This window comes from Crinia signifera, chromosome 1, assembly GCF_055691185.1.
Source record: "Crinia signifera chromosome 1, ASM5569118v1, whole genome shotgun sequence".
Lineage (NCBI taxonomy): Eukaryota > Metazoa > Chordata > Amphibia > Anura > Myobatrachidae > Crinia > Crinia signifera.
The window spans coordinates 424,094,977-424,164,323 of record NC_139217.1 but is presented as its reverse complement, the minus strand read 5'-3'; the positions used below and the strand labels follow the sequence as shown (position 1 = coordinate 424,164,323).

Here is a 69,347-nt window from a genome sequence, read left to right as displayed (position 1 = left end):
GGTGGTCCAGGACCAACTCAAATTATTAACGGTTAGTTATTTTTGAGCAAAAGCCGTGCTGGTGGCTGCCAATCATAAAATGTGTACAATCAGAAGCAAATACTGCCCTTTATCACATAACTGACCCTAAGAATCACATATAAACACAATCTAATTTTTTTTTTTTGGCGTAAGGGTGGCGTGAAAAAATTCTGATAGTCTAGGGGGATTCAGTATTGAATCCCGGCGGTCGGGATCCCGGCGTTCAGAATCCCGACGCCGGAATCCCGACAGCCGAAATGCCGACAAGGGGGGGACGTGGATCGCCCCCCCTTGCCAGTGGTGTAGCTAGGTTCCACGGTGCCCGGAGCAAGGGCATGTTTCCCCCCCCCCCCCGATTTGTAGTAGGTGGGACCCTTGCGTGGCAAAAAGGGGGCACAGTCTAACATTATACCACGCACCGTAATGCCCATTACACATAAAGACACATGCCGTAATGCCCATTACACATAAGGCCACACATGATGCCCATGATTGGTGGCGTGGGTGGGGGAGTGGTGGGAGTTACTGCAGTTATCAGCGGGGCAGATGTGGGGTGGGCGCACGTGTGGAAGCATAATACAGGTACACCATAATAAATAATAACACCAGTACTCAGTCACCAACAACATACTGTATGTAGCACCTAAACCAGCATCTAATGCTGGTGTTGGAAACACACAATAATTAGCTGTTACACACTTGGAGGCACAAACTTTTAACAAAACCATTTATAAGCACTTACTGTTACAAGGGATGCAAACAGTTAAAGTGCTCCAGACACATGCAGCTTGCTCTGTGTAGCAGCAGCATGATGACAGTAGGGAGGGCTCCAAAATTTGAGTGCAGTGCAATAGTTCCTAGCCTTTTGCAAGGAACAGAAAGTAACACTAGTAAGTCACAGTACTAGTGTTTGGCTGCTTGTGAGGACTGTGGACGGGCTCCGTAGTTTTAGGCTGTCAGGGTATGCCCTGTAGGCTCTGCTCGGACGGAGGGAGCTGTATGTGTATGCTCTGCTAGGACGGAGGGGAGGGAGGGAGCTCTATGCTCTGCTCGGACGGAGGGGAGGGAGGGAGCTGTATGCTCTGCTATGCTCGGACGGAGGGAGGGAGGGAGGGACGGGACTTCAATTTGTCATCGCTGCTGCCCTGAGTGGGATAGCTTACCTTAGGTACAGCGGCAGCAGACAGCAGCGCTGCCGAGCACACAGACACAGCTGTGGGGATGGAGAGGCTAGGAGAGCTCCTCCCTGCACTGTGTAGTGGCCGCTCTGTAGTGTCAGACTGGGGAGCGGGCGAGCAGGGCAGGGGGAGCCGGTGGCAGAGCTCCGGCGCCAGTTGACATGTCTGCGCCCGGAGCATGTGCTCCACCGGCTCCACCGTAGCTACGCCTCTGCCCCTTGCGGGCTCGCTGCGCTCGCCACGCAGCGGGCCCGGTGCCTCGCTACGCTCGGCACGCTAATTTATTCTCCCTCCAGGGGTGTCGTGGACACCCCAGGAGGGAGAATATTTCGGCGGTCGGGATTCTGGCGTCGGGATTCTGAACGCCGGGATCCCGACCGCCGGGATTTTAACTGCATCCCGTCTAGGGTGCCGTGCAGTGCCAGATTAAGCCTTCGGAGGGCCCGGGGTACTTTAGACAGGGGGGCCCCTTTGCATTTGTTATTACTGGCCGCAAACTGCATGGGAGAATATTACACTGTCAAAACACGGAATAAAGGCAGAATAAACTTGGTCAATGGTTAACTGCAGGGGATATATATATATATATATATATATATATATATATATATATATGCAGCGGTAATAAGCGGCTTTCCCTGAACTGAGGACGGGGCCCCCGTGCTCCGAAACGTTTTCACTTCTGCACAAGGAATAAAGTTCCTGTTTCTTCACTATTTACGTCAGCCTCCGAGTGCCGCTTATTACCGCTGCATATACATCTTGAGGATCCATCCCCTCCTGTGAGAGGGCACCGGAGCAAGCATCCACTTGGCATCCACTCCCAAAGACCTGAGTGCCGGTCTCATTGGACTAATATATATATATATACACACACACACACACACACACACACACACACACACACACACACACACACACACACACACACACACACACACACACACACACACACACACACACACACACACACACACACACACACACATACCATATGAAAAGCCTGTGTTTGTCCCTCTGCACCTTACTCTGTAGGAGACCTCACAGTCCTAGTGCTGCCTCTGATTAAAAACCCTCCCATGACTAAGCTGCTGCTGCTGTTCTCCATGGGCCTGAGAAGCATGTAATGAACTCCACCAATCAGAGCTCAGCACAAACCTCTCAGCCTCTGCCCTCTGGTGCAAAATGTCATGGGACTTAGTCAACTCCCAGTAATGTACTGCACACTTGTGCAATCAGTGTGCCTTGTCTCTCGATGCTCAGCACCATTAATTATTGTCACATTGGCAGATAGGTGAAGCTGCAGCACTACCCCACTCCCATGCACAAAACCTTTAGCTAAAAAAAAGAATTTTTTTTTTTTTTGGAAAAATACATGCCAACCACAAGGGGCCCCAAGCTAGAGGGGGGCCCAGGGGCACTGACCCCTTGTGCCTCCATTATAATCCGGCCCTGGTGCTGTGATTCAAAAAAGATTGGGAACCCCTGCTCTATGGGCTGGCATGGTGTCAGCCCATAAAAACGGGCTCTGCGTATACGCAGTACCGAGGACGATACTGCATATTCGCTGGACCTGGGACCAATGTTCCCTCTAATTTTACAACGGCTGTGTGCGGCAAAAGATTTTGGCTTTGGAAGGAAATTAAAATTTTTGTGCGTCACTTATATATAAATGGAAAATGACTTTCAGCATTTGTGTTAACTTTACTTCAAAATGATATTAAACATTTAAACATTCAAAACACAGCACACAATGTAGTTAATGGGTAAACATACATTAATTGAGTCCACAACTGCAAAAAGGGACCACTGCTGCTTTGTGCGCTCTGTTGTAATGTCTGTGCGCACGCTCGTCGAGTTGTGTGCGCGCGCACAGCTTAGAGGGAACACTGCCTGGGACCATGAATATGCTTCTAAGGACTGCTGCCAAAGCAGCCCACAGAGGCTGGGGGCCAGTGCATGCTCAGCACCAAAGAAGCTGCAGATGGAGGAGCTCTCATTAGAGCAGCTCCTGGTGATTCCATCGCCATCTGCTGCCGTTCACCAGCCCGCAGAAGAGGGTGCATGCACATGAGATGCTCGCCCGCCCGTTCTGACATAGCCACTGCTTGCACACACACACACACACACACACACACACACACACACACACACACACACACACACACACACACACCCAAACTGCCCTGAAGTGGAGACGGGCAGGGTTTCCACCATCCGCGGCAGAGTGAAGGGGATGCGTCCCCGTCAGATGCAGCGCCTCTCCGCCAGCGATCTGGCAATTCCCGGGGCTGGCTGAGAGGCGCTACATCTGTACTGCGTGAAGAAGCTACTGCGTGTGCGCTGGTCATGCTATGGTGGTCAGGACCAGCAGCAGGCACCGGCTACAGCGTTGGGGACCTGCAGGGACCATCAGCAGAGGAGGGCACATTGCAGCAGCCCCATTTCTCCACAGAGGTAAGAGCCACCACTAAAACCAGCTAAGGTTAGCCCACATTTTTGGCTCACTTGAGTCCAGGCAGCTGCAGGTGGACTGTACGTAGGAGCAATCTAAACAGGGTGCAATCATGAGCTCCCAACTGTGCAAATGAACCCTAACAACAACAACAACAACAGATAAATTCACCCACAACATGATGGTCTCAAATATAGATAGGTTGTGGGTCAGATTCTCTAAGCTTCAAAAGTGATAAAATAGAGAGTGATAAGCAGGCAGCCAATCAGCTGCTACCTGACATTTTTCAAACACAGCCTGTGACATGGCAGGTAGGAGCTGATTGGCTGGCTGTTTATCACTCTGGATTTTATCACTTTTGAAGCTTAGAGAATCTGGCCCTGTATTTTCTCATGAAAAACCATAAGCATAGGTGGAGATTTATCAAAGTGTAGAGAGAACTAACCAATCAGCACATGACTGTTATTTCTTAAAAGCAGCCTGTAAAACACAGTTAGATATAGTAGCACTTATCAACTTCTATCTCACCAAGAGAGCTTTATGAATAACAGCATACCTCCCAACTGTCCCGTTTTTTGATGGAACAATCCCATTTTTGGGGGGCGTTCCTGCGGCAGGGGGGCTGGGGGCCTGGCTAGCAGGTCGCAAAGCCGCTGGCCAGACCCCCACAGCGGCGAAAATGGGGTGTGGCCTCGCGGGAGCATCTTGAATATAGACCACACCCCCTTACCTCTAGGCCATGCCCCCAAAATTTGACCAAACTATTTCACAGAACAACGGGGGTATTTCAAACCTAATCGTAGGCCTGCAATTTCACAAAGGCAGATGATTAACTATCGACGGCCCATGCGTATGAATCATAGCGCGTATGCACAAGGCCATTCAATGAAAGAAAATTCAGTGTCTTTTCTGATCGCTAGCCATTCACAAGTTGATTGTCAGGAGGCCGGCGTTTGTGGGTGTCACCTGGCTGTTTTCTGGGAGTGTCAGGAAAAGCGCAGGCGTGTTCTGGTGTTTTCAGGGTGTGTGATGTCAGAACCAGCCTTGATCAGCCTGTTTCTATCACACAGGTAGAGTAGGTTCTGGGTAACGCACAGACTGGGAAATCATTCAATGATGAGTGAGTTGCAATTGGATTTTACAGCTATTTACCAATAGGCGCGATTTTTGAAAGCCATTTGCAGACTGGTACAGGGCGGCTGCTAACTGATCAACTGGCTCTGCAATTTCGTAGAGTAGCAATCAGGTTCGAATAACCCCCAACAAGCAGCCATACAACATTGCTGCCAACATCCTATCCTACAAGTAACCCTAAGCAAAGTGTGCAAACCTAAAGTGGACAGAGGGGAGGGATTGGCAGGCATGCAGAATGGGACACTCAACCTAAAAGAAAATAAGTTAATACTTTTATTTTGACTTGGTTCCATGCATGTATCAATAATATATAGATACATACAATGTGGCAACACACGGGGCTATATGAGGGCTATTTCTGACTAAATTGCCTAGAAATGAAGCACAGATTGCTCCGTGTTTAAACCCCCGCATGAAGGTGATGTTCGGCGCCCACCTGCAAACTATAGGCTTATAATGCCTGCGGTAGTAGTGCCTTTTATACACAAAATGTGCCCTGTAGCAGCAGTACTGTAACTAGACATTTAGGTGCACTGCATAATGCATGGCAAAGGCACACAACAAAAAATGAGGGTGTGGCTTCATGGGGGTAGGGGCATGGCCACATAATAGTACCATTTCAATTACACCACACAGAAGTGTCTGTTATTCACATTACACCACACAGCAGTGCCACTTACACACATTGGGCAAGCTGGAGCACATTGCACCAGTATTGTCCACATCGTCACACACCATAATGTCCATTACACAATATGCAACACACTGTTTTTCCCATTACATATAATGCACACTGTTATGTCCATAACACATTATACTGTACACTGTAATGCCCATTACACCACACACCATAATGCTGCACACCATAATGTCCATTACACTATACCCCTTCGTAATGCCAATTGCACAATATGCCACACACTGTAATGCCAATTAAACAATATGACTCACACTGTAAAGCCCCTTACACGCTATAACACACACACTGTACTTGTTATGGGCGTCAACAGGGTGGTACTAGGTGGCACTGTTGCTCTTGCCAAGCAGTCCTTTAGCCTCCTGCTGCCAAAGAATTTGCCTATAGCAGCCGCCTTTCCGGGGAGGATTATATCAGCCGAATACTCAGATGTCCCTAGCTTTTTATGATAGACAAGGCTGATATGGGAGGCTGGGCAAGGCATGTAGAGAACTGGAGTCAGACTGGGACACAAAAGGAAGGACCAGACACAGAAACCAAACAATAACTTTAGTACAATACCTTGTATGTCTGGCACGGACCACTGCAGCAGATAGTACACACTAGTACCACAGCACTGGAGCTGGGAAACCGAGCACTGGATACTGAACCGCAATGGCCGAGGTGATAGCGGTTCAGTCCCTGGTAGCATCTAAATGTAATACAGGCAGACAGAAATACAGGACCAGACCATGGAGCAGCAGGGGCTACAGACAGGCAGGGTTGGTATACAGAAATAACTGCTAATAGTGACACAGTGCTTGAAACCAAACAGGCAGACAGACCGGCTCTGCCAGTGGAATAGTTGCTAGTAGCAACACAGATGGTAGATATGTGACATAGACGCGGAATAGACGGTACTTCTGACACAGAAAGACATACAGTGGGACCAGACTGAGGGGCAATTCCAGATTACAGACAGACAAATGAGTGCAAACACAGGTACATAAACTGAAGCTCTAAGCAGTGCCAGTACAGACTGGAACACCTGGGAAGAAACACTTGTAGGGCAATAGCAAGCTCAGGATATTTCAAGGTATGCAGGCATGACACTATTATTGAGAGATTGTCCGGGTTTCACAGGTTAGTCAGGATCTGCACAGGATCAGGATTGGACTGAGAATAACCAGCAGACTAGGACAGGCTGGGTTATAAAGGGGACAATGCCCAATCTAAACAGCTAGAAAGGACAAGCCCCTTTAAGGAGGAGAGTCACAGCAGTTGGGCAGCCTGACACAAATGCAGAGTGCTAATGGTCTAATTATGTGACAGGTTAGACTGCACACACACACACACACACACACACACACACACACACACACAGACCCGCCAAAGGTGGTTTGTAATAGTAATGCCCATAACACATTATGCAGCACAACGTAATGCACCATACACATTATGCTGCACACCAGAATGCCTATTACACATTATGCCGCACACCATAATGCCAATTACACAATATGCCACACAATGTTATGCCAATTAAACATTATACCGCACATCGTAATGCCCATTTCACATTATGCCGCACATCATAATGCACCTTACACAATATGACATGCACCATAATTCCAACTACACAATATGCACAACACCGTAATGCTCATTACACATTATGCCACACACCATAATGCTCCATAAAATTATGCCTCACACATTGATGCCAATTACACAATATGACACACCGTAATGCCCACTACACATTATGCCACACACTGTTATGCCCCTTACACATTATGCCAAACAGAGCGTGCTTTTGCTCCCCTCTAGAGGATTCTGGCAACATTTCAAATATGGCGCTGGATTGAGAGCCAATCAGAGCTCATGGTTTGGCAGCCATTCACTAACTGCAGCTGCCGGTCCGGAAATTTGATTAGCTGGTGCCTGGCATCACATGTCCATCAGCCTTGCTAGACCAGTGGCCTCTGTGATGTCTTTGCTGCTTAAGCAGGAAGGTGTGAGCATCATCATCCCAGAGCTCCCCAAAGACTCAGCCGGAGCTGGTTTCCCAAGCCGCTTACCTACATCTCATTGTCAGGAGTTAAATGCTCATTGCCAGGAGTTTCTTACTCATTGACAGGGGAATTACATGGTTGTTTCTAGGGGGGGGGTTACTAATGAATAAGAAAACAATATCTTCATGCGCTCATAGCAGCCTAAGGTACACCTCACAAACACTTGGAGAACCACTCCAAACAATACAATACCACAGCAATATCCATTCAGGATATTTTTGCCCCCCAAAAAAGTATTTGCAGTAATGCAGTAATGGATAAGACTCGTACCGGATAAAGTTGTCTACACATATAGTCATTAATTTAGAGAAGTTTTTTAGTCACATAGGCAGCACCTTTTCCATTTCTTAGAGTACCCTGGAGATAAGGCAGAATCATGGGGCAGTATTTTAATAAAACAAGTAAAATAACGGGGGGAGGGGAATTACATGCTTGTTGCCATGGGGTGTTACATGCTTGTTGCCAGGGGGATTACATGCTCGTTGCCAGGGGCGATTACATGCCTGTTGCCCAGGGGAGATTGCATGCCCATTGCCCAGGGTGGGGGATTACATGCTCATTGCCCAGGAAGGGGGGGGGGGGTTTACATGCTTGTTGACCAGAACTAGGTGCACAGTGCACCAGTTCTCCCTTCATCAGTTTTGGCCTTGGGGCCTAATTTAGCATGGATTGCGAATTCGAAAAATCACAAATCGAGCAATTATCGAAGAACTGCGCATGTATACTGCTTGTATTGCGCATGCTGAAATAGTGACTGAATATGCATACGGATTGTAAAGGCAATGTAGACGCTGTTAGACTGACAGGAAGCCGGCATTTTGGGGCAGTATTATGCTGTTTTCTGGACGTGTCTTATAAAAGGCAGGCATGCTCAGGCATTTTGGGGGAGGGTCTCTGACATCAATGCTGACCACTTCCACCCTGTCTTATTCGCAGATTATTGGCAGCCTCAGAACTACTCATATTTGCACAGACGAAAAAGTTTCTTCAATGATTTGAGATTTGTGTATGGATCTGCGAGTGCAAAGTGATCTGTGATCCATTCGTAAATTTGCACAGGGTGTTTTTTCTTTCCCTCTGGGCAGCGGCTTTCTACTCGCAGGCAACTGCAACTTCCTAGAATACTGATCCATTCTGAATTGGCCCATAGTACAGCGTATTGTTTGGAGGGTCATTTTGGCGAGTTAACATCTCATTACCTATTACATCTGCTGAGTTGTTTGCTTACAATAGTAAAAACTGGGACATTGAGTTTGATCATGACGTGATTTACCACTTCAGTGGTATTCCTGGCAATCTTCTGGGCTCAGCTGCGCATTCAGGGCATACCACCAGCAGGTAGGTGTACGCCAGTGGTGCCTCCAGCTGTGCACCACTGGCGCACCACCTCTAGTGGCGGGTGTGGTATAACACACCGACAGTCAGGATTCCGACAGTCATTAGCCCGACAACAGAATCCCACCTGCACAGCGGGGAAGCGCAATGAAGCCCCTTGCGAGCTCGCCACGCTGTGGGCACGGTGGTGAGCTGCGCTCGCCACCTATTTTATTCTCCCTCTATGGGGGTCGTGGACGGGATTCCGATGTCAGAGTAATGACTGTCGGAATCCCGACTGGCGGTGAGCCGTCTGGCACCCCTAGTGGCACCCGCCTGTTGCACTCCCCCCGCTCTCTGGTGATTGTATGCCGGAGCTCCCCTGCCACTTCTCCTGATGCCATTTGCACTGCATCAGTCACCAGATGGCAGGCTGCACTCGGGGAGGTTCGGGGTGGCTCAGGAGCGCTTGGGAGTTCGGGCGCCAGAGTCCCCCCGAGCCGCCACTGCTGCAGTGCGAATGGCGGCGGGGAGCCAGTGTAAGATTGCAGGAGGGCGGTGGTCAGGAACAGGGGGGAGCAACAGGAGGGGGGGAGACCAGACTGGCTTGAGTGGTGAGTATTGCACTGGTAGGTTTTTTCTGTCCCAGCAAATCCCACCACTGAAGGGGTTAATAGTGGCGCATGTTTGGCACGTATGTCTCTTCCACTCTATTACATACAGTGACTTAAATCTAGCCAGAAACACACCAGTGGTGGTGGGATGTTTAATATAGTTTGTGTTCCCCAGCCAAACTCAGACTCTATTACATCTCTCTGCAGGTTTATAAACTGTATAAGGAAAGGTGACTTCTGTTACAATGAATTACGATTTGAGGATTGCATGACTCTACACATGTCAGGGTTTACTGGAAGTGGAACCGCACAGTGTGGTTGCTGTGGCAGCCACTTAAACAGTATTCTAAATGTATTACTTTTCTCCAGCACAGATGTAGTGAGTACGTCCAATAGGTGGAGCCTGTCTGGCTGCATTGCGCAACAGAGTGTTGATAAATCGTTATGGTTCAGATACCTGTCACTATAACCTGCCAGCTCTCGGCATACGCTGCAGATAGTACAGACAGAAGGGTTTTATATGTAAGTACACTTAATGTTTTTTTCATACACTTTTCTAGTCACCAGAAATTTGAATGTGTTGTATTTCATTAATAATGGTAATTTGGTTTTAATTGGAATTTTCTTAACCCTTGATTTGGCACATGCATATAGTTATGTGTTACCAGTTATTTATATAGCGCACACATATTCTGCAGCGTTTAACAGAGAATATTTGAACATTCACATCAGTCCCTGCCCCAGTGGAGCTTACACTCTATATTCCCTACCACATGTACGCGCACACGCATTCATTGTAGGGAGCCAATTAATCTACCAGTATATTTTTGTATAGTGGATATAGCTTTATATCTGTGGGCGTAATATTATATGTAACACAATGTCAGGCATTTAGTTACAGCAGATGAGACTCATGCTGCTTTCACACCGCAAAACCTGCTTAGACCCGGTATTTAGAACGTTTTAAATTCTGGGTCAAAGCAGGTTTATGCCCCTTTCAGACCGCACTTACTGAGAAGGTTTTGCGGTGTGAACGCAAACCCCTGTATGTTGAGCACTGAGGTCCCACTCTGCGCACATCTAATGAGCGGGACCGCTAGTGCAGTGAATATTTAATGAGCGGGCCCACCCCCTGCATATGAAATGAGCGGATCATGTGATGTCAGCTGCCCGCCCCCAAGAAGGCAGAGGCACGTCTGCATTTGGATGAGTCTACTCAGCATTTCTATGGGCATGCCCACCATTTTAAAACTGTAAATGACAGTAATGGTGCCCACACATGGTGCGATTATCGTGTGCGATTTGAACTGAGGTCATTGTATATCATTCCTCACAATAGACATTGCCTATGGATCTCCTAACAGGGGAGGAAATTGTATGAGGGGACCATCCTAAACAAGAAAGATACCTTTACATGAAAATAGGGACCTTGCATAAGGTCTCTCTGAGGGCACCTACTGAAACAAAGGAGGATATCAAGGGATTGATGATTGCTTGTTCACTGATTCTCCACTGCTGAGAGACATCGTATTGTCAGTCTCCTACTTTATGTCTGTCCAGGAGAGCGCTGAAGTGTGTTTCCATTTTTTGTGCAATTGGTAGTTTGGGAGTCTGGTGACCCCATGGTCACACATGCATCTGCCATCCAGGGTACAGCCTGTTTCCCATATTTATTTGTTTTTATGTAGTACAACAAACAGTGAAAAAAAAAATGACAATACTCGAAATGTTTAAAAAAGTATCAAAACGAAATGCATGATTATGATGCATGACACTATATAGTCAGACCAACAAAGGTATAGTGACTCTGCCTTAATGGCGAGGTGTCTTTTGAATTAATACATTCTGCCCAATTGAATCATTTAACGCCTTAGGGCTCACTGTGTCCAATCGCGGTGTCCGATAAGCCTCACTCTCTAAATATAGTTGACAACCAAAGTGCGAATTCCACCTTAAGTGCTGCTAGATAAATGTGCACAAAGTGATGATCCCAAGAACATCGCCTGAAGGTATAATAATGGTAATAATTAGTACACATACAACTGGCGCTCAAAAGGTGACCAAGAGTAATAATTCAAAGATATCACCCATAAACGGGTCAAATGTTCTCTTCAAAGTCCAGTGGTATGGTTAAATCCAATTTCGTGTATTGAATACCTATACAAAACCGCTCCCAGGATGAAATTCAAAAGGTATCCACGGCAAAGCAGCATACAATGGGTTTCAGATATTAGTCAGGTATCAGATGATTAGCCAGAGAACTTGTATACATATACTCCCAGGATGTGTAATGATCATGGGAGATGAAATAAAACAGAAAATAGTTTTAGTGCGGCACTTCCTAGTGGATCGTAATATTTGCATACTATTTGCTTACAATTCGATCCGCGATGAGATTTAGCACACCCCACTATCGACGTCAGCCCGAAGCGTGGCGAGCAGACGCGTCCTTCCGACCTGTTCATACCCTCACTATCCACGTGGACGTAGAGTTGATTTTATAAAGTGTGGCGAGTGCAGCGAGCCACCAAGCCCAAAGCGTGGGGATGCGGAAAACGAGCCCAAAGTGTGGTGAGCACAGAGAGCCCCACAAGGGGACGCGGAATACACTCCAAGTAATCCATGTCCCCTTGCGGGGCGCCTTGCGGGGCGCCCTGCGCTCGCCACGCTTTGGGCTGGTGTGGATAGTGGGGGAGTGCTAAATCGCATCGCCGATCCAATCGTATGCAAATCTTATGCGATGTTTGCATTCGATTTACATGCAATTTGCATATGATTTGCATGCGATGCGATCCGCAGGGATGTGCTGCCGTGAAACTACACAAGTAACCAAATACCTTTTTGAAAACTGGTATTTCAATTTAAAATGCACTTAGGAAATTGCATGTAACATAACATCCCCGGCAAATGCAGCAGGCAGATTCAGTTGGAAATGTCCCCAGGAGAACAACCCATCCAGAGCAGGAGGCGACCAAGGGAAAGCAAGGAGTCGGACCAGCCAGCGATTAGCAGGTTGATGAAGATGTGTCCTTGATGTTTAAAACATAACACATTTCGGAAAGAGTTCCTTTTTTATATGTGCTCTTTTTTTTTTGAATATTAAATTTTTATTGGGTCGGCAGAAAATAGACATGTACATATCGGGAACAGAGGTAAAACAGTGAATCTAACATAAAGTCGTTAAACACCAGATCAACTAATACAGCTGTCTGACCTACACTCTATTAGATATTGGTTAAATTAGACTGCGCCCCAAAAAATTACAGTTAGAATAACAGTGAGGGAAAGGGGGTCTAGTGGAGAGAGAGGGAGGGGGCAGAAGAAAGATGAGGAGCAGAAGGGGGGGAGACAGACACAAAAGGGGGCGGGAAGGGTATACATAAGCCCAGGTTGGGGACACTGCATGATGCATTATAAATTGTAAATATGTGCATGTTAGCAGTTTGGCAGGAGGGGTGGGGAGTGAAATGCGGTATCGTCCCAAGCCACGCTAGAGGAAACTGGTAGGCCCTGAGCTTCTCTAAAGTCCATCCATTTAAGCCACTTCAGGTGTATTGAGGAGGCTGACGAGGAGTAGCGTACATTTGCCGTCTCATAAAGAAAATGTGTGTGCACCTTGTTGATGACGCCTCGTAACGAAGGGGTTTCTGCCGATTTCCATAGGAGCCCTATAGCGGCTTTCGCTGCAATCAAGATATGTTTTAGAATGTAGAGGTCACCTCCCGTAACCACACTGGTGTAGTGGAGCAATGCTGTAATGGGTTCTAGCTGGATCGTGTACTTCATCACTTTCCCGATCAGGGAGGATATTTCCTCCCAGAAGGGCCTAATGAGGGGGCATAGCCAGAATATGTGCAGGATAGACCCCGTATCCCCGCATCCTCTCCAGCATAAGTGTGAGACCTCGGGCCAAATAGCGTGGAGGCGAAGGGGGGTGAAATAGGCCCTATGGCACAACTTAAAAAACATCTCTGAATGCAGTAGACATTTGGACATTTTAAACCCCGAATGTAGGATAGAATCCCAAGTTTCCTCGTCTAGTGTGATATTAAGGTCGGACTCCCTCTTAAGCTGGGCGGGGAGTTTCCCTTGTTTCGATGATGATATCAGGTGATTATACCATCTGGAAACTCCCCCTTTATGTGAGCCATTCTGTAATCTGGAGGCGATGAGAGTGGGGGCTGGCAGGAAGGGGTCCGTGCCCTCCCTTAGGGCGGATAACCAGTGTCTAATTTGTAAATACTTGAAGAAATCGCTCTTGGGAAGCCCGAACCTCTCCCTCAGCTCTGAGAATTGTATCAGTGACCCCCCTTGGACCAAGTGTCCCAGATCTGAAATGCCAGCTTTAATCCATACATCTAAATTTAGGTTGGGGATCGTTTTTGCAATAGCTGGAAGGGAGAGGTTGGTGCTTGGGAGAGCAATCTCTCTCACATATCCTGAAATTCTGGCCCACACCTCCAGAGTCGCCCTCGTGGCCATACAAAGCTCCGGCTTTCCGGGGATGTTTTTAATGGGGAGCCAAAACATGTCAGTAAGAGGGAATTGATTCGCCATGGTTTGTTCGATTAAAACCCAGGGTTTCAGGTTCTGAGAGTTAAACCAGTCCCCAGCTTGACTCAGGAGACAGGCCTGTCGGTATGTTTCTAAATCAGGGTATCCTGCTCCTCCCAGGTTCTTAGGTAGAGCCATGGTTTTCCTTGATATTCTCGGTTTTGACCCCTTCCATATATATTTAGTGAATAGAGCGTTAAGTTTACAGAATAGCGACTTGGGGAGGTTTCTGGGGATCGCGCGAAATAGGTATAGGAGCTTAGGGAGCAGAATCATTTTGGACGCCGCCAACCTGCCCAGCCATGAAATTTCATGAAGGGACCATTCCTTAATGAGTTTTTGAAAAGAGTTTATGAGCGGGTTAAAATTACACTCTATTACGTGAGCGTCTCTTGCGACTTGTACCCCCAAGTATTTAATGGCTCTCTCCTGCCAGGCGTAACGATATGCATCTTTAAGACGAGCTACTGTGGCTAGAGGGATATTTACCGGTAGGGCTTCTGTTTTGTTTGTGTTCAATTTATAATAAGAGACCGCAGAGTAAGCGTCTAATACTTTATGCACCGCTGGTAGGGATTTCTCCGGTTGCAAAAGGCATAGAAGAACATCGTCTGCGAATAAGCAGATCTTGTGGGAGGTGCTCCCAATCTGCGGGCCTAGGATGTGGTCATCTGTTCTGATTTTAACTCTCTAGGGGCTCCATCGCGAGGACGAAGATTAACGGGGAGAGGGGGCACCCCTGTCTGGTACCGTTGGATATTGGGAAACTGGAAGAGAGGCAGCCATTAACGAACACCCTCGCAGACGGGTGGGAGTAAAGGGCAAATATTGAGTCTAGGAATCTGCCTCCCACACCAAAGCGCTTCAGCACTTCTTTTAAATAGCCCCAGTGAAGTCGATCAAACACCTTCTCTGCGTCTAGTGACAGCAGCAATAGGGGGGATTTAGTCCGATCGCACCTCTCCAGCACATTGAACACTCTACGGGTGTTGTCTGGGGCCTGTCTCCCCGGCACAAAGCCCACCTGGTCCCCCCCCACCAGGAATGGGAGGAGGGGGGCCAGTCTGTTCGCCAGCAGCTTGGCGTATAGTTTTAAGTCCGTATTTAATAGTGCAATAGGTCTATAGTTTTGGACCGAGGTGGGCGGTTTACCGGGTTTAGGGATGGTCACAATCCGGGCCTCTAACATTTCTCTGGGGAATACTCCCGACCGGGAGGCCTCGTTGAAGACGCTGGTCAATAACGGGCTCAGTTCATATTTGAAGCATTTATAGAAGTTAGTGGGGTAGCCGTCTGGGCCGGGGGCTTTATCTTTGGGTAATCCGTCAATGGCGGTCTCTATCTCTATTTTGGACCAGGGCACGTTGAGGGCCTGCCCCACCTCGGATTCCAGCTCTGGCAAGCTAATACTGTCAAGAAAGGAGGTGATCCCTTCGTTCGTCGGCTGGAGAGTGTGCGAGTCGGAGTTCAAGTTATATAATTTAGCATAGTAGTCTGCGAAGGTGTCCGCCACCTGGAAGGGGTCGACTATTCTAGCTCCCTTGGAGTTGATCAGGAGGTCAACCCTATTTTTAGCTCTCCTCCCCCTCAGTTTCCTCGCTAGCAGCCTCCCCGCCTTGTTACCGAACAAGTAGAAGCATTGATTCAGCTTTTCGACATTTTTCTGGACTTCTCTAAAGGAGAGGGCGTTAACTTTATCTCTAGCTCGGGTAAGCTGTATACCTAGGTCCCTGTCCAGAGGGTTAGTTTTATGTGCTGCTTCTAATCTAAGGAGATCTTCATCTGCTACTCGCCTCTTGTTCTCCTCCGCTCTTTTTACTCTAGCTGCTGCTTGTAATGCTGAGCCACGTACGACAGCTTTCAGCGCGCACCAGTGAGTAAAAATACTAGTGTCCTCCGGGTTATTGACAGTTACATAACTAGTGATTGAGTCTAAAATCGTTTTCCTGGATTCCAAATGGGACAGAGCCGAGCGGCCCAGGCGCCACGGACCCGGGGGAGCCCTGAATGAGCCCAGATCCCATACCAACCGCAAGGGGGAGTGATCCGACCAGGAGGTAGGCAAGATCTCGGCCCTAACTACGGAGGCCAAAGACCACCTATCAATCAAGGCTAGATCTATTCTCGAGTACGATTGGTGGGGATGTGAGAAAAAGGTGTAGTCTCTGGTGTTTGGGTTTTTAGCTCGCCAGGCGTCATGGAGCTCATACTCATTGATGAGCTGTTTAAATCTCCTAGAAGGCCCTTGATCAGAGTTACCTCTATTGTTGGGGGTGCGGGATCTATCTATTGCTACATCTGGAACTAAATTAAAGTCTCCCATAATCCACAGCGCACCCTTAGAGTGTTCCTGTATTTTAGAGAACAGTTTTCTACTGAATTTCAGTTGCCCTGTATTGGGAGCATAGCAAGAGACTATGGTCACCTCTATCCCGTCCAGGAGACCCACCAGGACCAAAAACCTGCCCTCTGGATCGGCATATTGTTTTGAAACGGAAAATGAGCACTTCGCTGATATTAGGATGGCCACTCCAGCTTTTTTGTGAGGGCCGTCAGCGGTATAGCAGTGAGGGTATTTGCTATCGCAGAATCTGGGAGGGGCTTTCTTAGCAAAGTGGGTCTCCTGCACGGCCACAACATGAGCCTTTAATTTATGAAAATAGGATAGTGCCAACTTCCTCTTGTTGGGGGAGTTTAGACCTTTAGCATTTAATGAGATTATATTAATCATTACGTGGTAGTTTGGTGTGATGTAACCTGCCTTTCGTCAGTATCAGTACGTGTAGCCTGTCTAAATATCTTGCAATCATCAATATCCCACAAATCCTGAGCGGTTGGAGACGAGACAGGGGGGACCCGAGAGGGGTGTAGACGCAGGGGAAGGGGGGGGGGGGGGGAGGAAGGGCAGAGAGAGAAGAAGAAGCCAGAGGAGAGAAGAGAAAGAGAAGAAAGATAACATAAAAGAAAACTAATAGCAACTCCACGGGGAGTTGTAGTGGGAGACCACAACGTGATCTTCCCATCAGAGAGATTTGGGGGGGGTAGTGGTCCTAACCCCCATGAGAGCACATGTACATAAATGAGCGTCGCCCTGTATTTAGAAAATGGGCTGTTTACACTCGCACAGATCTTAGCTAACAAAATATCTAAATAACAATAGTAACTAACTAGGAGACAATATAAGGCTATATACCCGGACTAGAGGATAAGCCATAACGAGTCAATATATTCTAATCCAATAGACTATGGCTTATGAAACAGAATAAAGCATTTGTCTTAGACCTGCTAAAGAGTCGACTGATCGGTTTTAGTGTAAAGGGAAATAAATAGCATAACAACTATATTAACCCAGTCATTCTTAGCTACTAGAATAACTGTATACGTTACTCCACCAACTAGCAGAGTATCCAAATAACAATAGTAACTAACTAGGAGACAACATAAGGCTATATAACTGGGCTTTAGGATAAACCATAGCGTATCAATATATTCTGATCCAATATACTATTGCTTATGCAATAAGATAAAGCATTTGCCTTACAAAATTGCTAAAGAATCGATTAATCGATTATAGTGTAAAGGGAAATATATAACATGACAACTAGATTAACCCAGTCCTTCTTGGCTACTAGGATAACTGTATACGTTACTCCACCGAAGACCAGTCCTGCTGAAGTCTTCGGGCTGGAGAGGCCGCAGGAGGGGGTTCATGCAGATCATGCAGTTTCCATTTCGCCAGCAGTTTCATGCCTTCTTCCACCGTGGTAATGGCTATTGTGGAGCCCTCCCTTTGGATGAGGAGTCGGGTTGGGAATGCCCAGCGGTATAGGATGTTGGCCTTCCTTAAAGCTGAGGTGACAGGCTGCAAGGAGCGTCTCTTTAGCAGGGTGGCTCTGGAGAAGTCACCGAAGAGCTGTAGAGGGCCTAGTATTGCTGCGGAGTCAGCCGAGGGTCTCGCTGCCTTCAGGAGGGCCTCCTTGATGTGGAAGTAGTGGACGCGCATCAATACATCACGTGGGGCATCCTCCGGGGCAGATCTTGCCTTGGGAAGTCTATGGACCCTGTCCAACAGGAGGTCAGCAGTGGAGACAGATAGTAACAGTTTCCTGAAAATGTCCAAAACATGATCATTAAGGCTGCTGTTGGATATGTTTTCAGGGATGCCCCTGATTTTGAGGTTGTTCCTCCTAGACCTGTCCTCCATATCCGTAATTTTCTCGCGTAAGGCGCTCACTTCTTCCTCCAGTGAGGAGTGAGAGTCAATTAACTCGTTGTGGGAATGCACCATCTCCTCCATTTTGGTTTCTAATGCATCCGTACGGTCCCCCAGGTCATCAATTGAGCATTGACAGGATTGCAATGACAGGCGTATTTCGGACGACACCTCGTCCTTCATTTGGGTGAGCAGAATCTTCAGGTTGCCCACTGTCAATGCTGCATCGTCTGGGATCTCGGTGCGGTGCGAGGGTCCCGGTTGGGCCACAGGGGAGGGGGGCTGACTTTCCGCGGGGGGAGCTGCCTTATGGGGGCCAGCTGGTGATACGCCAGGCCCCTGCCCACCCCCGGAGCCTCTAGGTGAAGGCTTAAAGAAGGGGATCTGGGGCACTGCTTTAGTGACTTTACCTCTTTTGGGAGGCATGGTGGGCTTGTGTGTGGAAGGAGGGCAGAGAACTCAAATCAATGAGGGCAGGGGGGTTTATGGACGGTCAGAAGGCACTCAGATTTGCATATGGTACAGGGCAGCTAACTGTCTTAGCTAGCTAGCAATGTGCCTCATGGGGGGCAGACAGTTAGATCACATGCCAGGTGGCATTGCCAGGGGGCCAGCACGGGCCATGGCGAAGTAGTTGACGAGAACGCTGGTGAGGGGCTTCTGCCAGAGATCCCTGTGGGTCACTGTCGAGGGTCTAACTTTATCCTGGAGAGCCCAGGCTGTACATATCCCGGCTTGGAAACTGTGCTGTGCAGGGCCCACTTTCAGTGAAACAGTAGGCTCAGTTTGCAGCAGGGTTGTGAGTTCTGCTGATGGACAGCGCTGATGGGTGGTGAGTGGCAGGGGGTTCAATGGGGGGACCCAGAGAGGACCAGGTATAGGGGGCAGCAGGGGTCCCAGGGTGGAGTGGGGACACGAGGTGGCTGAGGAATGGTAGTGTGCGCACGCCAGGGGGGCGCACAGCGTCAGCCCTGTTCCCCCTGCGCTGCTGACAGGCTGTGGAGGGGAGAGGGGATCTAGGTACTCGCCTGCTCCCCCCCGCTTCCACTCACCGCCGGCTACTGGTCTCCTGAGCTCCGTGCGGAGTTTCAATAAAGATGGCGTCCTGGCGTCTCCCGCCGGCTATCGTTCAGGCCGCGGTCGGGGTTGCAGGGCAGCTCGGGCAGGGGAGGACGCCACCCCCTGCTTCCTCGCTGCGTCAGGTCTCCTCTGCTGGCTCTCAGTCTTCCGCCGGCTGCCTTTGCTTGGATCCGGACCGCCGCTCGCCGCTCGGGTCGGCGTTGAAATCGAGGCCCCGGCTCCGTGCTGCAGCCTAGGCCGCAACCTGCAAGTGCCTTCAAAAAGGCACTCCGGCTCCGCAGCAGTGGCGCACAGTCACCGGAGACCGGGGGGAGGGAAAGGCTAACGGCGGGGATGATTTCAGGGACGGGAGGGTAGGGAAAAGGACCCTTTTTAGTGGAGAAACTCAGGAGCTCCCCGCAGCACGTCTGTACTGCTTGCTGTCCAGACCACGCCCCATATGTGCTCTTTTTATATGTGCTCTCTGTAATATCTGTATATCTGTTTTGTATTAGCTGGTTGAGTGACATAGATGTCCTCTTTGAGAGCAGCAATTGATCACTTGTGGAGATTTTGGCTAATGGACAATTTTTACCAAGCAATTCTGACTAAGCAATTTTGGGAGAGATTTTGGCTAGATGCACTGGCGATTTTGTCTAAGTAATAATAGTCTATGATCCAGTCAAAATTTCCCTGCTTGCACAGTCAATCTATGCTAAGCAATCTATGCTCAGTGCCGGTTTGAGGTACCGCAGCACCCCAGGCGGGGTGGGGGGTTGGGGGGGGGGGGGGGGCGCTCCGGTGCTCACCTGCCCCCCCAGCCGCTGTGCAGGAGATGGGGGTGCTGGTGATTGCGTCAGCAGGCCGCCGCTGTCTCCGGGGGGTGGGGGGGGGTCGCTGCGGTGCTAAAAAAGAGTTGATACAACAGCGATTTTGACTAAGCCATTTGACTAAATGCATCAGCGATTTTAACTAAGCGATGTTGTCTATGGGCGATTTAGACTATACTAGAATTAACATACTTGGTTAGTATTCATTGCAGATCGCCTAGTGAATATCTCCCTCAGCAGAGAATACCAGTGATTATGACTAGACAGCCAGCGATCTAGTCAAAATATTCCTGCCTGGCAACTTTTTTACTAGGCGATATTATAGGGAGATTTGTCTAACCTTAACAGCGATCTTTACTAACCTTCTAAGCAATTTTGTCTATGTAGTCAAAATCGCTTAGAAGGATTGCTCCATGTGTACACCCCAATATTGACTAAGCAGGAGAAAAATAGGGAGATTTTGGCTAACCTATCTAGTCAAAATCTCACTGTGTACTCACCTGCACATTGAATAATTGGATATATTGTGCTCCCTATTTTTATGTGCATCACTGGGCCTGTGTCTAAATAGATCACATGCATCCAGTGATACACGTAAATCCTTTTTTATATTTGTGGGAGGTACAGATTGCCTATGTTCCAATTAAACCCATGGTATATATTAAATGTAACTAAAACAGAGACAACTTAAACAACCTTAAAATACATATAATAGAAAAATCAATAAATGGTCTTGTCCCATGCAAGAATAGCAGCAGCCTCTGTACTACTTAGATTCTGGGACAGGACACAGGAGCAGTCTCTGAGTGGGTGAGATGCAACAAGCAGCCAAAGCTCTGAAAATCCACATAAGCACTAAGCCTGGAATACGATTCCGGAGCTTGGATGTAGTGGGCAACGCCATCTTCAGTTTGGCCTATGGTCTTCTATCGTGGCTCCCTGCTGTGAGTAATACAACTGGATCCCTCCCAGCATCCTCCACAGCATTATCATCACTTGACGCATGCACAGATAGGACTCTGGGTCTGAAACCCAGAAATTCCAAGCAAATTGCTGCATTCTGCCCAGTGTCTATCTAGACCCCAATTCTCTCATTAGAGAACATGTTACACATGAGCCAGGCACTCAGGTGGGAAAGAGGAGACATTTGGATTCCTGGATCACTTACAGCTTTTTCCTCCTTCTATCTCTCCTATGGTTGGGAATCTCCATTGGATGCTCATAAAACCCAATACAGTACTCCTGTATTTCTGCCTGAATGCTGTCCTGCTCAAACACTGGCTTTCTAGTTCTGCTGCTGCACAAGGGGGAGAGCTAGTGATGTCAGTGTTCCCTGGATAGTTTGCACCCCTGACATGGGGGACGAGGGGGGGGGGGGGGCAAGGGTACAATATAATTTGCACCCCACTACCTTAATCTTGCTACGGCTCAAGCTAGCACATATCACCATTCAGGGGTTTGTTAAACCACTTTGTGACCTGGTCAGTTGCTCGTTATGCTCCTTCTCTGTGACACCTGTCATCTTCTCTGTGCTGTCAACAGTGATACTGTCTGTGGCTTAACTACATCCAGCTGATAATATAGATCAGATGATTGAGGTCACAAAAAAGGAGCACAGTGATCAGCTTCACAGGTTACAGGGGAGCTCATCGGATCATCGGTTCCGATTGGAAGTCAATTTTATTTTTTCATATTACATTTTTATTTCCTTTGTTAAAAGTCTTAATAAAAAACACAGGGTAATCACAGTAGCTGGTTCTGGTCTCTGCCTGTCATCATACAGGAAGAGCAGAGTAAGGGAGGGAAGACTCTTTAAAGCAATCTGAAGGTGGCATTATTATTGCAAGGGTCCCCCTCTGTAAAAATCCTGCATTTGCTGATTGAACCCCTGCACTAGCATGCGAGTGGATGCTTATACATCTGCTTGCATGCGGCCGCATGAAGGAAAAATCATTTGATGGTCGCTCACCATCTAATTCTTTTTCCTCCCTTCGCAGATAAAAATTAGCATAGACTTACTTTTTTACTGCCCGGGGATAGATAATTTGGGTGCTGATGTCATGTGATGTCAGCTGCCCACCCCAAGCAGGCATGGACATGCCTGCATTCACAGCTGTATGCCCAGTGTTTCCATGGGCGCACCCACCTGTTTTGTGGGCGCTCCCACGGTTTTTGTGGGCACGCCCATCAGTTTTGTGGGCACGCCCATAAGATGCCAGGGCATACCCCAGAAACTGCCCCCTGCCTGCCCCCTGTCCACTGATCACTGAGCAAACGCTTCCCCCCCCCCACCCCATGCGAGTGTGAAACTTGCCAAAGGCGTTTTCTCCAGGGTTTGCACATGCGCATATTCACGCATGCACAGACCCCCAATGGGGCCAAATTCAGAGCTGACAATCAGGTATGAATCATGTATGAATCACTTCATACATATGAACAGTGGCGGCTCCAGAAGAGGGATTGCAGCACAGTTTAAAATTCAAATAGGGGAGTCTCACCACCTGCCACCAACTGCCATTCCAAACTGACTCACTGGCAGTGGGTGTGGCTCTCCTATTTGAATTTTAAACTGTTCTGCAGCCCTTCCTCTGGAGCTGCCACTGCATATGAATATTTCAAGTTATTAAATAATGTGATCCTTTTTTTAAACTTCCCGTTAAAGCTTTTCTTTTCCTTTTATTTTCACGTGATATACCTTGGTAAATAATTACATCCTATCTTATTTATATCATGCCATCTTGTTCTGCTTCTATGCTTCTCAAAGACATATTGTCCCAAGGACTATACTTGCAGTGCAATTAAATGAATAATGCCAGTTAAAGCGTATTCTTTTCATGGGTTGTATGGAGGCATTAGAGCAGTATTCTTCAGTAATCTAAGACTTAATACCTTGCCAGACGGGTTAGCATCTTGATACTGTAATAACAATGAATAAATGTGTTTGTTTGCACACCAGTCAGTATGGTTGAGATCCTTTCTTGAAATGAAGAATACAGAACAGTATTCTGTCCCAATTTCCTGGTGAAGTCCCACTTTTTAAAACGTATCCTTGGAAATGTTCCTATTTTTATACCATACCAACTAAAGATGGAGCGCCTCTCAGCCAGCGCCAGGGCTCTCCAGAATGCCCCCCGCTGGCGATCGGTGGCAGAGAGGCGCTCCATCTGACTGGGACGAGCGAGCGTCTCAGTTTTTGACCGGTTGGGGACGTGAACCCTGCCCATCTCCTCTTCAGGGAGACGACCAGGCTTAGGGAGGGAGGGTGTGGGGAGGCGGCGGGGACTGGCGGACAGCAACGAGGACCAACGGGGAGCTCCGTCAGAAGGGGACATGGGAGCTGATGGGGGCTGACGGTTGGCGATAAGACTGCCGGACCCTCACTGAATGACAGCGGCTCCGTCTGTATGATAGTAGTATAGGTTGTAAACTTGCGAGCATTTATTACCATTTGGATTGTCTGTAAAAACACAAAGGAATTTGCAATACTATATAAGAACCTGTTAATAAATAATATAAATATATAATAGCAGAGATTCCCAATGGGAGTGGTTATGGCTGTGCCTGAGAGCTTTTGCAGATTATTGCTCTCTCCTGGCATAATTCACATATTAGGTATAGCACTGCCCTACTAGGGAAAAATCATTAATCACTATGAATCCGCAAGAGGGGAGGTTATAATAATTGCCCCAGAACAGATAGCTTTTATATACAGGTTTTAGTAAGTTACTAAGGGCCTGATTCAGACCCCACAATGCCAAACCGGAGACTGCAAACTCTAGAATGCAGAGTTTGATGTCCGAAATGGCGTTCCGGGCTTATATGTCCAGGAGGGGGGGGGTTCCTGCGGCGTCTTGTCCGGGGGGTTACCTGTTATAGTTATATAGTATGACAACATCACCTACTATAACCTTTACCTTCTACTATCCCATGACTTTTATACAGTGAACGCATTGTCAGCACTTTGTTGGATAGCGGCTGCCATCCACCAATCAGAATCCTGATAGCCATTCACCAGCTGACTGCAGGCCATAGCTGCCTACCCTCCTGCATTCTGCAGGAGACTCCCTGAAATAGCAACAATCTCCCTCTCTCCCTCATTAGTCTAGAAATCTCCCTCTTTTCAGCTAGCCCACATTACGCTGTAACATTTTTGGGGAAAAAAGGAATGAGAGATAGATATATTTACATTGACTCATCAGCAACATTTCCAAGCACTTTACCAAGTATAGTAACTCTTACTAGATGCTTTGTGGCTCATCTACATTTGGATCTAAGTAATTTTACAAGATTCCTCTCAGATGTAGCAGTACACACCCACGGTTCTAGGTGCCACATTCTCAATCTCTTTTCATAATCTCTCCATACAGTATATGGCACTAGACACGCCTCTTTGGGTGGAACATGACACGCCCCCTCAATGTTGCCAATTATAATCTCCCTGAAACTAGTTTTCAAAAGTAGGCAAGTATGTTGCAGGCTGAGAGCAGTGGCGTAACTATAGAGGGTGCAGGGGATGCAATTGCTATGGGGCCCGGGGCCCCAGCAGGCTATCCCCTGCACCCCCTTTGTTTTTCTTTTCAGTTTTTATTTAAATATTGCAGCTCAGGCAGTGGTGGCCGTGATGCCGTCTTCTAAGCTATTCAAGCAGTGGTGCTGGGGAGCGGTGAGCCCAGGGCCAGGAAGCAGTACAGAATGGCACCGCCTGGGGAGCAGTGGAGCTCAGTGCCGCCCGGGGAGAAATAAAGGACCGCGCCGCCCGGGGAGCAGTTAAGCCCACACTGCCCAGAAGGCAGTAAAGCCCAGGGCAGTGGCAGCAGAAAAGCCTCACGGACGGGAGCAGAGCAGGGGACCACGGTGCTGGGAAGCTACACAGCCCAGCACAGAAGAGCACTCAGGGGAGCCCAGTACCAGTGAAAGGAGCTGGTGAGTTCATTTGGAGACCTGCCGCCACTGCCAGGGGGAAACCAGTCGAACCCTTTCAAACCCCTCGCCACTTAGCACAAATCTCTGCATATGTATGTGCTCCCCATGGGAGATCTGGACACAGGAAAATCGCCTACCCTAAATAGCTTAGCAAAATTGCTTAGCACACATCTCTACGTGTGTATGCCCCTTTACTCTCTCTCTCTGCCCCTTCCACTCTATCACCTCTTTCCCATCTCTCTTGTTCCTCCCCCTCTGACAGTCTCACCCTTCCTTTGATATTGATGAGCTGGTAACAGTAACTAATATTAGTTCATCAGGACTCAATGTGATTGTGGGAACATACTGTACCATGCATCATATTCCCTGCATATGCCCATACTTGTGGGAGAGTTTATATTTCCATATAGATGTAGCTATCAGAGAGCGTTAAACATAAGTAATTGGTGCCACTATAAAGCCCTTCTTGTGAATCTGATACAAGCTGACCTGACCACAACTATTTCTCAACAGCTTTCACAATAAATATAATATCTCCAAGCTAGATATGTAATTTGTATGGAAACAATTAACTGTTTATTCTTCCATTGTGGCGTGGATAAGTGATATATATATATATATATATACAGGTCGAGTATCCCGTATCCGAATATCCGTTATCCGAATTATTCCGAAATACGGACATTCCAGAAAGTGAAAAAAAAAAAATTTTTTGCTAAAAACTCACTGGGGACATATGTAACAGCATCACTGAGGACATGATATGTAACTGGCACTATATATGTGCAAGACAATGATTGCTTGGCATTCAAATTCAGTGCTGAGATAGTACACACATTTTGTTTCACGTTTTGAAACCTTGTTTTTTGAACAATTAAAATATGTTTGTGTGTATTTTATGTGGTAATAAAATATATTTGTGTGTATATTATGTGTTTATACAGCATAAATGCAAGATACTTCAAAATACATCATTGAAATATTAAAATATTCCGAAATACGGAATAATCCGTTATCCAAAATTCTCCTGGTCCCGAGCATTTTGGATACGGGATACTCAACCTGTATATATATATATAAAAAGGTTTGGTGACCTGATGAAAATACATAATCAGAGATACAGTATCAGCGCTTCTTTATTTTCAGCAACTGCTCTACCGGACTGTCAGCCAGGGACCAGCAATGTGATGGCATCAAATAAGGTCTACCCGGCGTACCAGGTGAGATACACACTTATTACCAGATTCTCTGACTCCTACAAATAGGTACAACATCCCTGCGGTCACGATCTTGGCAGTCAGACTGACAGCTGAACCCTAACAGATTTATTTTCAGTCTTCCCATATTCCTTCCCCTACACACGAAGCCTAGCCTTAACACCTCCCCTGCAGCCTAGCCTTAACACCTCCCCTGCAGCCTTCAGGATCCGTCCAGTTTTATGACTGTCAGGATCCTGACTCCTGGGTTTTGACCGTATCCCTACCAATCATGTATAGAAATAATACATGTGGGTTGGTTGCTGGAAGCGAGGAAGACATTCATTATATGATGATTGGAGGAGGCTTTTGAAGTCAGCAAAATATAAGGAATCAGTTACATAATATAATTTTTTTTGATGAAACAAAATTTTTAACTGGACACACACTGGGTGCAATTTCTTTACCAATTTATTTATTTACAGTTTCTTATATAGCGCAGAAGATTCCGTTGCACTTTACAATAGGAAGTTATTGCTAATATGTACACACAATATCAGGCGCGTGTCATTAATGACCCTTTGCTGTCCTCTGTGCATGCAGTTAAATCTCATGACAGATTGACTCTAGGTTGACAGTCATAAGGTTGACCACTATTGGTTGACAGTGAAAAGTTCAACAGGGTCCAAAGGTCTACAGTGAAAAGGTCGACAGTGTAGAGCTCGTAAGTTCTAGGCTAGAGCATTAGTTGAGGTTTCCTAAAAGGTCTAGAACTGTGATGGGGCCTACACAGGCAGCGATGCTAGATCAGGCAGAATGCTTCAGCTTAATCGCTCAGCACACAGCGCTGTGTCAGTGCTGTGTGCTGAGCGATCTGTCCGGGCCAGTGTTCTCGGGTACGAACACATGCACTGACGTGCGTGCTGGATATTTATCGCCCAGGCGATAGTGATGCGCGGGGCCAGGCATTGCTATCGCTATGGACCTACACACGGAGCGATGTAGGGGCATTTTCTAAGCAATCTCGTGAGGTCACTTAGAAAACGCCTGGGGAGCCCTGTGTGTGTAGGCCCCATTAGAGAGAATAATGAAAATGTTGTACCATTGAACATAAATGACAAATAGCCACGTGACGTTTTCTACTTTATCTATGTGTTTATCTCTACAACAGGATTATGATGCTTTCTCGGTTTCAACAGAATGGGACTCTAGAAGATCTGTGGCATTTCAGAATGAAAAAGGTGAAACGTTGGAGCCATGTTTGTCATTTATACACGCTGGTGGGGGTGTGTCTTCTGATCTGGTTATTACGTCTGACTGCCAAATGATTGTGTGAAAACTGTGAGCTGATACTGAACAAATCTAATCATCAGTGTGTGTGTGGCATCAGGGACATATGATCTATATAATAATCCTCCGTCCCATGACTACCACCTCCATCCAAGAACAGTGGGAGCCAGCGCATGAGCCACCACCACACAAATGGCTTCCACTGCTAGATCCACATGCCAGACAAGATAGGGGCGAGATAGATCAGGGCGGACGGAGGTAGGCAGGATGGGGCAGATGGGGAGGTGCAGCGAGCAGACTGAGGCATATGTCCAGTTACTTTACTAGTATTATATAGTTGCTGTAGCTCCTTGCAGCAATCAGGATAGACACACTTCCCGGTGCTAGCACCCTGCTGGCCCCCGTCTCTCCTGATGTTGCCCTGGGAACATATCATTTAATGTGTATCCAGCTTTAGGTCTTTTATAAGCAGACAGATCGCTTAAAAATATGGCTAATATCGCCCTGTATGTATACCCCCTAACTCTCTCTGCACATGTTACATCTGCCCCACCTGCAGTGCCCATGGTTTTGCCCATTATGAAAACAAATTATCCCTTAGATCTGAATTGGGCAAATGCTCATGTTTTATAGTCTTTACATTTTAGAAGCTCCTTTATAATTTATTGTATCCTTGTGGTGATAGCGCTTCCAGGATTGGTCAGTGTATTATAGGAGGGGTCTGGTAATTACCTACATGGGGGCAAATATGCAAATGTTTACCTTGTAAAAAGATGTAATGGATTTGTCTGTTTATTTTTCCAGATTCTAATTGTTGCTGCCAAAGGAGATGCTTCTGCATCACTGGTATCGTACTGCTCACCCTGGGAGCCATCTCAGCCTTTATCTCTTTAGGAGTCATCTATGGAATACCAAAAAATCAAGGTACGAGTCCTTTAGTATGTGGTTCTTTCCTTTACTATGTGGTTCTTTCCCTTACTATGTGGTTCTTTCCTTTAGTATATGGTTCTTTCCTTTAGTATGTGGTTCTTTCCTTTAGTATATGGTTCTTTCCTTTAGTATGTGGTTCTTTCCTTTAGTATGTGGTTCTTTCCTTAAGTATGTGGTTCTTTCCTTAAGCATGTGATACTTTCCTTTAGTATGTGGTTCTTTCCTTTAGTATGTGGTTCTTTCCTTAAGTATGTGGTTCTTTCCTTTAGTATGTGGTTCTTTCCTTTAGTATGTGGTTCTTTCCTTTAGTATATGGTTCTTTCCTTTAGTATGTGGTTCTTTCCTTTAGTATGTGGTTCTTTTCTTTAGTATGTGGTTCTTTCCTTTAGTATATGGTTCTTTCCTTTAGTATGTGGTTCTTTCCTTTAGTATGTGGTTCTATCCTTTAGTATGTGGTTCTATCCTTTAGTATGTGGTTCTTTCCTTTAGTATATGGTTTTGTCCTTTAGTATGTGGTTCTTTCCTTTAGTATATGGTTCTTTCCTTTAGTATGTGGTTCTTTCCTTTAGTATGTGGTTCTATCCTTTAGTATGTGGTTCTTTCCTTAAGTATGTGGTTCTTTCCTTTAGTATGTGGTTCTTTCCTTTAGTATGTGGTTCTTTCCTTTAGTACGTGGTTCTATCCTTTAGTATGTGGTTCTTTCCTTAAGTATGTGGTTCTTTCCTTTAGTATGTGGTTCTTTCCTTTAGTATGTGGTTCTATCCTTTAGTATATGGTTCTTTGGATTTTTGGGGGATTTTGAAATATTTTTTTTCATACTTACTTGGTCCCCTGGTGGTGCCATGATGGTCCCTCGACGTCCACGGTGGCCTTCAGGATCCTCTTCAGTGGCATCTCCAGTCCCAGGGGTGCATTGCGGGAGTGCGCCGGTGACATCATCGGCTCACCCGTGCATTCACGCAATGCACCTCTGGGAACGGAGATGCCGCTGAACAGGATCCCTGAGGCCGCTGTGAACATCAGGGAATGAGGTAAGTATGAAAAAAGGGGCGGGGGATAACAAACAAAAACCGAAATATTCTGAAAAGCCACGGTTTTGGGAATATTTCGGTTGTAGGAATACACGGATAAAGGAGACCCGACATGTATATGGTTCTTTTTTTTTTAGTATGTGCGTATTTACTTTAGTATATGTTCTTTCCTTTAGTATACTGTTCTTTCCTTTAGTATGTGGTTATTTACTGTAGTACAGTATATGGTTCTTTCCTTTAGTACTGTATGTGGTTCTTTCCTTTAGTATATGTTCTTTCTTTTAGTATGTGGTTCTTTCCTGTAGTATATGTTCTTTCCTTTAGTATATGGTTCTTTCCTTTAGTATATGGTTCTTTCCTTTAGTATGTGGTTCTTTCCTTTAGTATATGTTCTTTCCTTTAGTATGTGGTTCTTTCCTGTAGTATATGTTCTTTCCTTTAGTATATGGTTCTTTCCTTTAGTATGTGGTCCTTTCCTTTAGTATATGTTCTTTCCTTTAGTATATGGTTCTTTCCTTTAGTATGTGGTTCTTTCCTTTAGTATGTGGTTCTTTTCTTTAGTATATGGTTCTTTCCTTTAGTACAGTATATGATTCTTTCCTTTAGATTCTTTCCTTTAGTACTGTATGTGGTTCTTTCCTTTAGTATATGGTTCTTTTTCACCTGGGCAAAGTACAGAGTTAATACTATATAATTTGTAAATTCCTATTAATTGAAAAGCAGCCTCATCTTTATTTGCCATAAACTGATGAAGTATGCTACCTAAATATCATCAGTTATTGTAGAACAACAAGTTCCAGCATGACCTGCCAGAAAGGGTTGTGTAACTTTGGCATATAGGGCCTAATTTAGACTTGAATGCAGGACAAATTTTCTCTAAAAATGGACAAAACCAAAATCTGGTATGGGTCATAGGGTCAACGGTAACTAAATTGACAGTCAATAGGTCGACCACTATTATGGGGTCACTATACCTGCAAGGATTTAGAGGAGCCCAATTATTAGTAATTGCATACTCAATGTTATCTGGGTGTAATATAAGGAGCTTGTCCCTGCAGTGTGATCATAGAGGTAGCGGCAGTCATGTGCGGTCACTCTAACCATACATGTGCTGCCGGTATTACCAGGGAGGGTTCTAGAGGAACTGACTAAAATTGCTATCTGTAGCCCCTAGGCTGAACGGAGGTGTTTTGGGGGAAGAAACCACATATATTTAATGATAAATGTGCCCCATAGTGCGCTGTAGGGTGGATTACATCATGTGGGGATAACACAAAACACCATTACTACAGGCTTTTCTTCAATACTACATAGCAGAAACTAGCACAGATGTATAATGCTCACTCATTCCATTTATGAACATAACCATACTGTTGCTTTCTGTTTTACTCCCTCCTCAGACTTGTACACACGGGAGTGCAAAACATCATCAGGGAATGCCGGCTTCCTCTGTGATGATCGAACCACATGCATAGGGGCATCGTCATTGTGTGACGGGAAAGTGGATTGTGACAATGGAGAGGATGAATCTAGAGGATACTGTGGTGAGTATTCATTGTTTGTAACATTTTTAGTTAATATGGAATATTGCATGATCATAGTATGCATAAAAGTTAACTTTACTATAAAGACCTGTGTTAGATCTAAATGATCATATACCGTAAATATAATACGTTAAATGCACAATGGTCTATAATACAGGGATGTTAATAGAGAAGTTTCCTATGCTGTAAAACAGGGGTAACCAACTCCAGTCCTCGAGAGCAACCATCAGGTCACGTTTCCCAGACCACCTACGTATATGGTAAACAGGTGTAGTCATTACTCACTGACACATTTTAAAGGATCCACAGGTGGATTTAATTACTTAACTTGTGAATCTGTGAGGAAACCTGGAAAACATTAACTGATGGTAGCTCTCGAGGACTGGAGTTGGCTACCCCTCATAGCTGCCTACCCGCCTGTATTCTGCAGGTTCGACTCCATACTCGTCCAGGCCACGCCCCCCGCGACCAGCAATTTTTAGCCATAATTAGAGGAGCATGCTCCTGCGACCAGCGACCATGAAGGTCTGGCAGCGGGAGCGTGCTCTCAGCGATTTATCTCCCACAGCACATGAAATCACTGCCAATATGGTCGCTCAGCGGCCATATTGCCAGCGATATGTGCTGAAATTGCCCCGTGTGTACACAGCTTTAGAGTAATCTTTTTTTTTTTCTTCAAATCAAACAGGCAATTTACCTAATAGTCTTCCAGAAGGCTTGGTGTACAAGTGTGCAAACAGTCGATTGTGGACATACACTGACAAACTTTGTGACAACAGGAATGACTGTGGGGACTGTTCGGATGAAACAGGTATAGTCTACTCTGTCTTTAAGTACAAAATAAGAGCATATCTCCCAACATGACCTATACTGGACTTCCCTATTAATGTTCCAGGAAAAGAGCATTCTTGTCCTCCTGGGTAGGGTTACATTGGGAGGTATTATAAAAGTACCATTTCAACCAGCACAGAGGACACAGGGCCAGATGTATCAATCTTCAAAAGTGATAAGACTGAGAGTGATAAACAGTCAGCCAATCAGCTCCTACCTGCCATGTTACAGGATGGGTTTAAAAAATGACACGTAGGAGCTGATTGGCTGGTTGTTTATCCACTTTATCACTTTTTGAAGCTTGATCTGGCTCAAAGGCAGGTGTGCAGTTTGACTGGAGAGCATCGCTCCAGTCAAACTTCTCTATGCTCCAGTTAAACTGCCAATGTCAAAGCATTACACAGGTGTAATAAGGGGGAACAGAAACCTCTAATGGAGCAGAAGGGTAAAAGCGTCTTTATCTTGTTTTTTTTTTCCCACTATGCACTTACATGACCCCCTTAAAGTGTTTTTACATCATTATGACAACACACTTCATAGACTTCTCTGTTTATCCTAGAATACTGCATGGTTACATTCATTACTTGGACAATTCATGAGAGTACATCATGGCTGCCTACCTGACCCTCTCCTTCAGGGAGAAAATCCTCTGTTGCTGGACTTCCCTGGTAATGTATGATTGCCATCCCCTGTGGGGAGCTAATTGGTAAGAAAGACGTGTCACCACAGGGGATGGCAATCATACATTACCAGGGAAGTCCAGCAACAGAGCATTTTCTCCCTGAAGGAGAGGGTCAGGTAGGCAACCATGGTGTACATGAAAATCTGGGAGGTTTACATTTTTTTTCTTTCTTTTTGTATTACAAAGTTTTTATCCCAGTACTATAATTAGACCCGTCTCAGGTATCTGAGTGGATGAAATATTGCTGCTCATCTTACTGTAAATATGCATTCTTTACCCCTTTATTGAAATGATCCCTTCCGACAAAATTAAATCTGCTTTCAGATCAATAGTGGGTGCCCTCATTAACTACCTGGCATTTGGCAATGAACCTCGTAAAGTCATTATATTGGCCTCTATATCCATGCTCTTATTCACAAAGCGTACCTTGCCAACTACGGGTGTGTGACTTCACAAAACCAAGTGTACCTAGAATTTGACAGTGGATAAGAACCATTCAGCCCACCTAGTTCGACCTTTTTTTACCCATATTGTTACCCTTAAACCCTATTTGAGCCTTATTTCTATGTAAGGATGTCCTTATGTCTATCCCATGCATGTTTAAATTGTTCTACTGTCTTCTACCACCTCTGATGGGAGGTATTCCACTTATCCACTACCCTTTCTGTGAAGTAATTTTTCCTCAGATTTCCCCTGAACCTCCCCCCCCCCCCCCCCCCCCAGGGTCAGTGCATGTCCTCGTGTTCTAAAACTTCCGTTGGTACTTGTGTATTTTCACGGCGGCACCTTACACTATGCTATCTGCATAGCGTAGTGTCCCAGCGGCAGCCCTGCGTAGTGTCCCCTTCAGGCAGCATAGTCATCGTACTGTCCCCACGAGCTGCAGCTCTGTCCCCGGCAAGCCTAGTGACCGCCTCTCACACAGCGCTGGTAACCGCCAGATCCCCTGCGCTGGTGGACACTGGCAGAGAGGCGCTCCATCTGCCTGAGAGGCATGAGTCTCTCAGTAATTCGTAAAGGACGCATTTGCCAGTGCCATATTACATACTGGCAAATGCCTCCATTTCAAACCCCCACTATGCACGTCAGCCCGAAGCATGGCGAGCCCCGCGAGGGGACACGGATTACACATCAAGTAATCCGTGTCCGCTCACCACACTTTATAAAATCAACTCCACGTTGACGTGGATAGTGGGGGTATGAACAGGTTGGGAGGACGCGTACCTGGCTGACGTGAATAGTTGGGGTGATTCAGGAACACATTCACACCTGTCATGTCAGGCAGGTTAAAAATGGTCAATGGTTCCCACACGCTGGCTGACTACGCTAACTGCGTAAGCTCCGGCTAGCCACGAACAGGTTGACTACGGGAACACGATGCTAATACTGACGGGGATGCTGACTGAGCTGGCTGTGGGACAAGACGCCGATATTGACAGGGACGCTGACTATGCTGGCCGCGGGAACACTACGCTGATTCTGACAGGGACACTACGCTGACTATGTAATTGCCGCCGTGAAACTACACAAGTACCCTTCCATTAATTTAAAGGATGTCTCCCACCTGTACCTTGTTAAAACCCTTGATATGTATGAAAGTTTCTGCCCCCCTTTCTCTTCTCTGCTCCAAACTATTCATGTTGAGATTTTTTAGCCTAAACAATAAAAAATACAGAAAAGTCCCAAGGCGCTATAAAGTCCTTGCAGCCTCAATTCCGAAAGGAGGACCACTCAATAATCCTCACTTGCAAGCTATTCCGGAAAAGATCCAATGATGTGATGAACTCAGGGTGGGAAACAATAAAGAAGAAAACGTGTATAAGTGACACAAAAAAGCAAAATGGTGGGTGGGGTATAGGGAATCCCAGCAACAAATTTCATACCGAGACTCACACTGAAGTGATGTGCTTTAAGTGCGTAATGGTATCTTTACGGGTACACCGACTGTGCTGTAAACAGTTGCTATGGCATGCGTACCATAATCCCTGGTAAAATGAAGTAATAAAGTGTGTAAAGGTATCTTTTCAAACTTTCAATCCGAATGCATGAAACCGATCACCCAACATGCACTCAGGATGGCACAAAGGATGGCGTACCGTACTCACTGCGAATGAAGGCAATATAAGAGATTTTTTAGCCTATCTGGGTATGTTTTGTGATGAAGGCCATGTAGCATTTTAGTTGCCCTTCTTTGTACTATCTCTAGAGCCCAGCCAATGCAGATCTATCAGTGCACCTGCATGTGTGAACAGATGACCTAGCACCAACCTGTCACACTGGGGCAAATTTATTAAGCTCGGTGAAGTGATAATGTGTCTGGTTTTTATCACCGGCCAATCAGCTCCTACCTGTCATTTTTCAAAACAAGCCTGTAACTTCACAGGATTGGTGATTCTAGCTTATCAAATCAGACCACTGATTGCCAAATAAGTCTTTAAAACATATACCCAACCATAGACTGTAGGGTAAATGCATCAGACCTAGAGGAAAAGTGAAGGTGTTGTACATAGCCCAATCATATTCCGCTTTTATTTTATAGAATGTACTAGATAAATTATATCTGGTTGCTGTTATTTTCCTGCACAGACAAATAGCATGAGAAATTAATTTTTTTAAAGGACTCCATTTAATGTTTTCTTGCATATTCATTTACTCTCAGCTACGCGTTGCCCTCCATGTCCAGGATGGAGATGCAACACTGTGCACTTTGCAGACTGTGACTGCATCTCAAAGAGCCGCTGCCATGACAACATCCAGGACTGCACAGATTGGAGCGATGAACTATCCTGCTGATCAGACCACATGCAGGAAATGAAAATGACATAGATCTGTGCCGAAACTGTTCTAGAACAGGAATTCCGACATCGCTATGATAGATGAAGTCCACCGAACAGCACTCATTTAAAAGAAAAACATTAAAATCTATATGAACTCTAATTTGCATCTATTTCAATGTGTACAATGGCCTATAAGCTGCTCCACTGAAAATATTTTTTTATGTTGACCAGCCTTGTACTGTACTTATTATAATAATTTGTAATTTTTTTCTCTTCAGAATGTTATTTGTAATGGACTAATTTACACCATTATGAAAAATTGTCTTTATCAAGTAGTCTCCATCTAGCTATGGAATAAGATTCCACTGTATTTGGATAAGCGTACGGCAACTGACTTCAAAATTCAAAAGGTTCATGGTCATGAACTATGCAGATTAGGCTATAGTAACTATGGGGCATATTCAATTTCAGTCGGAACTGCCATCTTGTTGAAAAGACAGTAGTTTCCGACTAGAACAGATCAGAAAGTTGGAAACTAGGTGGATTGGTGGAATAGCTGCCAATCCACCTGCTTTTTTCTGAAACAGGCAAAATCCGACATGTTTTGGCTCCGTTCCCGACAATCTCAATCTGACTTTAAATGTCGGATTGAGGCAGGGAGGACGGCACTGGGTGAGCAGCAGTAGCTCACTGTGCGCCATCCTCCCGCTAGTCTCTGGCGTCACTAACCAACCCGCCACCAGGCCAGGTGAGAGCAGCTCCAGTCGACACGCTCACCCGGTACCCGGTGAGCGTCAATCAGCTGCATTGTATAGGTAGTGTCAAATCCATTCCGACAAAAGAATGTCGGAATGGATCCAACATTAATTGAATATACCCTCATGTGGTATAGTGGCCTGTTCCAGAAGCACCAAGCTTCAAGAAGTGATAAAAAGGAGAGTGATAAACCACCATTCAATCAGCTCCTAACTGCCATGTTACAGTCCGGATTTGAAAAATTACAGGTAGGAGATGATTGGCTGGTTGGTTATCACTCTCCACTTTATCACTTTTAGAACCTTGGTGCATATGGTCCTTAATGTGTTATAGCTATATATATATATATATATGTATATATATCCGTTTCTTCTTTAAGCTTCTGCCTTTTCTATTTGTTGGTATTGTTAGATGGATCTTATTTATTTTTATGCTTTTATAATTATTTATGAGGCAACTGCAGTTATAAAGGTTTACCTGGAGTATTTTGTCTGTATAGTGAGTATATGTTGAAGCTGCCACAATAAAATAAAAAGTTACCATATTTAAGGTATCATTTGTTTTAATTGATATTGTCAAGTGATTCTGCAGTTAAAAAGGAAAAAACAAACAAAAAGGGAACATAGTTACTCAAGGCGCTTATTAATAGTGCTCTTTATGGGCATGTCCAAACTATGGCCCTTCAGCCATTGTGAAACTACACATCCCAGCATGCCTTGCCAGAGTTTTAGTATTTCCTAATAGCCAAACTGTGGCAAAGCACGATGGGACTTGTTTCACAAAAGCTGGAGGGCCAAAGTTTGGACATGCCTGATATAAGTGGTTCCCAACCTTTTTTTCGCTCCTGTACCCCTTGATTAGGCATTTCATATATGGAGTACACCTTCCTCTCAATTTCAAATGTCCACAGTACGAGTGGAAGTGAGCGTATCCTTATATTAAGTAGTCCACGGTCAGGAAATGGGTTCCTCCTTGTCTGGCTGCTGGCTGTGTACGGTCTCCGGGTTTTCCACGAATGCCTGTAGCATACATGCTGCTGCTGCTTCCTCCACCCATGTCAGCGCAGGAGATGAACACTGATGTCTGAGGGCAGCTCTCCGCTGAATGCTGGGTAAGCAAAAACATGAGATGCTGATGATGGTGCAGACAATACCGGAAGTACCACAACGTAGTCCATCACTACGGTAATGGGAGACATCTACCTTCATCGAGAGACTTCTTCCGACATTACCAATATTATTTTCAAGTCCCCCCCCCCAACCAGTATGCAGTGTACCCCCAATTGGGAACCACTGCTCTATAAACTCCTCCTTTACTATTTAACTGTAGTAAGTGTAATACTGCTTTTGGAGTATTTAAATCCAATGGAGACATTTTTTGGGGGTAATTTTGTTTGTCTATAACCTTGAGATGTGTTGGGATCTTTTCCAGTGTTGTAATGTATCCACTATATAGGAATATTTATTATACACAGGGGAGGTCTGGGCAAAGTGGTTAAGGTGGGCAAGGATGTTACTTAACGCAAACATATCAATCCAAGAATATACATTATAATGTAGTTATTTTCTCCAATTTCTCCAGTTTGGTTTTCAACAAATTTTAATTACAAGCAAGATCCACATTTTCTAAACATTTCTTAATACACCGGAAGATTATGAAGGTGTAGTTTGTGGTTTTATATATTCAGTTTATAGATCCACGCTGATTTACTAAGCTGCATTGTAGGAGGCCTACAATTCAAATCACATAGGACGTGTGTGTTCGCAAACCACCAAAATTTGTGTTTAGGCTAAAATTGCACGGAGCTCATCGATTGTCCTGGCATAGATGTTAACCCCTTCAGTGGCAATCCCAATAATTTTCTGGACTGTGCCTCAGTGCCCAGTCTGACAAGCCCGGAAAATTCTCGGGATTGCCACTGTTTAGAGCCGGGCAGCGCTGCCGAGTTCACTCATTGATCTCAGGCAGCTTCGGCGCTACCCAGCACCTCCTCCGGCTTTTGCATTGCCCTCTCCGGCGCCGGCTTATGAAAAGCCAGCTGCCGGGAACAGGGACGGGGCGTTGGGGAGCAGGGACGGGCAGCGGCTGATTCATAGTCCAACGGCGCTACCCAGACCCAGGGAGTGTGGTGGGTTTTTGTTTAAGTGAGCGCTCCCCATAAAAAAAACTTGCCCAGTGGGGAGCGCTCCTAAAAAAAAAACAAAAAAAACACTGAAGGGGTTAATGTCTCCATAAAATCTGCACTATTCTTATGCAACATCTCTACTGTCTTGACCTTAATTAACCCAACTGGAACACGGTATAATCCCATATGGGGAACCCAACTAGTTAGACACTCAGGAGCGCTCTTACACTGCACAGCCAATCAAAGAAAGAACAAACATACAATGGTAAATAAATGTAGCATTGCCTTTCTGTAAGAGCAATATGAATTTCTGTTGAAGCCGTTGTAAATATCACCTTACGTTTTTCCCAATGCTAAAATTGTTTACATAGGGTAAATAAACCATGGTTCATGCAATCATCAGTCATACAGAACACTGACATTTCTCGGGAAGTTTATTGTATTTAGATTTTTATTTCCGGGAGTGTTCCATCAGAATAGGCTCCACAGACAGGAGCCTGCGCAGAAGTAGTTACTGAAGCAGAGTTGCTACATATTGAGCATTTAGAATGAATTCCTGTTTAATCTCAAGTCAAAAAACAAAAACAAAAAGCACAAATAAGTCACAATATAAAATAGCAGCTCTGTTCGGCGGGTAAAGTTCCTCAGTGGTTGCCATTTAGACAGACTCGTTCTTGGAGGCCTCATCAAAGTTCTCAACAAGATCTGCAAAATTAAGAGACAATTTTATATTAATCTGGTGAATACCTAAAGTCACTCTCTCATACGAAGCCTCTCTCACACACACAGTATTGCCAATATCCTTGCATCTGAATGGAAACTGAACAGCCACTGACACCACAACTGCCTGAATCAATCAATAACCACTGTACAAGAGAGCAGTTCCTTTACAGATTACCAAGCTGAGGCACTATGGCCAGCTGTGCCATGCCACCTTCTGGTTAAACAATATAAGGTTGTGACATTTTATCATCTATATTATAATATAGATATAGATATCTATCTATCTCTAGTGGCTGTGGGTCACCAAAACACTACCATCTGTTGGCAGCAGGTGAAACTACAGCTCTCTCACAGAGGCAATCATGGACACTTAGCTGCCTTACTAGCTTTTGAAGCATTTGCTTTGAGCGGGCTTACTAGTCATTTAGATGGTGTCATATTAGTTCCAAAGAGACTATCAAAAGAAGCAAATCAATCTGCATAAAAGTTGAATTTTTGTCATTAATTCAATCAATTTCCATTCATGTGCAAAGTCATTATGTTTAGATTAAAAAGTACTATTGCAAACTATTAAAGACAATCACTGTACCTGGAACATCATCATCCTCTTCCTCCCCAGTAGCCAGTGGTGCTTTACCATCTAAAGCTAAAAGAAATCGATCAATGGTCATTATATATGTATATATCTTTTTCTCTTAATAGTAACATTTGTCTATATACAGCCTTTATCAAAGCCAAGATAAGAACATATTCTCCTATAGGTTTTACCAGATCTGTTTAGGAGGACAAGATCAGAGCCTGACAGGGGAGCACTTACTCAAAAAAGGAAAAGTGCATCTTTAGAAGACCTCCCTCTGTACAGACCCTGTTAACTAGGCGGACATCAGGCAGATTGGTCATGGATTTGTACAGATTGCCAACTTCATTGCCAGGGGTTAGGTGATCAGAAGAAACTTGATCGCCTTTCACCCAGAAGACACAGTGATCATGTCAATGAAAGCTCAGCTATCTGTAGTTCTATTAAATTGGGCTAATAGGTTAATAATCACTGAACATTACCAGCAAATCTGAAATTGATGTTAAATATTAAGGATAAATGTCCATATCTGGCATAATAGGCTCCCAGTACTTTGTTTTACTCACATTCTCTTGGCAGGGCCTCGGCAAGTCTCCGCAAGCTGGTGAGGCTGTCTGCTCCCAGCTGGCTCAGGATGCTGGGTAACATCTCTGTTAGCTGTTTGGTCTCTGCGTGTCCTGTAATGGTGAACGTATTGGCAGCCAAGGATGCCTGGACTTTTGGATTGTTGAAGTGAATAACTGTTCCTTGGTTTGTAAACATGTTTACCTACAAATAAACAAACAGAGTATTCCAAAAGGTAAAATAACAGGCTCTGGGCATTAGGGTCTAATTCGACCTATTCTATATTAATAAAGGTGCCCATACACGGTGCAATTTGTGGGTGCGATGCGCGCTCATCCCATCACACAGATCAAAAAGTATGTGCTGCACATACTTTTTGAACTAGGTCCCTGATCTCATCAAACGCACACGATCTAGACCAAAATGCATGCAATTATTGCACTGTGTATGGGCACCTTTACAGATTTATATACAATTTCACTTCGACTCATATTTTTAGGTCTAGTAAACAAAAGAATATATTGTAGTTATGTGCAGGATGTAATGGAGTCCAAGTTTGGCAGCAGTGCGGGATGAGAGTCGAATTCAGACATTTTTTTTAAAGGGGCAATAGTTTCCAAGGCATGGTTCTGCCTTTTAAATGCTTGTCTAAAAAAAAAACCACAAAAAAACATCCGAGTTCACATTGCCGGTGAACTCTGAAGCCCCGTACACACGGGGGAGATATATTGCTGAGCAATATATTGCTGAGCGTCTCTCCTGTTCATCAGCGAACAGAGATGATCGCTGATAATCAGGAGACTCTGCCGGGGGAAGAGGCAGGGAAATATCTGATCGCAGGAGCAAGCTCCTGCGACCATCAGGGGCTGCACACGGGAGCGCGCACCCGGCGATTCATCGCCGACAGCACACACAAATCACTGGCAATATGGTCGCTCAGCGACAATATTCCCAGCGATATGTGCTGAAATTGCACCCGCGTGCACGCGATATGTGCTGAAATTGCACCCGTGTGCAGCCCCTGATGGTCGCAGGAGCTTGCTCCTGCGATCAGCTATTTCCCTGCCTCTTCCCCCTGCAGAGTCTCCTGATTATCAGCGACCATCTCTGGTCGCTGATGAACAGGAGAGACGCTCAGCAATATATTGCTGAGCAATATATCTCCCCCATGTGTACGGGGCATAACTTCATTATTCCTTCCTATATACCAGATATAGAAGGCTGTCAGAACCCAATCAGAAAATTGCTGTGAGATGTGCAAAATATCCATTAAAAATACCCAGGGTTGAAGTACAGGAATAGGAATCACTTTAGTGATGATTTGAAATCAATTAAGTAAGTTTAATTTATGTAGCGCACTCTCTCAAACAGGACTCAAGGCACTTTACAGACATTAATAAACAATGCACATAATACAGAGGATATGGATAGTACAGTCACAGACTGAAAAAAATTAATAAAAATAAAACCCTTGAGCACACATTAAGCATGATGCAGGATTGGTGCAGCATTTTGGATAATAACTTCCATGGGTTGTGTACTCCACCCTGACAAGGTACCAGGTGCGGCAGCCATTTTAGGCGCTTTGCGTAGGATTACCCTGGGTGGAATAGATTACCCCTAAAAGAAATGACCCAAAATGGGTGATTTCAGTGTATACTCAGGTCCATGTATTTTTCATCCCAACCACAAGTGCACCAGATGAGGCAGCCATGGTGGGCGCACTACAAAGGTTACACTGTAGGAGGCGAGCCATACAAGGACCCAATGCATATATTGGAAAGCAAATACTTGTGTAGTAGTATGATAAACCCTGCACAGAAACATACATCCTGCCCACAGAGAAACCATCTGAGGCAACCAGCTTGGTGCACTGCATAGGTCAGTGTTGGCAGGGTGTGCGATCTGCAGAGGTACACAATACAGGAAAAGCACACGGTGGGGTAAATGTATGCTGCAGGGGTTTGGGGGAAGAGAGAGAACAAACACACCAGGGAAATATTAGAAATCATTTAGTACAGGTGGTTACAGGTACAGTGAAGTTTTGTTAAACATAGCACCAAAAAAACAAAAAACAAACAGAACAAAACCAGTCCCTGTGAGCAAGGCTGGCATTTTTAGCTGATATTTTGCACATCTCTCACAGCAACGTTGGCATTCAAAGGGTTAATAAACCCCCAACCACAGCCCACATAAGAGGAGACAGGACTAGCATATTCTTTAAACTACCAGACTGCAAGCCGACGGCCTTGCCTGAAGCAGACATGGAGATCAGGCCTGTAACACCTGCCCTTACCTCTTCTATCCCAGAGATGTTATTCACCCCCAGCTTTTTCAGGGAGAACTGCAGCTTCTTGTCATCAGCAGTAGCTGTTCTGTGGACGACCTTCTTCTTTCTGCGGGCTGTTCCCTAATGTGAATGAATATAGTTTCCATTAGAAAACAAAAAGGGGAGACTGTCACTAGGTTGACTATTTAGGCCAACATGAATTGGGTCAAAGGTCAACAGGGTTTAGGCCGACACCTGAAATAGGTTGACATTGCTAAAGTAGACAAGGTTGGAAGGTCAACACAAGCATTAGGTCGACAGTCAAAAGGATGCCTGGCGGTATTTCGTGCCCTGCCATCCACTAGTGTGGTGGGAGAATAAAAGTGTGCCAAGCACAGAAAGGGACCTTGCCTGAAGCATGGCAAGCCACGCAAGGGGACACGGTACATGAACTGTGTCCATGTCAACTAGTCGGGACAAAAAAAAAAAAAACTGTGAAAAACTCATGCCAACTTTTTGACTGTTGACCGAATGCTAACACAAAGCATCAGAAGGACATACGAGTTCACATTCATTACAGTAAAAAGAGTGAGGTGAATCCATGCGTTACAGAAACCATACAAAAATATAGCACAGTACTGGAAAGCATGGTGTCGTAATGGGCAGCATTACTGTCTCATAGCTCAGGAGTTCAATACCAGGCCAAAGCCTTTCTAAACAGAGCGGTTTATTTACCAAGATGGGAGTTCTATGAAAGATGGGCAACCAATCACAATCTATTATCTTCTAAAAGGTGCTAAATGTTTAAGTAGGATCTAATTGGTTGCTATGTGCAACATCCCATCTTCAATAGAACTCCCATCTTCATAAATAAACCCCTTCCACATTGCAAGGCTGGGTCGGACCCAGGATAACTTTTCTGGGTCTGATACTTTCACATTAAATTCGGTACACCCATTATACAGAGGGCAACTCAAGTTTAACCCTACTTAAAACCGGGGTTGAATTGCGGGTTGGTTGACCCGGGTTATAAGCTGTGGTGTTTTCACACTGCCCCTTGACCCGGGTCCATACGACAATGACCAGAGTCCCAGGTGAGGTGTGAAAGGGGTATGTGTTACTCTTAAGTCAGGTTCCCACTGGAGCCATGTTAGCACTATATGCCGCTTTGTAACGACATATCGCCTACATCGCTCAGTGTTGCATGCTCCTGCAGTCTCTAGCGATGGATGCTTGATGTGCTGCATATCCAAGCGATATATCACTAGCTACTTATCTTATGCTAATGAAGGATGGAGCATGGTCATTTCCATCCTACATGAACATTGTGTTAGTGTGCATGGTTAATCCCTGCTGGTGACAACTCCTTCCAAAGTTTCTATGAATGCCTGTCGCTTTGCTGTGCACCCAGCTTACTGTATGTTACAGACCCTAAAAGAATGAAAATATAATTCTGCAATTGAACATCACTTCCTGGAACCAGACTGAACCGTAGGAGCAAACAGCATCTCACCTCATACCAAACACAAATTACATAATTAAAATGCCTTTGAGCCATTACAGAGCTAGCAAACACTGAGCACTGCCAATACTAACACAGTGGATCAGATGTACGAAGCTTCATAAAGTGAGTAAGTGGACAGAGAAAGTACCAGCCAATCAGCTCCAAACTGCAAGGTTACAGGCTGGGTTTGAAATGACTGGTGCTGATTGGCTGGTAGTTTATCAGTGTCACTTTTTGAAGCACAGTGGCCCAATATCCTACATCCAGCTAGGAGGACAGTTATACAGCTTTCAGATCGCAAAATGCAGACTTGGAAACCATTCAGTCCTGAAGTGACCCCGCATTTTGCACTCTGGCGTCTTCACCGGCCCGGCAACATTGCCGGGTCACCAAAGTGCTGCCTCCTCCATCAGTGTGAACGGGAACCGGGTCGCTCGACCTGATTAACCCATTCACACTGCACAGCAACAAACCAGTAAGATCCCTGCTTTTTTGCCGGTTCATAATGGTGAGTTACTGGACCCAGTAATCCTTTTCCGATTGCACCTATTACCGTGTCGAACCGTCATGAACACATAATTAGGAGGAATCTGAAAGGGGTATAAGTGGCATCTGCTGAGCTTGCTGCAGTCTGGCTGGTAAGAAGAGCTGAACAAGCAGATTGTTCAGTCTAGCCCTCCATGTGTGAGGGCAGCTAGAGCTGCAATCATCTCCCACCCTCTGTGTCTTAATGGCTTATCTCTTTACACAGTGGTAGTAAGTCATATGACTGCAGCCCATAACACAAGGTTCACATACAGCGATCAGCTCAGTGTGCTGGTGGGGTAGAGAATACAGAGGCCAACCCATTAGACAAGATGATGCAGCTCCTTAAGAGTCAGAGTTGAGCTGCTAGGAAACGGAGTAAGACAGGTGGGCCTGCAACAGCTGCAATCTTTACTGCACCAGAAATGCCAGACACTGGGTTGATGAATCGATTGTTAAACCACAAGTAAAATAAATCAAAGAGCAAAACATGCGCACCACACAACTACTTACCAGGGTAACTAGCAGTTTTCAAATGTGGGAATGAAGCCACTTGAGAACATAATACTTACATTTCTTTCATTCATATAACAGGTGAAAAATAGGATCCAGAAAGAGTGATCTTACCTTTCCGCCAATGCGCACTTGTGCCTGCAGTTTTGCTAACTTTTCTTGATTCATTATTGTTTCTTTCATCTGAAACAGGACAAAGCAGGTAAGCTCTATCCATAATGGCTTTATACAATGGCTTGTTTTCACTAATGGTAATCTACATGAAAACGCAAGCTTCAGACACCAGCACGCTGTCAATTCGTGACTTTCCACTGTTATACCTACTGTATAAGCCAGCCGACGGGGATATACGTTTCCTCCCATAACGGATGTGCACCCCCCCCCCCCACCCCTTGCTGCCAAGTACTGCACATGCACCGGATACCTTGTCTCGCAATGTGTACCCGGCGCATGTGCAGTTTTCCATGTTCGGCGACGCTTGTTATTGTCCTGGTTCCCATTAATCTGTGCTGTATGAATGGTAATTCAAGGAGTCCTAAGCCATACTCCAGAATCCAGCTGCGGTCCTGCACCGTGGCTATGGTTAACTCAAACAAAGCCACTGATAGATGGGCAGTCTAGTTCTATATAAGTGGTTGACAGGATTTAGATGCACGCATTACAGTCATAGACAAAGCCATATGTGGTACACACATGCTGGCACCTCTGTTATTAAAGCAATTATAAAACATTTTTTAACGCCCAGTTTTCCCCTCGTAAATTTCTCATCATAGAAATTGCTATATTTATTGGCACAAAGATAAATTAAGCTGAAACATAGTCACTAAAATTGATCCCATTTTGTCCAAACCAGCAAGGCCACAAAATGTGCTAACTTCACTTAGCCCGAGTACAAAACCCACTATAAGAGGGAACATATTGCACATGGGGGCTAGGACAGGTGCTACCATTTGGCCAAATATAGGACATGACAGCCAGCCAGGGTGCACCGTGCTGAACCTCTCTCCCCTGCTGACAGGGGTGCACCGTTCTGGGCCTCTCTCCCCTGCTGACAGGGGTGCACCGTTCTGGGCCTCTCTCCCCTGCTGACAGGGGTGCACCGTTCTGGGCCTCTCTCCCCTGCTGACAGGGGTGCACCGTTCTGGGCCTCTCTCCCCTGCTGACAGGGGTGCACCGTTCTGGGCCTCTCTCCCCTGCTGACAACAATGCTGTGCCCCTTGCCTGGTCCAGAAGACTACACAGCCAGGCTGCCAAGGAGAACCATGCAGCCCCCAGCTACTATGGAACCAGAAGCCCATGCACGCCTGTTTTTTAGTCTGGCAGGATGTGCTGGGACATGTTCAACAGAAATGGGAGAACCACAGGCTCACTGACATGCCCAGCCTATCACCAGCTACCCAGGTCAGACAGAGACCCCTCAATAGCGACCGCAGCATCCCCACCGCAATCATCTCACCTTCTGCAGCCTGTACGGGGGTGCCGGTGGGGGCACGGCGGGTTTAAAGGCCTCCTAGAAGCGGGCGCGCACACACGCGGGGAGAAAGATGGAAGCAAGAGGGAGGGCCGGAAGCGAAGGAGTGGTCACGTGACCAGCGTCCCCACTCGCCTGCAGATGTGTCGCCGGTATTGCTTAAGCCGCCATATTATAGGTTTGATGGATAAGGTGTTTGGTACATTTCTAGATCCTGAGAGAAAAAAGCAAAAGGCTGGCGAATAGGAGACAAGTGCATGAAAATAAAAATAAATAAAACAAGTACAGGTAGAAGAGGAGAAGCTGATATCAGCTGCAGGCAGCAAATCAATGCTTTTTTCGAGTTGTGACAGAGAGCAGTGCTGATTGCTGACCCCCCTGCATACCATACACTGTTTCCCACTAGCTCAGTGGTTCCCAAACTGTACGCCTAGGCTCCCTGGGGTGACTTGGAGCACTTGCAGGGGTGCCTCAGGTTGGTGGTTCAAGTTATTTATGGCCAATGAAATAGGCAAAATCAAGGCTTGTGGCTTCCAATTTAGAATATGTGGGTAAACAGAAGTGAATCATGTTTCCACCACATAAGTGAACCTAAGGAAAACATTTAAATCACAACTTATTTAATATCTTTCCTGAAACTAGTAACCAACTTTTGGCCTAGGGGTGCCGTGAAAAATATTTTGATACTTTAGGGTGCCGTGATTCAAAAAGTTTGGGAACCACTGCACTAGCTGTTTTGTTTTTTTACGGCAATGTGGAAATGGCTAGTGCCTGCGGCTGCCAAACCAGCGAGGCTCGGGGCTAAATGCAGCGTGCTCCCTGCATTAGTAGTGAACATCGCTTTTTGACAGCGAGGGTTCCCCCAGAACATTAAATATGGTGAGCGGCCGGCTCGGGGGTTAAACGGTGTGGGTCACTTGTTTTCGTCAATCCCCGCCGTTTAACCCCCTCACCGGCCGCATTGAATACTGCCCAATGTGATACTGTATCATGACATGGCACCGTACCTAAATCACCTGGCCTTTCTACAGAGCTCACGTACTGTAGGTGCGTACAGAAGAGATGGGGGGGGGGCTGATGATGTGTTCAAAGAAGCAATCCGGCCACTCACACGCACATTCTCACTAGCAGACAGAGCAGCCGGGCAGCTTCTTCAGGCGTTGCAGAGCTCACAGCCCAGAGGAGCGGTCAGAAGGGGGGACAGGTCGCAGGAGCATGGCGCTGGGCACTTTTCGCATTCAGCCTGTCTCCGGCTGCCTGCTGCAGTTGCACAGCTCAGAGCCCAGGGAGGAGGGAGGATGGGACTGCGGTGCTGGGCTTCAATAATTTGATCTGCAGCTGCGTCCTTCTCTCTGCGGCAGCTCTACTCACAATTACACATGGTAAACTTTGACTTAGTTCGATTGATGTGGCACATGCGACAATGATTACGCACGGGGGGGGGGGGGGATTTTTGGGTACTTGGAAAACCACCCTGTGTGCCCCAATGAAGGTTTCCTCATGTGAAGGCAGACGGGCAGCTGCCTGCCATTGGCGCGAGGCTGATGTCACAGGACGGCAGCCCAGTTCCCGTCCCAGATGCCGCTAGTCTGTCCAGCTTTGCGAGCACCATTATCTTACCAAGACTGACTTAGATTTGTGAGCACCATTATCTGGGTGCACCCCAGGGGATATACCGCACTCAGCAGCAAGTGGTGAACAAATTAAAAGACCTAAAACAGAAGTTTACTAAGGTCCACAACCAGAACAGGAAAAAGAGGGGGTGGGGATAGGCACGCCCACTTTTCGGGATTGCGCGGGGGGAATCTCCTGGAATCAAACATGCTTCAAGTGGCAACCCTATGTGTAATAGTGTCCGAATTCATCAACCGTGAAGTATGCCGAATAGACTTGGAGTTTAAAAGGAACAGGGAATCATTTACATGACTACCCCTTTCCGAAAACTTCCACCTTTGGCCTGCATCCCACATGGCTGCTGAACTCTGATGCTATTACACCTGGTCCCTGGTCTATTAAGCCATCTTGTGGACACAGTTTAGTTAACCGTACATCTTGACATAATATATGCAGCAATTCCTTAGGTGTGCTGTAAAAGTTTTAAAATAATGTATTACAATGGGCAGTATTCAATGAGAATACTGACGACGTTCAGCGAATCCTGTTTCGCCGGCTCCAGTATTCAACGAGTCAGGGGCTTGCTGCCCCTGACCGGCGAATTTGAGCTCCTGCGGCGGACGCCGCAGGGAGCCTGAGGACGGTGGCAGGCAGGGAGATGGAAGTCTCCCTGCCTGCCCCAGAACGTTTGTGGGGGGGAGGTGGGCTCCCCGGGTGCCAGGCAGCACAGGCTGCCCCCCGGGGGTGCCAGCAGGGGACCGGGTATATTCACTACACCCGATCATGCATATGTAATGATCGGGTGAAGTGAATATATGAATATCTAATGAGCGGCTCGGCTCCGGCCCCCTGCTGGCTGGTCTGTGTAAAAAAAAGAAGAAAAAAATTTAAATTAAATATATATTCATGTGCTTACAGCACATGAATAAAAATAGCATGCCCCTCCTCAGAATAAAATTCCTGATTTTTTGACACCAATTGTAAAAAACAAAACACTTTATTTTAAAAGTTCAGGTACTTGTTTCCTATCTGGGCGCCCGTCGCGGGCATCGCGGGTACATTTATGTCTGGCCGCGACGCGACCGACGCGATGCCCGCGATTTCCCATTGAAACCCATGTTAAACATGGAAATCGTGTCGGTCGCGTCGCGGCCGGCCATAAATGTACCCGCGACGCGATGCTCCCGATTTCCCATAGGAATCAATGTTAAAAGGCCCGATGGCCACGATTTTACTGTTAAATGCCTCAATGGACCCGATTTGCCCATAGGAATCAATGTTAAATGGGCCACAGAGCCCAAATAGCCCCAATTAACCCTTAAATGTCCCCCCCAATTTTTGACGCCACCTCACGATCGACGCCAACCCGAAGCGTGGCGAGCGCAGCGAGCCCGCGAGGGGCGGCGGTACGCGTCCTCCGACCTTTTCATGCCCTACTATCCACTAGGGCGTGGTGTGAGAATATAATAGTGTGGCGAGCGCAGCGAGCCACCGAGCCCGAAGCGTGGCGAGCGCAGCGAGCCCCGCGAGGGGACGCGGATACCTTCACAGTTATCAGCGTCCCCTCGCGGGGCTCGCTGCGCTCGCCACGCTTCGGGCTCGGTGGCTCGCTGCGCTCGCCACACTATTATATTCTCACACCACGCCCTAGTGGATAGTAGGGCATGAAAAGGTCGGAGGACGCGTACCGCCGCCCCTCGCGGGCTCGCTGCGCTCACCACGCTTCGGGTTGGCGTCGATCGTGGGGTGGCGTCAAAAATTGGGGGGGACATTTAAGGGTTAATTTGGCCTATTTGGCCCCAAATCGGGTCCATTGAGGCATTTAACAGTAAAATCGCGGTCAATCAGGATTTTTAACATTGTTCCCTATGGGAAAATCGCGGTCATCGCGGTCATCGCGGCCATCCCAATTTACCCGCGATGCCCGCGATTACCGCGATGACCGCGATTTTTACCCCCGATGACCGCGATTATGATCGTGGGCGCCCAGATAGGAAACAAGTACCAAAGTTCACATTCCACTTCACCATAAAAAGATAGCGATTGCTACTCGGTGAATCATGGCGAAAAAAACTTTGAAATGTATTCGCCATCTGGTCATTGAATAGGGTGATTCACCGTTTTAGTCAAAAATTCGCCTTACAGCACAAAATCGCCATAAAAACCTGGCGAATCAGCCTCATTGAATACCGCCCTATGTCTTCAGCGAATACACTTTTGACAAGTTTTAATTGTTTAAATGTTTTAATTTAACTTTGCCACTTTTTGTGCACTGTATACACTTTTTGTGCACTTTCTACATGTGTATGTGGATTTTCTACATGTTTCGGTAAACCAATGGCTCAGGTATACTGCAAACATTGTACACAAAAGTATTACATGTCTTGTTTGAAGACACTTTTGAAAGGTTTCATATTGAATATTTGGGCCTAAAATAAAAGCCCAACCTTTTTCAAATACATATTTGGGTACTTGTTTCCTAGCACGGCCACACCGATTTTGATCGGGTCGGAAAAATCGCGTCAATCGCATCGCATGTGACCAAATCGCATGCGATGCGACCGACGCGATGGACCCGATTTTTACATTGATTCAAATGTGAAAAGGGTCCCTGGGACCCTATTTTACATTGGATTCGATGTAAAATTGTCCCCAGACTCCAATTTTAACCCCCCTGATGGCTTAAATGCCCCCATTGTGAACGGCACCCCACGATTGACGCCAACCTGAAGCATGGCGAGCGTAGCGAGCCCGCGAGGGGCGGCGGTACGCGTCCTCCGACCTTTTCATACCCCTACTATCCATGTCGGCGTGGAGTTGAGAATATAAAGTGTGGCGAGCGCAGCGAGCCACCGCGCCCGAAGCGTGGCGAGCGGACGCGCATAACTTCACAGGTATACGCATGCGCTCGCCACGCTTCGGGCGCGGTGGCTCGCTGCGCTCGCCACACTTTATATTCTCATCTCCACGCTGACGTGGATAGTAGGGGTATGAAAAGGTCGGAGGATGCGTACCGCCGTCAATCATGGGGTGCCGTTCACAATGGGGGGGGGCATTAATTAATAGCCATGATGGGGGCATATACAATGAAAAATGGCCCATATTGGGCCATTTCCCATTGTTTGCTTTGTAAAATGTGGTTAATCGCGTCCATCGCATCTTGTGCCATTATAATGGCACAAGACCGACGCGATCAACGAGATTGCAATGTTAAAAATATTTTAACATTGAACCCTATGGCAAAATCGCGTTCATCACGTTGGCCGCGTCGCGTGCCATGTTAATGCACCCGACCGACGCGATCATTTTGCCTTTGCCGGCAAAATGGACCTGATTTCAAAGGAAATCGGGTCCATCGCGTTACTCGTGTACCTTAACTTAAGGTACACGAGTAGTAACGATTGTGGCCGTTCTAGGAAACAAGTACCCATATTTGTGGTCTCTTCGTTAATGTGGTAATGTTTTCTTTAACCCCTTGAGTGGTGGGTTTTGCTGGGGCAGGACAAACCTACCAGCAAAACCCACCACAGGAAGTTGGAAGCCCCCCCTCCCTCACCTCTGCTCCGGCATTAGTATGCCGGAGCTTCCCTGCCGCCGCTGTCCCCGCTGCCTTAGCCAGCCGCCTGTCACATTCAGCAGTGATGTCGGCGGCAGGCTGGGGGATGTTCGCGGCTGCTCAGGAGGACTCGGGTGCCTGAGCGCTCCCGAGTACCCCCCGAGCCGCGCCGACCATACCCGAGCCTGCCGCCGCCGTCACTGTAAAATTAGTGATGTCTGGCTGGGGGGCGGGTCAGGGGAGCTCCAGTGTACCGATCGCCGGAGCAAAGGTGATGGGGGGAGTGGGGAGAGCAAGTCTGTGACAGGGGGTGGGCTCTAGAGGTGCTGCGCCAGTGGTGCACACCTGGACACTGGCGCGCACCTATTGTATATTGGTGGTATGCCTGGAAATTTGCCGGGACAGCCCGCTGTGGCAGTGCAGCTGAGCCCGTAAAATTTCAGGGCATACCACTCAAGGGGTTTATGGTGGTCCTTTTGTGTAATTTTATGACCTCATCTTTGCTATAAGCCATTTCTTATGTAATCCATTGGAAAAAACAGGGCTCACCCTGATTCAATGTGAACAGGGCTGATCCAGCAATATCCCAGTTAGCACTCCAGTGGAAATGTGTCTAAAAGCCAGGACCACCCTGGGATTGACCCAGGAACTAATTCCCTGATCTGTTCTGGAGCTCTAGTGGAAAAGTGGAATAAGCTTTCATCATCATCATCATCATCATCATCATCATCCTGATTTTACAATAGTCCTCATATTCATTCCTGTATACATGATTTTCTTATACATAGCAATACAAATAAGACTCAGCAGGAGGTCATATTCTGCCACTGCAAAGTTTGCATCTATGACTAGTGACAGAAAAGGTAAAAGACAGATGCAAGTACAATAGTTTATTTACAAAGTGCCAAAGCATTCCACAGAACACCACATACAGTGCGGAGAACAATGGCTATACTAAAATAAACAGCATAATTAACAATGGCTGTAACTAAAGTCATCTGTATAATCATTAATACAGACTAATCCCAGAATGAGATACCGCTGCTACATTGTCATATGAGTTTGTTATAGGGATGGGTAATCATATGATGTTTCATCGGTAACATCGGATTTATGGTTCCAATGTTCGATGTTTAACCCTGCAATGTTGAGGATCCAATGTTTCATCACCATCGCAAGATTTCTCCCCCGATGTTTTTCTCAATCTTCCAATGTTTTTTTCTTTTGTGTGTCAATGTGTGCTGCTTTCAATGCTTTGCAGCCAGCTTACTCTCTCCTTGATTTATATTCATTAAAAACTTAAGAGACTGATAAAAAACCATTAACACACATGACAGTATCACTGCTGGCTGGGCTTTCATATGTGTGTGTGGCTGTGTGCTGCTGCTGTGGGTGGTAGCTGACAGTGAAAGACAGTCTGGCCAGCCATTCAGCAGCAGCACACAGGACAGCCACACCCCTGCCTCGCTGCAACTGGTGCTGTTACTGAGTCACTGTCTGCTGTGGTGTTTCTAGCACAGGTCAGTGCTGATATACAGACCACACTGTGCTAGAAGCACTAGAGCAGACAGCGACACCCCAGGCAGGGAAGAGGAACTGTATGGGTTTTCAAAGATGGCGAGTGCTAGAACGAACAGTATAGTACGATAGTCACTAGTAGTGACATTATGGTGAACTCCCTTCATATTTATTTATTTATTAATAGTTTCCTATATAGCGCAGCATATTCACTTGCGCTTTACAATAAGAGACAGTGATACAACAAACAGGGTATTTACAGTCAGTCAAAGGTATGAGGGCCCTGCTCGCAAGCTTACAATCTATCAATTGATTTATTATTATGCAGCAAGCATATCACAGCACCTTACAAAGGGCCTGATTCAGTTGTGGATGCAGACATTTGCACAGGTTATTTCTGTGCAGTGATTTATTAGTAACAGCGGACGCAGATACTGAGTGACAGGTACAGTAGTTTCTATTTGAGGGAGGGGAGGGGGGCCGGTTTGTCAAATGCAGACGTGTTTCAAACATTAATTTGCAGTTGCACTGGCTCCAGCGTCTTTGTTCTGATGGTTATTCTAAGCAACAATAGGGTTGCTCATATGTTTGATGTTGGCAATGTTGCATCTTTTATACTTAAGTGGTGGATTTGAGAGTGCAACTGCACCCACCCCAACAAGATAAACTTAATAGAGGGATTATTTATCATTTCAGAAGCTTATTAGTGTATTATATGCTTTGGTAACCAGTTTATTTTAAAAAATATCGAAACATCGGTTAACATCGGTTAACATCGGGTTCACAGTACCAATGTTTAGGTCTAAATGATGTTTTGCAACCAATGTTGAAAAATATCATTTGACCGATGTTTTCTTTCGATGTCCCATCCCTAGTTTGTTAATACTTTAGTATGTCAGGTGTTATTATGTGCTTCTCAAATACATCCTAGTAGTGCATCTCCTTGCTGGAGAATAGATGTATTCATTACTTAGGGACACATTTTTAAAGAGTCACAGGAAGTTCCAATTATGACACTAAATGATTCTTTGAGGAGACATGGAAAACAAGAACTGTTTGGGGTCCTGAGGACCAAGGCCCATATTCTGGTTCATTCGCTCGGATGTGAATCCGCACCCTTGCGAGTGAACCAGATCCCACCTTGCGGATGGTGGTAGGCCGGCCCACCATTTGCAATGTGTGTACGTTTGCACTGGCTGCGAATGGATGTTGTACATAAACATCCATTCGCGTGCCACTGGGAGCTGCCCAGTTAAACAGGGTAATGGATAAGAAAGGTGTTTCAACACAGGTGATGGTAAGCATAAATTAGATGAAACTTCAGGAATAGAGCTTTCTGTCCCTCCTGGAGAGGGTCATGTTGGGAGTTATGCACCTGTGCACAAAACTGGACTTTTGGAGTGCCTTATGGACTGCTCTAGATTAGTGATTCACAACCTCGGTCCCCAAGGCGCACTAACAGTCCAGGTTTTAGTTATATCCATGCTTGAGAACAAATTGTTAAATCACAATAACTGCAATACTCAAGCAAGGGCGGATTGGACCACCAGGAATCCGGGAAAGATTTCTGCGATTTTCGGACATCTGAGCAGTCACCTGTCAATCGCCAGGGCCGCCGACAGGGGTGTCTGGGGGTACTTCAGTTCCGGGCCCCGCCGGCTCTGGGGGCCCGGGCAACTCTCCCCAGCAGCAGTCAGTCGCCCGCCCGCCGCCCAGCTCCAGGCATTGATTAGCCTGGTGGCCGCGGCGGCACGTTGTGACTGTGCGCACTCACTGCACAGTCACATGATGCACAGCAGCCGCCGCCCGCCAGGACTCTGCAAGGAAGGCTCTGCAAAGCCCCCCAGGATCCTGCAAGGAAGCTCTGCAAAGCCCCCAACCAGCAGCGTGATGTATTGACGTCACGCCGCGCTTGACTGAGAGGAGCTGCCAGACCCGGTCCCTGGCCTTAAGGCACTAACGGTAAGTTAAAAGGCCCAGGGGGGAGACTGTCCACTGCCCACCAATGTGTTGTTTTTTTTGGGGGGGGGGGGGCTGTCTGTCTGGGCTGTCCTGGGCCCCACAGTATGTAGTGGCAGCCCTGGCAATTGCAATTTATGTTCCGATGGGGGCAGCAACGAGGATGGTGCAGAAACATCAGGGGCAGGCATGGCTTTTCTGAAAGCATTTTAAAAAATGCAGGCATGTCTAGGCCACTCGGGGGGAGGGCTGTGGTGGCTGGGTGATGTCACCCGCAGCAGCTGCAACCCAAAATATGATGGCCATGTGGGTCTGAATTAAGCTTTAAGGTCACTTTAAAATTTAAAGGGATTTAAAAAGTCATGAGTCTTAATCTTGCATGAAGAAGCAGGAGGCTGGAAGGCTGCTGGTAGCTTACATCAGTGGTCCTCAACCGCGGCAGTCCTCAAGGCACACCAGCAGTACAGATTTTATGGCTATCCTTACTTATTCACAGATGGTATAATCAAGCTGACTGAGGTACAAATGAAGTGACCGGTGCCTAAGCCTGGATAGCCATAAAACATGGACTGTTGGTGTGCCTTGCGGACCGTGGTTGAGAAACACTGGCTTACACAATAATATTTGTTTATGCCGAGTTAGACATATCTCGGGAGCCATCATTAAACCTTGCCACTGGACAGCAGATAAGCGACATAGTTGAAGGCTGGGACATAATGGGCCTTATTCTGATCGGTGCGGATATTCCCGCATGCGGACGGACCGCCGATGTTGATCGTCTGCGCATGTGCAGAGGTCACTCTGCGCATGTGCAGGCGATTTCGCCGCACGGATTCTTTATACGCCGCACAGGGGGCGTAGAGGGGCGTGAGGGGCTACTTAGCCTCATTACCCTATGCATACGCCCCGCGTTTCATGGGCGTTCCCATGCAAACGCGGGGCGTATGCATGGTAATGAGGCCGTGACGCGTGGGTACGGGGCGGGCATCTGACATCGCCGGATGTCAGCTGCCCGCCCCCATACATGATTTCACACGGACAAGTGTCCGTGTGGTCTTGTGTTGCGGGACCTGGTGGAGCGTGCGGCCCTGCATTCGATGTTCGGCGACCATCGAATGCAGGGGCTGCTCCCAAGACGGAGGAGGCGTATCCCCGTCCAATTTCATGCGGATCGCCACATATCCGCGTACGGACGGCAGGTGGCGATCCGTATGGAAGGCGGGGATTCGCCTGCACGGTTGCGGCCGCATATTCTGATCAGAATAAGGCCCATTGAGAGGGGGTAGGCAGATAAAAAGGGGGAGGAGCAGACTGATATCACTTTCACATCGCAAACACGAGTCCAATCTTTTCACACTGAACCTTGGTCGCCGATTATACACCGGGCAACCCAGGTTTAACCCTTCTTTTAACCCAGGTTGAAATTCTGGTTTGCTTTGGCTATGTGAAAATGGAATGAGAGACACAGGGGAATGGGGCGTCTTTGAGACACAGGGGGATGGGAGGAGGACTGAGAGATACAGGGTGATGGGAAGGATGGTGCTGGAGAGTCACAGGTGATGATGAGGATGCAGCAATATGACGAGGAGTGAGGCTGGAGAGGTGGTGATACTGGCGAGAGACTGGGGATAGGCAGATGGCTGACCAGCACATAATGTAGAGTGGGCTGTGCTGCTGAACAGGGGGGAGCTGGGGGGGGGGGTTGGAATATTCCCACTCATTCGATAATTGTTCCATTTGCAAATTCTCTGATTAGCGATCAACTCTGAATAATGCCCTTAATCACAAAAACATTTCCAGTGCATTCAACTCTGCCACAAGAGGACCACCTTACATCATGACAGTGATTCTCTTGTTAATACAGGTAAGAGTGTTGAAGAGTGGCCGCATGGCGCACGCTGATTGGCTGAATCTCAGCCAATCAGCGTGCGGCCAGTGTTTCCACAACAGAAGCGCTTCCGCGTAGCCAGGCAGATAGCGCTCGTTATTTCTTGACTGCAGGGACCCCCCCGCTGCCGCCGCAAGCTTTATATACACAGCCGCAGGACAGGTACCCCCGCGGCACGGGGGGGGCGAAATGCCGCCCTCCAGTGGCCGGCGCCCTCTTACCGTTCTGGAGGAGGAGGGGGGCTGCTGCAATGCGCCCCCCCCCTACGATGCCACCGCAGCACTCCACATCTGCCGCGCTCCATGTCCGCTGCTCTCCCCGGTTGCGGGTCCCCTGCACGGAGCCAGCGCATGCGCAGTAACTTCGTACATACACATGTGCTGGCCCAAGTCTTCATTGGCTGCCTTTGCTTGTCTGGAGAAGGAAAGGTGAGCACTACCACCAGTCCTGTGTCAGGCCAACAGTGAAGCATCCTGAGACCATTCCTGTATGGGGTTGCGCTTTAGCCATGGGAGTGGGCTCACTCCAAATTTTGTCTGAGAAAAGAGCCATGAATAGAGAATGGTGAAAAACATCCTCAAGCGCAACTTCTGCCAACCATCCAAAAACTGTTTGGTGCCGAACAATGGCCCTCATTCTGGTTTAATTGGACGGGGTGTTCCCATGTGTATGCGGGTGGTCTGATGCCTGCTGGCGGTGGGAGTCAGACATCACAGGAAGTCAGCATTGGGAAGGCAGAAGAAATCATTCGATTGTCGGCGACCATCGAATGATTTCTCCTGCTGCGGAGACATGCGAGGAGATGAGTTTTCATTACACATCCCCTTGCATGTTAAAGAAGGGAATCATTGGCAGCGGGAGTTTGGAAGGGCGGCGTCTCTGGTGGTTGGTAAACTGTGATGATGGAGCACCTTGCCATAAGGAAAAAGTGATAACTAAGTGGCTCAGGAAACAAAACATCAAGATTTTGGGTCAATGTTCAGGAAACTCCCAGACATTAATCCCATTGAGAACTTGTTCCCCAATTGTGACAAACTCCAAGAATTGATTAGGCAAGAATGGGTGGCCATCAGTCAGTATGTAGTGCAGAAGATGATTGACAGCATGCCAGGGTGATTTGCAAATGTCTTAAAAAAGAAAGGTATATTGATGCTTTGTATAAGCTTATTGTAATTGTCAATAAAAGCCTTTGTATGAAATGCCTGTAATTTAACTTCAGTATACCTCAGTAACATCTGACAAAAAGGTCTAAAAACACTGAGGCAGGGAACGTTGTGAAAACTAATACAGGTGTCATTCTCAAAGCTTTTGACCATGGCTGTACTCTGTACGTATAAAACATCAAATGGATTCCCCCCTGTTCACAGCCGCTGAGTAAGCCATCCCAACGGCCGGGCACCGTCTGCATTTTTTGGGGCACTCCCAGAGATGCTGGCATGCCGTCTGTCAATCATTTCACGAAGGGCCAGCAATGGCATGCTGGCTTTGTATGCAGGGGGACCCTGCATGTGCATGGTACGCAGTGTGCATGCGCAGTCTTTTGATAATTGTCAGGGCTGCTAATTCAAACAGGTCTGAATCAGGCCCATTATGTGTGTATCATTATGGATGTATGCTATGTGTATCATTATGGATGTATGCCAGAGGCAGAACTCTGGGAGGCAATGGAGTCATCTGCCGCCGGGCTCCTGCTCACAAGGGGGCACCTCTCCTCCACTGTGAGTTTGAATCAGTTAATTGAAAGCCGTTTATATCACTTCTGTGGCTGACTCCTCCTCCTAGCAGGACCATAGATGTCACACTCTCTTTATTCTAAACATAATATCCATAACATACATACTTGCATACATATATTTATGTAAGGTGCTGTGTATGTGTGTGTGTTGGGGGGGGGCACCAATATTTATCTTACCTCCGGGCAACTGGGGCGAACTTACGCCACTGATGTATGCTACTCTATACTTTTTATTGAAAACATTTTTGTATCCAAACCTCTAGTCGCCAACTTTTGTGTATGAAGAAGAAGAATCAAGCACCCAGAGGAGGAGAAGTACAATTTAAAGATACCTTTATGGGATTTCCATCTTCTTGTACAATGCAAGTTCGGTTATGCATTTGAACAGGCACCAACATAACCCATCACCCAAAACGACTACAAGGACATGCCAGTACTAGGACAAACCAAGTGCCTGCTTGTTATGACACCTGCACCTGTTACTGCACCAGGGACAAATGCAAATAAAACTAAAAACTATGCATGCACGTGTTTATTTAATGATGCTGTAAGTTTTCTGAAATATGGTTCAAGAGAAACGGTTTCTCTGACTCCTAGTGATCATTGTTGACTTTATTTGTCTCTATTTTGGCTATGGGTAAAAACAAGACCCCGTACCACCTGTCCTGTGAGGGGGTGTCCTGTTCAGGGGGCTTCACTTGACAACTGTCACCAGGGAGAGGAGGAAGGGGAGAATAAAGTCTCCGGCTGGTTTCACACACTCCGGCTCCTGCCGGACGGCTAAAACCCGTACGGCCAGGGAGCCGTGCAGCACACACTAGTTTATCATGGAGGGTATGGCCACAGCCCGGCAGCCGTCCCTTCCAGTGGCAGGATCCGGCTGCAGCCGTGCGGCCGGGCCGTGGCCTTCCCGTGTGAATGGACACAACAGTGTCCATTCACAACTAATGTGTGCGGCACGGCTCCCTGGCCGTGCGGGATTTCACCGTCCGGCAGGAGCCGGAGTGTGTGAAACCGGCCTCTCTGTATGGTCCGGGCATGTAGCAAAAACCGGAACGGCCCGGACCACACGGGGAGGCTTTTAATCTCCCCTTCCCATTGTCCCTGGTGAGAGCTATCACAGGCATTCCCCCCGGACAAGACACCCCCCGGATGGGACACGGACCGGACACTACAAGCTCCAGAATACAGATTTTGATATCCGGTCCGGCGGTCCGTGGTCATGTCCGGGTACGGTTTCTACATAGTCCCCTCTATTTTCATTAGTTGCTAAAATTGCTAAATCTGACTGGGGGCTATAATCTACTTTCCATAGAGAAAGATGTGCCCTGGCCACAGATTTTCTGAAGGACTTCTCCATGGCCACAGAAAGATTTGTATCTACTGTATATATAAATGTGTCTAATCCTAGAATAGTTAGATGCGTTTGCCCTTGGTTGTCAAACTCTTAGCTGTCTCCTAGGAAGAATATTGAATAACCCATATTCACTTTACTGGTAAATATTAATAATTAATTAATAAACATAATGATTTTGTCTGTCAGTTACTTTTCAATGTAAATACCGTTAGCATAACATTTTCAATTTGGCATAACCTAAAATTTCAATTAGTTTTGATGCAGTGACACCTAGTGGACAATGGTCCCAATTCCTGTTCGTAGGGAAATACAATTGCAATTTTCATCTAGCTACCGCCGTACCTGCTAACCTGCTAACATACATCTGACGCTGCCATCAAGAAATGAAAAGATATGCACACCGGAGCCAACGCAAACTCATTATATAAGCCTTTATGCAGAGATGATTAACATAAAGGCTAAGACTTGAGTATGCCTATGGCTACACAGACTGGATGTGGCCATAGTGACCATAGGTGCCATGTTTTTGCACGTATTCGCTCGCACAGTGGACCTTATTCTACTCCATACGCTCCCCTGCGTGTTTGCACAGGGGAGCGATGGTTTGCAACTGCGCATGCGCATACACATGTATTGATTATTCACAGTGGCGTAACTATGAATTGGGCGCCCCCCCGCGCCGTTAATGGGGGGCGCCCCCCGCCGCACCTCCCGCCCGCAGCCTTACCTGTCTTGCTGGTCCCGTCCCGGCTCCCTTGCTGGCTTCATTCTTCTGCTAGTGAGACGGACCAACACAAAATGTCCGTCCCCATACAGCAGACAGTTTCAGAGAACTGTCTGCTATATGGGGCGGACATTTTATTGTGGTCCGTCTCACTAGCAGAAGAATGAAGCCAGCAAGGGAGCCGGGACGGGACCAGTGAAGTCAGGTAAGGCTGCGGGCGGCGGATTGGCGGGCGGCAGATGGGCGGAAGGGAGGGGGATAACTATAGCACCACAGCCCCCCGGCGCCCACACATGCACAGCGCCCCCCCGTTGCCACGGGGGCTGTGGTGCTATAGTTACGCCTCTGATTATTCACCATCCAGTTTGCACCTAGCAGTGCAGATGGAGGGGAATGGGGTCGCGGCATTGGGCTGCACCGATGGGAATGCCCAGGGTTTCATGGGCATCCCCATGAAAATGCTGGGTGTTTCCATGTCAATGCGCCAGTGATGCGGGTGTGGGGGAGTGGGCAGCTGATGTCAGCTGCCCGTCCGCTTCTCATACAGGGAGCCCACAGATCTAAGACCCCATAGAGGTGTCTTAGATCTGCGAGCACTTGCAAAATCATTCAATGGTCGGCGACCATGGAATGATTTTGTCCCCGCACGCAAGGCTGCGAATGGATGTTTATGCTAACATCCATTTGCACGTGTGCGGGGATATTCGGCGTGCAAGTGGGGATGGGTGTTGGTGCGGGCCGCACATATATGACACGCAAGGCTGAAAATTTTGCAGCTTTGAATCACCCTCATGATGGCGGATCTATGCCTTGAAAACGGCCTTAATATGGCTGCGCTTGTATAATGACTCTCTGTATACTCCCCATGAATACCGCCAAACGGTCACATACCGTCACTCCCTTCTCCAGGAAATTCTCATGCATGTGCATTGCGACCGCAGCACGTGATCAGTCTGCCGATAATCACTCCCTTGCATGAACATCAGCCATTGTGCACATATACCTTATTACTGATATAAAGCTACAGACATTTTGGGGAATGTCCCCAAAAAACGTGTCCCATCCAGGGCTGGCAGTTGGGAGTCCCCCCTGTCACCTGTGAATAGATACTGTGCGCATGTGCACACATAGGGGCAGATGTATTAAGCCTTAACAAGAGATAAATGCAAGGGTGATAAGGAGAGATAAACGGCCAGCCAATCAGCTCTTTACTGACTTTTTCCAAACACAGGCTGTAACATGGCAGTTAGCAGGTGATTGGCTGGACGTTTATCTCTCCTTATCACCCTAGGATTTATCTCTTGTTAAAGCTTAATACATCTGCCCCAGTGTCTGTTCCCGCAGCCAGAGGGGTTGGGGGCATGGCCAACTGCTCACAGAGCCGCTGGCCATGCCCTACAGCGCCAAAACAAGGGCATGGCCTCGTGGAAGTGATGTGATTTGTAGGTCATGCCTCCTTGATGGCAGGTCACACCCCCAAATTTCAGGTACACGCCTACAGCGCACGCAAGTGTCCAGCCGCGGACTATTCCAAAGTTAGGAGGTATGGTTAAAGTGAATGATGACAATATGAGCTGTACAGATTTAAGGTCGAGGTCCTGCTTTACAGAGATTTCTATTGGGACTTTGGGAGGTTATTAATACAGATAAACCAAAGGTTAATAATAAAAATGAGCAGTCACAAACAACTATATATTTATTATTTGAACACGACCAGTTAATTTCTATAAGAAATTACTATCACAAAGATCATGTGGGGTGCATTATAGAAGCTTTACTGTATATAATATGATACTTGACAAAGAGAACGATATACAGAAGCTTAGAAAATGTTTTAAATGAGAGGTGCTATGGGGTGACATGGTCAGTCATTTAGGCAAATAATAACCCTATATGCCCTCTCTATATATAGATCAATTGATCATCTTGTGTTTGGAACAATGGCCCTTATACTGATCGGTGCGGAAATATCCGCGTGCGTTCGTGCCGCCGATGTTTTGTGTCTGCGCATGTGCAGAGGCGTCTCTGCGCATGTGCGAGCGGGGCGTACGGCCAAATCCCGCATGAAATGTGAACACTCCGGAGAGGGGCGTGAAGGGCTATTTGGGCTCATTACCATATGCATACGCCCCGCGTTTCATGGGCGTTCCCATGCAAACGCTGGGCGTACGTATGGTAATGCGGCCGAGACGCACGTGTAGGGGGCGGACATATGACATCGCCGGATGTCAGCTGCCCGCCCAGATCCCTGCTTTTGCACGGAAAAATGTCCGTGTGGTCTGAGGTTGCGGGAGCTGGTGGAGCACTCGGTCCTGCATTCGATGGTCTGCGAGCATCGAATGATGGGGGAGGTTCCCTGAGATGGAGGAGGCGTATTCCGTGAAAAATACACGTGCGGTCCGTTCGGCCAGCTTCTTACCGCGTACGGACGGAGTTGGCGAGCCGTATGGAAGGCGGGGTTTCGCACGCACGGTCCTGGCCGCATATTCGGATCCGGCCGCACCGATCAGAATAAGGGCCAATGTGACAAAGAGACTTTTAAGATGATGTTCTGGAACTGGTGGTTCTGCTGGAAATATCTTAGTGTCTCTCTGTTTACCAGTTCTTAAAACATAAATGTAATCATCCACAAAATGGTGCTCAAATATAGGGGGTCACAAAGGTGCGAGCCAACTAAATGCTGAGTTTTGCGAGCCTGCTAAATGCCGCCCGCACGAACGTACGTCACCCGATTTTCAATGCTGGCATGTGAATGGATGTTTGTATACATCCATTTGCAGCCTTGCACGCGGGGCGAAATGATTTCTTAAGTGCTCGCAAATCTACACCACTCTCTGGTGTCTCAGATTTGCGGCGCCCATCTCCATGTGTGTGACGTCAGCTGCCCACCCCTGGCACCCGGGTCACTCACCCATTAGCATGGGAACGCCCAACATTTGCATGGGAAAGCCCATGAAACGCTGGGCGTTCCCATGGGCGTGACTCATGCCAGCCACCCCCGCCTGCGCTGCTCAGTGTGAATGGGCAGGCGACTATGCAAGTCGCTGTGTCCATTCGCAAACAGAGCCTGCACATGAGCATAATTCGTTATGTGCATGCGCAGAAACAAAAAATTGCTCCAGCGCGTGTTCAACCTGAATGACCTCCATAATGTGTTCATGTTGTACGGTTATATGTAAGTTGCAAATAGGCTTTTCAGGCAATCCAGAGCAGGCAAGTGCTCAATGTTTCAATGCCACAGTGCAGTGGTGCACGCAGGGGGGTTTCTGAGTACCCAAAACCCCCCCTCCCCCCCACAGGAATCTAAGGGCCCCGGCACAGCCTCTTGGTTAGCTTGAAGAACCCATATTTGCGAAACACGTGTCCTAACGTTTGTAGTGCCAGTTAGGGGGCTGGGAGAAAGGGCAGATAGGAAATAAATTGTCTGTGATATGTTTAAATAAGTCTGACCATTGAGTGGATATTCATACTCTCAGGACAGACAGGGCATACCCCAATTGTGCAGATTAAGTAACATCTATCCAATATAAAGAGATAGACTACAGTCTCATCAGGGCCGGTGCTAGGGTGTTCGGCGCCCTCCTGCAAACCATACATTTTGCACCCTTTCACATTGCCATTGCAACAAGCTGCAGCCCGATTGTGGGAGTGTATGCAACATGCAATCCTATGGAGGATCTCGGGTGCATGATGTACATGTATGCATACACCATCTCAGTGCTGTGTCCACAAAATGTTGCAGGCACTAAAGGTGCCCATACATGCTGCGAGAATCGAATACGTCATGGGCTAGATCGCATCGCATGGCATGCATGCAATGTGTGTGCGATGCTATCCGAAAGCAGTACAAAAAGTATGTGCAGCACTCGTGACTGAGGGGGAAAGGAGGGGAGAGAAGGAGGAGATGGAAGAAGAGGGTAGGAGATAGAGGGGGCGAAGTGTTGAGGACTGGCAGCGGCACTGGCACAGCACACTGAGAAGAGGGAAGGAAGGGGAGGCGGTGCTGCTGCCTGTTCGTCATTTGATTGACAGCTGACAGGCGCAGGGAGCAATGGGTAGGGGGCGGATCCAGGGCCGGATTTGTGCCTAGGCCCGTGAGGCACCGGCCTCAGGGCGGCACCAATTAAGGGCGGCAGGCAGGCTGACATTCTGTTAAATAGCAGCATGGCAGAGCGGGTGGGCAGCGGCGAGTGACGAGTGCTGCCGCCCCAGACATGAATTATCATATGTCGGTGGCAGCGCCGCTCGTCACCCGCCACTGCCCACCCACTCTGCCATGCACATTACATCACCGCTTAGTGGCTGGGTCCAACGGTCCCCCTGCGCGTCCGGAAATGGCTCAGACTCACTTCTGCCGGCTCCCGCCCATTGGCTACTCTATACACACACAGTCTATTGGCTGCTGTGTATCCAGCAGCTGAGCGGCGCGCAGATCCTCCCTGCGCTCAGTCAGTCACAGTGTGTGAGCTGGAGAGAGACTGACGGAGACACTGTGCTAGTAATCACTGTACTAATAAGTGCCTCCCTCCCTCCGGGTCCTCCGTACAGTGAGCAGTCCAGAGTGCTTAAAAAAATATTAAGGTGGGCTACAGTTACATTTTTATGAAATATATAAATAACAATGCATATACATATATGATTACATTAAAATAGGGGGGGGGGCACAAAAATGTTGTGCCTTAGGGCGGCCTGAACCCTAAATTCGCCCATGGGCGGATCTGGACATGACATGTCCTCCAGGCATTCACAGACAGTGCTACATGCCTCAGCACAAGTGTCCGTGAGGAAGAGGGGGCAGGGCACAGGAGGAGGACAGTGTGTGCGCGGTGAAGGGAGCTGCTCAGCCTCTCCATACTGCCGCCTGCTGTCAGACAGGCGCTGTGGGCGGCGTGCAGGAGGCAGTGACAGCGAGGGCTGAGGCAGCTTTAGCAGAGCAGGGAGGGAGACAGCGCATTTTCAGCATGGCGCCTCCATGCTTTGCAGGAACTGCTGAGTGGGTAGCGCCGGCCCTGCGTCTCATATTTAGGGGCAAATTTTCCCCAAAACCATTACTGGATGCATAGCACCACCAGGTGGCAGCAAAGCAACAGTGAGAAGGCATAGCTCAGGGGTTCCCAATCTTTTTTGAATCACGGCACCCTAGAGTATCAGATTTTTTTCACGGCACCCCTATGCCAAAATAAAATTAATTTGATTGGGTTTATATACGATTCCTAGGGTCAGTTATGTGGTAAAGGGCAGGATTTGCTTCTGTTTGTACACATTTTATGATTGGCAGCCACCAGCACTGGTTTTGCTCATAAATAATTAACCATTAATAATTTGAGTTGGTCCTGGACCACCAACCCAGGGCACCCCTGCATGTGTCCCGAGGCACCCCAGGGAGCCACGGCACACAGTTTGGGAACCACTGGCATAGCTCACACACAGCAAAGTAATAGATTTAATTCAGCAACAGTGTTGCGTTTACTCTCATGGGCATTCTGCCAAACAACAATATAGATACTGTATCCAACAAGTACATACTTTGCTGACTGGCTGAGAGAGCGCTCAGCCAATCACATGCCGCCCATTCATTGTATGGGCTTTTTTTTTTGTATTCAGTACTGACAGCTCCCGCCGGCTCCCCCTGCCCGGCTCTATGCCGCCTGTGTCCCCCGCAGCGTCCCCTGCCCCCCCTGCTCCCTCCACCGCCGCGCCGCCCCACTAGGTCCCAAGTCGGGTGGTCGGACGTGCAGCAGGTCCGACCACCCGACGCAGATCCGATGCGCACGGGACCGCGCATCGGATCTGAGGGGACATCAAAACTAGCCGATTTTGGTCCGATTTCGGCCAGATCCGACTGATCTGGCTGAAATCTGACCAAAATCGGCTAGTGTATGGGGGCCTTAAGTCCAACAATTTTAACCTCTTTAATTTCGTAACTTATTGGTGGTGTATCCCATATCCTGAAACAAATAAAGATTGTAGAAAATATCCCACTTTTTAAGAATTTAACCTCAAAAATGGTTATATAAAAAGCAGTTTTATATATTATTTCTGGTGTGCATCCGTACAACTACCTTTCTCACTTCTTTTCTTTGCTCAATTCCAGGAACAGAGCATTTTCTCCCTGAAGGAGAGGGTTGGGTAGGCAGCCCTGATCTAGCATAACTGATTGTTTACAGGTGGATACTGGGAGGTGGCCAGAAATGCAGGGAAAATGGTCTATTCAGTATGCATACTCATCAAGTTTTACTGCAGATTCAAAAAAGGAGCCCAGTGCTTCATTCCCCCCCACTCCTCTTGACCATAGTAAGGTGGCTCCACTGCCACACCACCAGTAGCGTAACGAAAAATTTTGCTCCCCCCCGCCGGGACAATTTCGCCGCCCCCCCTTCCCCCGGACAATTTAGCCGCTGCCCCCCGTTAAAAGATCCCCCTGGGGAGCTGGCAGGGGGTCGGTGCGGCGCGGAGGTACCTGTATTCAGGGAGAGCCTGAAGGTCCCTGCGCCTGCGGCGCTGAGTATGATGTTGCCGGGGTCCCTGCAGTGAAGTGGAAATAACGCGCTATCTCCGGCGGAGATAGCACGTTATTTCCACTTCACTGCAGGGACCCCGGCGGCGGCAACATCATACTCAGCGGCACAGGGACCTCCAGGCTCTCCCTGAATACAGGTACCTCCGCGCCGCACGGACCCCCCTGCCAGCTCCCCGCTGCACCCACAAGCAGTGGGGAGCTGGCAGAGAAAAAATAGCGCCCGCAGGCCCCCGGTGCCTCCCCGCCACCGCGGGGGCTGCGGCCTTATAGTTACGCCAGTGCACACCACCCTGACCGACACTCCAAGGTCTTGCAGGTGGGCCAGGGGGAGGTAGAAGCTTTGTTCACAAGGGTCAGACTTGGGAAGGCTGCGGGTCCTGATGGAGTGTCGCCATCTACCCTTAAGACCTGTGCAATGCAGCTTGCACCCATCTTCACTGTCATCTTTAACACCATACTGGAAACGAGTAGGGTCCCAGCCTGCTTCAAACACTCAGTTATTATTCCGGTTCCCAAGAAGTTGGCTGTGAAGGATCTAAATGACTACAGGTCAGTCACACTAACATAAGTGGTCATGAAGGCTTACGAAAGATTGGTATTGAACCATCTGAGGGAGGTGACAAACACCCATCTTGACCCCCTGCAGTTCACCTACCGAGCAAACAGAAGCATTAAGGATGCAGTTAACCAAAGGGCTGCATTATATCCTGGAACACCTGGATCATCCAGGCACCTACACGAGGGTCCATTCATTGATTTCAGCTCTGCATTTAACACAATTGCCCCCGCTATCCTACAGCCCAAACTTCTCTCCCTAGGAGTTCCAGAATCTACCTGCTCCTGGATTGTGGACTTCCTGACGGCACGGAAACAGGTGGTGAAAGTCGGAGCCTTCACTTTCGCCATTCGTACGATCAGCACTGGTGCATCCCAGGGATGTATCCTTTCCCCCTGCTCTTCTCCCTCTACACCAGTGGTTCCCAACCTGTGGTACGCGTACCCCTGGGGGTACGCGTCCACCCGCTCGGGGGTACGTGGCAGCCCGGCCTTTAATGGTGGCGGCAGTCAGACAGGTTGCTGGATTGGAGGAGAGTGCATTGCGCATCTCTCCTACCCCTCAGTGTGCTTCCCTGTGACTGGCCGCCCGTCCGCCAATCAGAGCTTGCGGGCCGGCAGCCAATCAGGAGCCGACCCGCAAACTTTGATTGGCAGGCAGCCCAGTCACAGTGAAGGGAAGGAGAGATACGCAGTGTGCTGTACTCTCCTTCCCTGAGAGAAGCAGCGGCGGCAGCTACACGGCAGGGGGACACTGGACTGTCCTCTCTCCAGCAGCAGCATCAGCATCAATGGTGAGTGTGCTGCTGCTGGGAAATACTATGGGGGCATTGCTGGCACTGTGTGGGCATACCATATTGCTGGCACTGTGGGGGCATATTTATTGCTGGCACTGTGGGGGCATTGCTGGCACTGTGGGGCATACTTGTTACTGGCACTGTGGGGCATTGCTAGCACTGTGGGGCATACTTGTTACTGGCACTGTGGGGCATTGCTGGCACTGTGGGGCATACTTGTTTCTGGCACTGTGGGGCATTGCTGGCACTGTGGGGCATACTTGTTGCTGGCACTGTGGGGCATTGCTGGCACTGTGGGGCATACTTGTTGCTGGCACTGTGGGACATTGCTGGCACTGTGGGGCATACTTGTTGCTGGCACTATGGGGGCATACTTGTTGCTGGCACTGTAGGGGCATTGTTGGCACTGTGTGTGCATACCCAGTACCATGGGGTCATACCTGGCACCGTGGTGGCATTCCCGTTTCTGGCACTGTGGGGGCATACCTGGCACCATTGGAGCATATGTGTATCTGGCACTTTTGGGGGCATATGTGTATCTGGCACTATTGGAAGGCTAACGTGATCCGTTGGAATGTCTGTTGCTTCAGATAGATATTTGACAGTGTTCTGTTATTTTATATGTTGTCCGCAGAATGGGCTGAGCTTATATTGTGGTCAAGTGGTTGCACTTTTTTTCCCCTCGTCATTGCCAGTATGACTTGCCCCTGTTAAGCCTCACCTTTCAAATGAGGCCACACCTCTTTTTAGGTCACGCCCCCTAAAAATTT

At 47.3% G+C, this 69,347-nt stretch overlaps 2 protein-coding genes across 3 annotated transcripts; one reads left to right on the top strand and one right to left on the bottom strand.

The window, feature by feature from the left end:
* Window positions 1–9,927: 9,927 nt before the first annotated feature.
* LOC146031718 (low-density lipoprotein receptor class A domain-containing protein 1-like) lies at window positions 9,928–36,579 on the top strand. 2 transcript variants are annotated; one of them, XM_083158457.1, is made up of 7 exons: window positions 9,928–9,989; window positions 26,193–26,266; window positions 27,414–27,483; window positions 28,337–28,456; window positions 30,894–31,037; window positions 31,726–31,848; window positions 35,210–36,579. In XM_083158457.1, the coding sequence occupies exons 2-7, from the start codon at window positions 26,234–26,236 to the stop codon at window positions 35,341–35,343; spliced, it is 624 nt and encodes a 207-aa protein (XP_083014583.1). In that variant the 5' UTR covers window positions 9,928–9,989; window positions 26,193–26,233; the 3' UTR covers window positions 35,344–36,579. The 2 variants fall into 2 exon arrangements, with proteins under 2 accessions (XP_083014583.1, XP_083014584.1); XM_083158458.1 differs by lacking the exon at window positions 28,337–28,456.
* Window positions 36,580–38,641: 2,062 nt separating this feature from the next.
* Window positions 38,642–46,495, bottom strand: BTF3 (basic transcription factor 3). The gene is made up of 6 exons (XM_083151899.1): window positions 46,340–46,495; window positions 44,998–45,066; window positions 42,369–42,482; window positions 40,075–40,276; window positions 39,521–39,577; window positions 38,642–38,913 (listed from the first exon to the last, which is right to left on the bottom strand). The coding sequence occupies exons 2-6, from the start codon at window positions 45,064–45,066 to the stop codon at window positions 38,867–38,869; spliced, it is 489 nt and encodes a 162-aa protein (XP_083008025.1). The 5' UTR covers window positions 46,340–46,495; the 3' UTR covers window positions 38,642–38,866.
* Between the last annotated feature and the right edge of the window lie 22,852 nt (window positions 46,496–69,347).

Bases quoted from the DNA above. Each gene is read 5' to 3' on its own strand.
- LOC146031718 (XM_083158457.1), top strand. From the start codon at position 26,234: ATGGCATCAAATAAGGTCTACCCGGCGTACCAG. The intron at 28,457-30,893 runs GTACGAGTCCTT...CTCCCTCCTCAG, and splicing joins TGGAATACCAAAAAATCAAG to ACTTGTACACACGGGAGTGC. The intron at 31,038-31,725 runs GTGAGTATTCAT...CAAATCAAACAG, and splicing joins TGAATCTAGAGGATACTGTG to GCAATTTACCTAATAGTCTT.
- BTF3 (XM_083151899.1), bottom strand. From the start codon at position 45,066: ATGAAAGAAACAATAATGAATCAAGAAAAGTTAGCAAAACTGCAGGCA. The intron at 40,277-42,368 runs GTAAGGGCAGGT...GTTTATTTGTAG, and splicing joins ACATCTCTGGGATAGAAGAG to GTAAACATGTTTACAAACCA. The intron at 38,914-39,520 runs GTACAGTGATTG...TTAATTTTGCAG, and splicing joins AGAGGATGATGATGTTCCAG to ATCTTGTTGAGAACTTTGAT.